The sequence below is a fragment of the Prunus avium genome, chromosome 6 (genome assembly GCF_965620075.1).
Source record: "Prunus avium chromosome 6, drPruAviu1.hap1.1, whole genome shotgun sequence".
NCBI classification, from domain to species: domain Eukaryota; kingdom Viridiplantae; phylum Streptophyta; class Magnoliopsida; order Rosales; family Rosaceae; genus Prunus; species Prunus avium.
Window position 1 is genome coordinate 24201712 of NC_142289.1, and position 72089 is coordinate 24273800.

Sequence of the window (72089 nt, forward strand, 5' to 3'; positions counted from 1 at the left end):
TATTTGTGTGCTACTTTGTAGTGTGCTTTTAATCCTATCACCAACCTGGGACCTCTCGAACTGCTCGCCAGTATGATAGCGCGTCCTCCTCTCCTCGTCAAGGGATCCAAGGGCCTTGCTTCAAGTTGATATGCCTGAGTAGCTGGCCAATCAGGTTGTTTTGATTGTCAACCCTTTGTGTGGGTTGATCAACCCGTGATTTAAGGTCCACCTGACTGCGCGGGTCGGGTAGAGAGGTGTGCATCGGGCCCAATGGAATATGGGCTAGGGCTCCGTTAGATGCGTACACAGGTGCATACATCAAGTGTGGTTGCAGAGGAGGGAGGGAATGGATTTGCTCCAAGACTGGGACATCGTCAAAGTAGTCGCAGGGCTTTGCAGCAAATCCGGCATCTGAGTGGTGTGGCTGTTGCAGTGTTTCGATGGCAGGATGGCGCGGCAGAGCAGCTCCGGCAGTCGGCGCTTGCGGCTGCAAGGCTGTGGAGGTCACGGGACCATGTGGTGGCTATTCTGCAATTCCTGCAGCTGTCTGCAGCGGCTGTTCTGCAATTCCAGCAGCTGGAGGTGGCTACAAAGCACTAGGAGGCTGCTGCAAGGTGTTGACAACCACGATTCCGTGCAGTTGCAGCGAGGTTTCCACCAAGAAACCATGAGATGGGCTCGTCGTGGTGGTGTTACTCTTTGTACGTCTTGTATCAACCGTGGTTGATTGGAAAAAAGTGTGGAAAATGGATTTGGAGCACGCTTCGAGTATTATTTCGCACTCTCAATGAAAGCACCAATTTGTGGGAGCACTTCGGTCCCACAAGAATATTTGCCTAAGATTCCTTCTTCTCCTTCGCTTCTCTTTCTCCCTGCAAAACCAATCAGAGTAAAAGGACCACACCTGGGGGGTGTTGGCCAAAGGCCCTCTGATGTATAAGTTAGTTCGATTGATTCGTAGAGAAACAATAGCTAAAAAGGGTACAGAGCTCTCGTGGGGAGAACCAGGTGGCTGGAGCCTTATGTGAGAGAGAAAGAGTTTTGGCGCCTAGGGTTTGTGAGAGGGAATTTCTGCAGAGTTTTAGATAGAATTTTAGACGTACCTCAACCCTTGTGCGTAGCCATGTATTTATAGGAGCCTCAGAGGCTAGGGTTTTAAAAGAATAATTCCACAGATGGAAAGGAATTATTCTTCCCTGATTTGGCGAGATTGATATAATTAGGGATTTGATTTAAATCAAATCCCTAATTAAGATAAGAATCAAATAATTCCCAATTAAATCAAATAAGTCCCAATTAGGTCAAATAACTCCCAAATTAATTGGCTTAATTATTTGACCTAGGATCTGAGATATTTTGCTTCCACAATAATGTGGCATCTAATTCGCTATCTTTTTGTCTATATCAAACAGTTGATTCAAGCGTAAGAATCTAATATTTCTGGAAGGAGGTGAGCCTAAAATTGGATATTTTTTCTACTTTTTCAAGCTTACATCCTCCAATGACTTGATACAAGCTTATCATAGCATAGCAGTTCATGTTGTTGCACTTGTGAAGGAAACAAATTGCATATTTGATATTCTGTCCACAAATATCACACATTTGCATAAAGAGATTTGGGGATAAAGATTAAACATATTACATAATTCCATGTTTTCAGTTGTGATTCCCCCTCTGCTATCAATTGCATTGAACCCTTGACTGGTAGCAATTTTAAGAAGTGGAAACGAGATTTAGAGATAGCTTTAGGTCTTCTCGATCATGAGGCTCTAAGGGAAGAGAAACCATATATCACTACTGCTAAACAAAAGTTGAAGTTCGAGAAATGGAGAAGGCTAACATGATCTGTCTGCTGATCATGAAGAAATCTATGATAGAAGCTGTCTGTGGTGGAATTCCAGAATATGAAAATTCCAAGGAGTACTTGGAGGCTGTGAGTAAAAAGTTCAAAGAATTACAAAAGGCTGAAACTGGGAAATTTGATGAGCAAGCTGGCAACTATGAGATATGACGAGATATAGAATATATCTTCTAAGTATGATTAAAGTAGCCAGGAACTCAAGTCCTGGAAATTCCCATTGCTGACCCTTTCTTAGTTCACCTTGCATTGAATTCACTTCCTTCTTAGTAAGCTCAACTCAAGGTGATTTATAATGCATAGAAAGACAAATGGGATCTCAATGACCTGATCTCAGTTTGGGTCCAAGAAGAAGCTAGGATTAAGAAGGAGAAAGAAAAGTCAACATTGTGCAACTAACCGCTCATGCTCCTAAACATCATCATTCTAAGCCAAAATATCGTCATACTGTACTGCTAATAAAGATAAATCAAAGGCTTATCCTCCTCCCAAAGGGTCTAACACTTTGAATGCGAATAAAATTACTGGTTTTAAGCGTTACCTCTGGGATAGACAGGTCATCTTAAGACATTGCACCAGATACAAGCGTTGGATAGAGAAAAAGGAAACTAAATGTAAAACCAAAATTCTATGTCCTAGTTTGCTTTGAGTCTAGTAATGTCATTGTTCCTTCTAATTCCTAGCGGATTTACACTGGATCATCAATCCATGTTGCTAATTCCTTGCAGGACTTCATAAGCTAGAAGAAAACAAGTAAAGACCAAGACTATGTCTTTGTAGGAATTGGAAAGAGAGTTCCAGTCCATGTAGTAGGATTAGTTACACTACAAGAAAAAACCTTTTATGCGACCAAATTTTTGGCAACCAACGCAACTTTGGTCGCCTAATAGAGTTATTAGTGAGGACATTTTGTAATTTCGTCACCAAAGGTTTTGTGAGATTCAAGCATGGATTAAGACTTCTACCAACTGATCGAGGACAAAATCTTTTTGAAGGGTGACCAAAATATTTCGACGTTGTTCAATGAATTCGAGACCAAATGCAATTTTGGTCGCCCCTTTTTCAATTTTGGTTACCCATGAAATCTAAAATTAAATGCGACCAAAATATTTGGGCTCTCTCAAAATTAAGTGATTAGCTATGTTTGTATTTTCTAAAATTAGTTTTCTTGGTTTAGACCATGCATAAACATTCCCATATAGATCCATTTCTTTTTGTTGGAGAGAGAGAGGAGATCTTTTATCTTATTTTTATTGTCTTTTTTAACAGAGAGAAATAATTTGATCATACAACAGGGTCACTTACAGCTGTTTAACAGGTTGTTATTTTTTGTTTGTCAATTTTAATCTTGTTTATTATAAGTTCAAAAGTAGTTCTCACATTTTTAGGTTGGCAATATGTAGAAGGTTGAAATTACTACTTACATTAGCTGGTAATAATGCATCCATGATTTTAAGACCAGAGGGCTACCTTTTGCAGCAGAATTCTGTAGTTAGTTTTTCTTTTTCTTTTTTGATGTACTTCTTGTTTTGTTTTATCCCCAAATTTTCTGTATGCTTATAGAGTTGCTAGTCAATGATGATGGCACAGGACATGCATATTGTAGTACCATCAATGGAAAGGAATATGAATTGCTATATCGGACTGGCAAAAGGAATATGATTTAAGTCTACTTATTTATGATTAGGCACCAAAACTTTCATTGCTCTTTCTATCCTTATGGTTATAACTTTCCTGTTTTTTGCCTCCCAAACAACCCTTTTCCTCCCAAAAATAATGAGTCTGAGATCACTGAGAGCAGGGCCAAAGATATGCAAGAGTAAGTTTTCTTTCTTCAGTTTAAGTTAAAGTGCATTAACTTATATGAACTCCATTTTTATAAGGAAATTAGTTTGCTTTGAGTTTAAGTTTGTCTTTTCTTGATGATATATGTATGTAAGTTGGAGATTTTAAATTGGGCTTGTTTGTACTTTTGCTCATCTGCATATATAGCAATAAAAGAAGTGATGGTTCCAATGGAACAGATCAAATATGTACCACATTATACCAATTTGTCTTTTGTAGTACTATGTATATACATATTTATATATGTGTACATATTGATGTTGCTTTATTTTGTTTCTTTTGTAGAGGAAGATGATGGATGAGTTTGAGGTGAAGCAACAATTGTTAGAGATTAGAACTTCCAAGAGATCAGATCTCGACCCCCCTATCCCACATGCTTGGTCTCTAGTCTTCATGTGGAGAAATAATGAATGCAAAACTTGGGGTAACTGTTAGGGGTTACGGGAGTTACCATAGTTAAGGGTCTTCAATGACAATACATTAGTGTTTTAGCTGTTATGTTGTTATTAGCCTTTATTAGGATATAATGGGTTTTCCATTTCATTGTAACCACTAGGAAGATATCTTATAATTTGTGTATAAAAATCAGTTGTAATATCTCAAATATTATTATTGAATATACAGTTTCTACATGGTATCTAGAGCATGAAGTTTTTTTTTTTTTTTTTTTTTTCTGCAATGGCTTCCAATAGTGCGTCCTCTTCGATCTTTTCTCCTAACTCTATTCCCAATATCTCTCATCTTGTCTCTGTCAAACTTTCTGAAACCAACTATCTTGTATGGGAAAGTCAAGTCAAACCTTTCTTGTTAGGTCAAAATCTTTGGCGTTTTGTTGATGGATCTTATCCATGTCCTCCCTCTACTTTGTCCTCTTCCTCTAGAGGTGACAAATCTACTACTCCTCCTCCACTTACACCCAATCCTGAGTACACAACTTGGTTCCAAACTGACCAAAGCATTATTAGTATTCTTCGTGCCACACTGTCTGAAGCTGTTCTTCCTGTAGTTTAAGCATTTTTGTGCTACTAATGGAATAGTCCATCGTTTTTCTTGTCCTCATACACCCCAACAGAATGGCTTGGCTGAGCGCAAGCATCATCATATTGCTGATATGGGGCGTACTCTTTTACATACTGCTCACATGCTCCACACCTTATGGGTTGAATCTTTTTGCACGACAGTCTATTTAATTAATAGACTTCCTATGCCTGTTCTTCATGGGATCTCACCATACCAATCCTTATTTGGTCATTCCCCAGACTATAAAATGCTTCAAATTTTTGGTTGCTTGTGTTATCCATATCTTGGCGATTATGTCACTCACAAATTACAACCTCGTTCTCTCCAGTATGTTTTTGTTGGTTACAGTGATAAACATCGTGGGTATCGGTGCTTACATCCACCTACTAGATGACTCTACATTTCACGGCATGTCCTTTTTCATTAAGATCACTTTTATTATGTTGCTGCCCCTCCATCAATTTCCTCTCCACCGCTTACCGTTGTTCCCGTAGGCTTTTTGCCTAATCACTCTTCTTAGTCACCTGCCCCGCAACCTGTCACTCGGCCCATGCAATTGCAGCAAGACCCACCGACTCAATTAGCCAAATGCACTCCATCATCCATCTGTTCCCCTCCTGCCGCGCCACCTACATCAAAGTTGTCCTCCTACTGAGCCTTTTGCAACATACCCGACAGCACCTACAATCAACCTGACAGCGCCTGCAGCTGTCCTATGTGTCCCCCTATCCCTGATTCCACACTACCACACCCGTGTGTCCGGTGTGTCCACCCTGTGCTGTTTGAACAACCACTTTTTGCATCCCAAAATTCCACACTGCCATCCAATACCGCAGATTCCTCTACAGCCCATGGTCCTTCAGCGGTTGCTCCACCACCTCGCAATCCCGTTGTCACTCGTTCAAAGACTGGCATTTTTAAGCCCAATCCTAAATACCATGCCAACTTTACTACTCGGTATCCTGTTCCTCATGCTTTGCCTGCCTTAGTGGACATGAATGTTGAACCTACTTGCTACACACAAACATCTTGCTCTCCCAAATGGAGACAGGCCATGCTCGACGAATATAATGCACTTATTCAATAGAATACCTGGTCTTTGGTCCCTCCCCATAATTCCATCAATACGGTTGGTTGCAAATGGGTCTTCAAAATTAAGCGGTGATCTGATGGCACCATTGAACGGTACAAGGCACGTCTCGTTGCCAAAGGGTTCCATCAACAGTCTGGCGTTGACTATTTTGATACTTTCAGCTTTGTCGTCAAGCCTACAAAGATCCGCACCATTCTCTGTCTGGCTGTTTCTTTTCGATGGTCCATTTGTCAGCTCGATGTCAAAAATGCATTCTTGCATGGCTCTCTCTCTAAAAAAGTTTACATGCGACAACCCCCGGGATTTGTTGATCCTAATCGTCCTCACCATGTGTGCAAACTTCATAAGGCCATCTACGGTCTCAAGTAGGCTCCACGGGCATGGTTTCAACGTTTTAGTTCTTTCCTTGTACGGTTTGGTTTCTGTCAAAGTCGGGTTGACAACTCCATGTTTGTTTATCCGGATAATTCTCGTGTTTTGATTTTATTATTGTATGTGGATGATATTATTCTTACCTATAGTGATCCTTCTCATATTCACACCTTTATTCGCACACTGGGAGCAGAATTTGACATCAAAGATTTGGGGCGTTTGCTTTATTTTCTTGGCGTGGAGGTTACTTATCACACGGATTCTCTTCATCTTACTCAGAACAAATATACAGTTGATTTCCTCAAATGCATCAATCTCTTGGATTGTAAACCTGTTTCCACACCAATGGCTTCGAAAGGTACACTTTCTCGTACTGATGGTACAAAACTTGCCGATCCTACTCTTTATCGACACATTGTTGGTGCCCTCCAACACCTTACCATGACCCGTCGCGATATCTCATTTGTGGTTCAACATGTCGCTCAGTTTATGGGATCTCTCGGTGATGTTCATTTTGAATATGTTAAGTGCATATTACGTTATCTCAAAGGCACTCTTGGTTTTGGTCTTCCTATTCATCGGTCTCCTGATTGTTCCTTCTTAATTGCCTATTCCAATGCCGATTGGGCAGGATGTCCTGATACACGACGGTCCACATCCGGCTACTGCATATTTTTGGGACCTAATCTCATCTCTTGGAGTGCCAAGAAACAACCAACAGATTCTCATTTTAGTGCAGAAGCCGAATATCGAGCCCTTGCCTATGCCTGCGCTGACACTATATGGATTCAAAATCTTTGAACTGAACTTCGTTGTCCGCTCACTCATCCCTTGTTACTCAACTGTGGCAACTTGTCCACCACATACTTAGCTGCTAATCCCGTGTTTCATGCTTGCACAAAACATACTGGGATTGATTATCATTTTGTCCATGAACGAGTTGCTTCTAGCAGTCACAAGGTTCAATTTATTCCATCCACGTTTCAGCTTGCCGAGGTTTTCACCAAAGGATTATCAGTTGACCGGTTTTCACGTCTTATTTCCAAACTTGTCACCTGTCAGGAGTCAAGTTTGCGGGGGAATGTTTGGGGGTTACGGGAGTTACCATAGTTAAGAGTCTTCAATGACAATACATTAGTGTTTTAGCTGTTATGTTGTTATTAGCCTTTATTAGTATATAATGGGTTTTCCGTTTCATTGTAACCACTAGGAAGATATCTTATAGTTTGTGTATAAATATAGATTGTAATATCTCAAATTTTCTTATTGAATATACAGTTTCTATAGTTACAAAGGGCAATAATAATGTGGAGAGTTCTTTATTCATTTATGCTATTTTTTTTTTTTTGGATATACGGTACTACCTTCTATGTGTACTTAAATGACTACTATGCTCATGTACCTTTGAATGTGAAAAACTTTTATGTCATTTCTATTGGTTTAGTTTACCTAAATGTATTGTTTCCGAAAATTACAATATGTTTATTTATTGTTTGTAAGAAAACTTCTTCATGTGACAAAATTTTTAAAAAAACAAAACAAAAAATGTGAAGTATGCAGATTTTAGCAATGAAATCCATTAGTCGCCAGAGCCTATAGGCGATGAACAAATAGTTTTGGTTGCCTAATCCCTTTTAAGTATGCGCCAACATTTGGTGTTTTAGAGGGAACCCGACCAACTAAATTATGTTAGGCGACAAAAATATTTGGTTGCTTAAAGGTTTTGGCGACAAACTTCAATTTTCGTCGCCTAGAACTTTTAGCCACGTTTTTTTAATTTTGTAATTTTTTTTTCTTCTGTAGGATTTGATTTGAATTCACTAAAAGTTCAGTGGGCAATGGCTCCTTGTCTAATGGTTCGTTTGAATTGTGCAAATAATAATATTGCTTTCACCATTGATACTAAAGGCCTGAAACGATTTCAAACTAATGAAAACTCTTCAAGACTATGGCATATAAAAGACTAGGCCATGTACTTATAGAAAAATAATGCAGTAACTCGGGTATAATTCAGGGATTATTTCAACAATTAAGCGTTGAATTTAAGTGATCAAATATTTTTACTTGACAAGGAAAAACTTTTGTGATTGCGTTCTTTGACATATGTGCAGAATAAGAATAAGCATTAGTGAGAAGACATTGAGTAACCTTTGCGGCCAAAGAGAGAGAAAGGACATCGAAAAACATGTCTTATCGTATGTTGTCGGGAGTTGACATTCCGCTAACCTTCCCTCGAAGAAAAAAACAAACATGTATTGTCATATGTTGTTGGGACCGAACATCCCGATAACCTTTCATGCGAAAAAAACAAATTAAACATTAAAAAAAACTTGTATTGTCGTATGCTGTCCTAATCAGACATCTCGGTGACCGACATCATAAATGAAATAAAAAAAACATTAAAATCATGTCATGTCCTATGTTGCTAATTTTTTTTGCCCCTATTAGGGCTAGTTTGGCATTACTGTGCTTTTAAAAAAACTGCTTCTGCTGTGTTGTAAAAATAATCAGCTGTGAAAAAAATCAGTTAGGCGTTTGGTAAACTATATTTGAAAAAGTGTTGTGAGAAATCAAAGTGTTTGGTAAGTTTTTATTAGAATTGCTTTTAGTGTGTATAATGACAAAAAAGGACATGAATCATGATGAAATTATTTGTTGTTTTCTTATTTCTTTTTCTACTTCAAAAAAAAAAAACCATTTACGCTACTTTTTTTTTTCTTTTTTTAATTTACACTTTTTGAGTCAGAATTTTTTCTTCTCTTTGCATCTCTTTTTTTTTTTTTTTTTTTTTTATAATTGGGAACCCCTTTTTTGGTTTCCAGATCTCTGCATCTCTTTCTGCTACTCCATTTTCATCTTCTTCTTCTCCTTTCTCTCTGCACATTTTTTTTTCTAAATTTTTCTCTTCTACTCCTTGTTCTATTTTTCTCCCTCTGCCCAGAGAAGTCGTCCTCCTTGCACGGTCGTCATCGTCGTCTATAATCCAAACTGTGGAGTCTTCGTCGTCTGTCATCGCTGTCATCATCGTCTGCCATCAGTGCTTGTCTGTCATCGTCGTCGTCTACAGCCCATGGTCGGAGGTTGTGGTTGTGGTTGGAGATTGGGTGGGGTTTGTTGCAGACAACGAATAGAAAAAGGGAGGTTGTGGTTGTGGCTGGAGCTTGGGTGGGATTTGTTGCAACGAATAGCAAAAAGGAATGAAGAAGAAAATGAGGTCTGCAGAATGGGGAAGAAGAGGAGTTTGCGTTGCTTGATTGTATTGGAGGGACAAGGACTGTCTATTTGAAAAATAAGTGAGGGCATTATGGGAAAGTAAAACATTCATTAAAACCACCGGTTAAATTTTTTTTAAAGCAGCTTTTAAAAGCTGGGTTATGCCTGCTTTGGAAAAACAGCGGTCATTGACCGCGATTTTTAAAAAAAGCTGATTTCTGATGTTTACCAAACACCATGGTTGTGCCAAATTTTTATTAAAGCTGTTTTTTAAAAAATTTCAGCGGGGCCAAACGCCACCTTAGTCAATTGAGCACATTTAATTAATTAATTTTGTTGGATATATAATGTTAAGGACTTACGAGAAATCCAAGGACATTTAAAGCCCAATATAATATATAATAGTTGCCATGCTAATCCAAATTGTATTTAGGGAATTAATTCATCAAATAAATATAGAAATAGTGTAGCCATGCCAAACAAATAATTCATTTTCCTTTGCTAAACCACTCAACAAGCTTAAGTGGACCCAAGCCACACATATGTCTGGGGCTTGCTGAGCTGGTTGTGGCATGGATAGTTACAAGTGTCCATAAAGCTCATTGAAGGATCAAACAGTGGAAGTTTTGGGGCTGCTTGGGAGTACCAAAACTCATGCCCACTTTCCTAAGCCTAATTACTCGGGTAAGCAAAGAGAGAACTCCCAGCCTCTTCCTCCAGCATTAAACCACAACTACCCATTACTGTTCATTAATGTGCACACAATCATCATTGTACGCTCACGTACCCATTATTATTCATTACTGTACACACAATCAATTACAGTACACTCACGGAGAAACCAACTGTCGTGCACTATACACTCACGGATGCACAAACAAAGCCAAGGCTTTGCATATAAATAGACCCTTCACCCATTTGTAAGGCACCTAGAAGAAGCAGAGAATGGCAGAGGAGGCAAGCTTATCCTCCACCTGCTGTAAAGACACAAAACCCAAGCCTTAACCCCTCCATCATGCTCCTCTTCTTGTAGAACAACACTCCAAGCTCTGAACATCACTCAGAAAATCATCCCAAACCATCCCAAGACTAAAAACATCACCTGCATCTCACCTTCAGCAGCCTGTTCTAATTGAAGCTGCAGAAGCACTCTCTCTTGCTAAACTTATATGGAGACTTAGCTCTCACACCATGAGCCTCTCAAGCCAAGCTTCATATCAATTCATTGAAACAAGCTCTCAAGCCAAGCTTGTACATAGCTGCTCTTCACCATAGACCACCTCTAGCATCTTCTCCAACACTATTCCACTACATGCAGCACATATTCAACTTCAGGAAAAGCACTTCCAACACAGCAAAATCAAGCAAAATCATTCTAGTACTCGTTGTATATCAAAATCTGCAATGAGACATTGAAGATAACCAAATTACTCCCTAAGGCTTAAACTCTTTCGGAGTGCTTTGGGGCCTCGGGCTGCAAACTCAGATGGGTTAAAAGAAAGCTCAGTCCACCTCACAATAGTCTAATAAGCCCATTGCAGCTCTCAACAAAAAAGACCCTAACAAATTTAACTACTTATTGTTTTTAGTAATATGTACAAATAAATAGTTTTCTATTAATGTTATCGGTATCAATCGAGGATCAACTCTTTGAGGAGAAGATACTGGACACATATGATTGCTTGCAAATGAAGGAAGTTGAGGTTCCACCCCAAAACCAATTGGCAATGGAGGGAGTAGCCCAACTCCTTGTAAACTCACGCTAAGTCCCTTAAATTTTTAATGTGGGACAAACGCTCTCAACTGCAAGCACATATATGCAGAGCTTCAAAATTACATATACCTTTACAAAATATGGTTGTTTCGAAGTACATATAGAACTAGCTAGTACAAAATTAATACAATAAAATTAAAAGATGTGGAGGAGAAAAAAAAAATTACAGGGTTGAGGAATTATATAATATGAATAGAAATTAATGAGAAGAGAAATCCAAAAATAAAAAAAAATAAAAAATTACATCTCCATGGATGGATGGGTTATTATTTGTCAAGATGCATGTGTGTGAGTGGGCGTACGTGTAGGGTAACTCTTGAAATGAATTAATATCCAGATTGAGTCGTCAACAAACCCTTGAAATTAATATCCAATGAAGTTTTCGTCATGGCAAGCGTTGAAACCGCAACTGGCATGAACAATCGCATGGTAGTAGAAAAAGTAAAGGTTGGTTTTGTGGGTGGTAGTAGAAAAAGTAGAAAAAATTATATTAATAATTTAATATGTTTTCATCAGGTACGTTCATTCATCCCTGGCATACTGTTGTGGGTGGTTCCGTTTGGAAGAAACGCTGGTAGGACTGTGATGTCACAACCTCCTCCACTCTCTCAAGTCCAAGGCCGATTTGGTACTTGGACGAGTATGTGTACAGTTTCAAGGTTAATGAGATTTATCGTAAGCAAATTCTCTAGCCATTGCCAATTGTTGAGGTTCAAAAAGTCACGAGAAGCCTAAAAAAATTTAAAGCCCAATATGACGTTCAAAATAAAGGGATAAATTGGTTATGTGCTAATTCCAATTATATTTCAGGATTTAATACATCAGGATAAATATATATATATATGCATGTTTTTATACAAATTGTAAGAGTATCCAGGCCATGCCAAGTAATGAAACCCATGCCAAACCTATTTATTTACATTTGATATCTTTAAGTTTGATCACAAGAGGTCCAAGCCACTGAAACACATGCCCAAGCATTCCAAGCACATGCCAAATAACTCCATGCATGGATAATACATTTTTCTTATGACAATCACCTACCAAGCTCACATGAACCCAAGTCATGTAGTTTACTGGGCTTGCACGAGGGGTTTTGGCATGGAAGGTTACAGAGGTCCACAAGGCCCACGAAAGCTCTTGGATAATGGAGACTTTGGGCTAGCTAATTGGGAATACTCCTTATTATTTGGAGTTCTCCAATGTGGGTGAGCAAATGATATATTCTTCAAGCACTCTCTATTACCCACTGGAAACAAGCCAATTCCGACACTTCCTTTTACCCATAGGAAAGACTCATTTTCTAATGCCTAACTTTACCTTCTGGAAATAATAATGTCTCAACGCTCCATTTTACCCGTTGGAAATAGGATGGTTCCAACACTTCCTTTTACCTATTGGAAACCAAAGAGAGCCTTCACCTTCTATAAATTGGTAGGCATTGCAAAGTCAAAAACCAACTTCTGAGTTACTGCAAGCCTCTCAGTAACCATGAGAACCCACTTCTCTAAGTGGCTGCACAACCTAGCAACCATTAGAGCACCTTCCTTCAGCTACTGCAAGCATTCTAGCAACCATCACAGTTATTCCTCAGCCATCAACCTCTATCATTTGGCTGCTGCAACCATCCCATTGACCATCGACCCATTCTCTTGGCTGCTGCAAGCTCTCAGCAACCATCACAACCATGTCTCCTACTTTCTCATCAGTGAATCCATCATCTTCTCTAAGAAGCCTCACCAAACATAACTCCAAGCCTTTCCTTCCTCCTCATACTCTGCCAAGCTATAAACACTATAGCCTTCAAGCTTCAAGCTTCAAGCTTTTCCTTCCATTATCCTTTTCTTGAAACTCTTAAACCACCATAGCCAGAGCTTCAGAAAACAAGTTCTCAACACCCAAACTCAAGCATATCCAACACCAAGCCAAGCACATGCATTAATTCTCATTTGCTAAACTTGTGGGTCTTTAGCTCCCACACTCCAAGCTCTCATGCCAAGTTCGTACAAGATCTATTCAACATCGGCAAATCATCTTCACCCATTTTCAAAGCTGCTAGAAACGTCAACACAAAACACCCAGCCGCTGGAAGAATAGCAGAGTACTCCCTTATGACTTGCTTCTCCTTCAGGATGATTTGGGCCTAGTTCTCACTAACTCAGAAAAAGGGGCAATGAATGCTTGATTCACCACTCTATGGCGGTCAAATAATCAACAAGCACGAACAAGCCTTCGGAAGGAAAAAGACCCCGACACCAATTTATTTTAAGTTGTTGTGTTTTACTACCTTAACATATTATAATACTTTTTTTATATTTATTTTTAGAATTAGCGATAGATACATTGTATTGGGGAGGGAGGCATTTTTCCTAGGATTCGAACGGGTGACCAAGGGGGGAAGGGGGAGGGACCTCACCACTGAGGTAACCTCAATCTACTATATTATAATTATTTGTTCTAACATCTTATAGTCAATTAGTAGGGGTATTCTTCGGAAATAAGAAAATGTAACTGTTGTGAATTTTAGACAACCTGCAAAATGGAGATTATAAAGATTAGTCTGAACACAAATTATACTTGCAAGTGCACAAGGTCAATTGTAATTTAGTATAGCAAATATGAGGTCATTCCCACGAGGATTGAGTACAACTTCCAATTAGTCTAACCTAATGTACTTCCCAAAACACTTTAACTACTCTAATTATATAAACAAGAAATTAAACATGTAGCATACTCATGTAAACACAAAAGGGGTTTTTGAAATGATGATTTAATTAACATCGAAATTAAAAGACAAAACAAGTAGAAAGTCACGAAACACAAAGATGAGAAATTCAAATTCACTAGAGCACTAGGACAATGAATTCACCACTAGTAATCCGATCTAGCCTCTTATTCACCTACCTATTAACTAACCATTTGATGTCACCGCTTAGTTTTCCTTTTTCATGAATTACCTATGGTATTTAGGCTAACTCGTATATTCCTACATACAATTCGCCTATGGTATTTAGGTCAAATATGAATACATAGAAACTCATTAAGATCAGTGAAAACCTCCAACAAGCATGTAAACCCTAGGAGTATGGTATTTGCCCTAGACGAATTACAAATCATAATCATAAGAAGCAAGCCTCAAATTAAGTATGGTATTTACTCTAATTTGCATCCGATTAACTCAATTAAAAGTCTAGATGGTGATCAAGCATCAAGATAATCAACCAAGTTATTAAGCACAGTGATTAAGAATCCAACATCAAATGGCAATCAATAGATATGTAAAATAAGAAAACTAGATTATCATACTAGGGCTACATCATGCCCTAGCAACTGTTCGGTTCATTTTTACACATGATTTTTCATGTTATTCACCCACTATTTTGAGTTAGTTCTTGACATTTTATAGCTTTTTACTTCCTTTTTGTGTTTTCTTAGATTTTACCTTGGTTGGAATGAAAATGAGCTAAAAGTGCATTATTGGTTATAAATTCTGTTTTTGTTCATTTTCGTAGGTCAACTTCTTGGCCTGGGATCAACATGCTCTGGTGCTCGGATGAGGTCATGATCTTCATGAGACTTGTTCCAATGGATGTTAACTACAACATATCCAAATTTGAGCTCCATTGGACAAGTATTGCCTATCCATCCAATCCAACATGTTACCACAGCTCTGGAAATCCGGAATTGTCCAGCTTTTACCTCCATTGTGTCACTTGATTCTTCTTGTTACCATAACACTTGGTAACAAGAATTCACCTTAGTAAAAGAGATATTTTCTGAGGGATAGAGCATATTTTCTAGGACAAAGCTTCATAATGGCAAGGGGACAATGGGCAAAAGCTTTAGAGAAAGAATAAGTTTTATATTAAAAGTGAGCTGGAAAGAAGGGGCAGAAGTCAAAAGGGATTGCAATCAGATTTGGGGGTATCATTCAGTTTTGGGAGAAAGAGAGAGGGGCTGGTACGTGGAGACTTTGAGCAGATTTTGGGGAGAGCTTGAAGGAAGGAGAACGAGGTGCAGCCAAGGAAGAAAGGAGAAGACTTCCACCATTGAAGACTTCAAGCTTTCATCATTTCCAAATCTGTAAACTCTTTCTAGTTATATTTCGAATTTGTGTTTGAAATGATTATGAGGAACTAAACTCCATAGCTAGGGCTTAGGTTGAAGCCCTAAACATGATTACCTTATTGTTTTGATGCTTGAGTGTATGAATTTCTAGATATTGTTGATGAATTCCAATTCACCAAATTAATCTATCCTTGATGTATGTTCTTCTTTGATTGATCACCTTTGAAAGCATGCTTCTTGAGATTGTTGGGATTATGTGTATCTTCATGTTATCCTAAGCAATAAATGGATGAAGTAAGAATCATCCATGTGAATTGGTTTCTTGAATACCTAATGTAAACACCATGCTATTAGGATTCTTGTGATGTTCATATTCTCTTTGAACTTAATGGGTTCTCCTTGTAATTGAATCGAAGTACGAACCATACCTAAGTTCGGTTATGGGGAGGGCACAAGTATTGTAGCACGAACCATGCACTTTATGTATATTAGAGAGAATCAATGCGTCTTGAGCCACGACCCATGGTCTTGATTGCGAACATCTTCATCAACACGTTTAGAGTTCATCACTTGAGTATCCATGAACATTGGTAGAATTGTTTAGGGTGGATTCCGAAACCCTAGTGTTTGTTACATCTTGATTTCACTCTTTGATAATCCATCTCTGCCATTCTCATTTAATTCCAAAGTCCATTTACTTTCATGCAATAGAAATAGGTCACTTCAAACAAATCAAACCCCCCCCCCCCCCCCAACGTGTGTGTGAGTTGCGTGTTTGACACGTTACGTGTCTTTGTTACTAAATTTTTTCTGTTTCCGAAATTGTTTTGGACTTTTGGTCCGCGTTGTGTTCTTCCATTTTCTGTGCTGAATCCAACCGTATAAAGAATGTGAATTTTGGACGTACGGTTGGAAAGTTATAGGCAAAACACTGGATAGAGGTCGAAACTGGAAAAACAGAGAAAACTACTCTGCCCAAGAACGACCGGTCGCTAGTGTCTCACGACCAGTCGCTCAGCACACAATTCTGAAGTTTCAAATCTGACCTAAAACGACCGGTCGCTTTTACCTAACAACCGATCGCCAGACCAAAACGATCGGTCGCTCTTACCTAACGACCGGTCGCTGGTCACTGTTCACAGCACAATTCTTTTTTTTTGTTTTGTTTGTTTCTTTTACATTTCTTTACTTTCTTTTTAGTTTCAAATTTGCATTTGTGCATTGTGGTGTGTTAATTAAGTGTTCTCTTTGTACTCGAATTAGAACTTATAGGAAACCGACAAGTTCTTCGTGGGATCGACCCCGTACTTACACAATCTATACTTCGATGGATTCGTGCACTTGCGGGTATTTTTAATTGGTTGTTTGCACATTAATTTGTGCCCTTTTAGGAATGCAACAATTTTTGGCGCCGTTGCCGGGGAACTGGCACGGTTGCTTATATGTTTTGTTTGAGTATATTTAGAGTACTTAATTTTATTTTCATTTTTCTTTGTTTGTCATTTCATTTTATTTGAGTTTGTTTTTGTTTCTTCTTATTGCAGGAACATTTTGCTTATGTCCCTTTTGAATTTGGATATTTCATTAGATTGCACAATAGAAGATATCCAAGCTCAAGCTTTGAGAGAAAGGAACATCCAACTAGCTGTGTCTACTCCATTGCCTCTTTCATTCTCGCCATTTTCATCATCACCAAGCTCACCAAAAGTCGAGTCACCTCCACCTTCACCACTGGCGGCAGCAGCTGCAAATGCGGAACTTACTATGCAAGAATACTCTTCACCGCCAACAACTGGCCAACCATCTTGCATAGTATATCCCGCAAGCACTTTGGAAAACTTTGAGTTGAGATCGGGCATGATACATGTTGTTAATATTATGTTAACTCGCAATTGTACGGGGCAATTAGTAGTATAGCAAGACAAGTACGAGGTCGTACCCACGAAGACTGAGAAGTTAAAACTAGTTATGTACTTAGATTACCAAATTCAAGAAAGTAGGAGGTTATGTCTAAAACAGAATTTAAAACAAGAGTGGTTGTGATTGTTGAACAAAAGAAGCAAAATGAAATTGCAAACAAAAACAAGTAAACAAATGTAACAAAGAGTGGTTTTAAGAGTTGGAAAACAGATTTTGAGACTAGGGCATTCGAATCACCATAACAATTCAATTCTGGGTTATAAAGATTCAAGTAACAAGTCTAATTCAGATTCAAAGATTGATTCTAGCTAAAGTATGATTAGGCCATGGTGTTTGGTCCTAACCTTGTGTTCCTAATTCCCTAATTTGATCATTTGTTGTCTAACCTAAAATTAAGCATTAGGAACCCATTAAGCATAGAAGAACATTTTAAACAACCAAGTATGTATCTAATCCCTGTTGTCGAATGTCCATACATACTCTTCCTATTCATAGTTCAATTCGAATTAAAGCATGGTGTATACTCTTAATTCAAACCAAGATAGTTAACAAACAAGTTCTAATGGTGATCAATCATTCAAACAAGCATGTTAACTTATAAGCATAATGAATAAGAACATGAATCATGAATCAAACTTGAAACTCCAAACTTATAAACCCAGAATATTCATGTTAGGTTACATCGAAGCCCTAGTTATGGATTTAGCTACTCATAATGGAAAAGAGACTTGAACAGAAATGAGAAAACATAATGAATACAATAAGAGTAGAAAAACCCTTTTTCTGAAGTTCTTGTGGTGTCCAAGGCTTCTCCAAGTGCTTCTCCACTTCTAATGCTTCTCCAAGAGCTTCCCCACTTCTAGAAAGATGTATGAAGGATATGGAGGTGATTTGGGATGAGTTTGAGTGAGTGGTGATGGCTAAGGAAGATGAAATTCGTAGGGAAATGGAAGAGAGGTTTGCTGGAGTTGTTTTGGTGATTGTTGGAGTGTTTGGGATTTTGAGAGTGTTTGAGGATGGTTGGAGTGAATTGTGGGGGTTGTGAATCTCAGGATTTGTTGTGTCTTGAATGTGGAATGGATGTGGTATTTATAGGGAGAGGGGAGTGACAAATCTGAATTCAATATGGCTAATGCATACAACACTTGCATTATAAAAGATGAATTGGTTGATGCACTTCACTAATGCATACAACACTTGCATTATAAAATCTGAATTGGTTGATGCACTTCACCAATAGATCCCACCAGCAGCCCTAGCTCATCTTCATGTCACCATGACCAAGCTTCCAACCAGAAATGATAGCTCATACCTAGCTCACCATGACCAAGCATCCAACCAGCACATGCTGAGGTCAGCATAACCAGCAACTTCAAGGGCTTACAACTTGGGCTTCTCTTAATCAAATTAGGACTTTAAGCACTCGAAATTGAAGTTCAGAATGTCTTCTTTCCAGCCATATGTCATTTGGGCCAATCCAAGGTCGGAGGAGGAAGTTAAGGCCAAAACAAATTGCTAACTCATTTTGCGCGCTGATAAAATCCATCCTGAGCATGGCTCTGTGTTTGCTAGGTAACAGACTCCATATTTATCCAATGGGGCTGAATTTTGGATATGTTATAGTACACACCCATTGGAACAACTTTCATGAAGAATGCTGCCTCATCCGAGCTGTGTAGGTTGCTGAAACAAAGCTTGCAATATGACCTACGGAACTGGACTGGTAGGGGGCTGTAGCCAAAATGAGTTTGTCTTTTAAGCTCTTCTTCCATTCATCCAAATTAGGCCTTAACATGCTTGAATTGCATGAATTATGCTCTCTTGCTCTATTGGCCTACAAAACACACAAAGGGAGGGAAATAACTTAGAATTATAGGAACTAAGCAAAAGAAGTAAGTAAATTGGGCATGTATATGTATGAAATTATGAGCTTAACACACCCCCAAACTTAGATTTTGCTAGTCCTCGAGCAAAACAAAAGAGAAACAAAGATAAAAACAAAACAAGAAGTTAACTAGACCACTTTCGTAGGTAACTCGATTGCATTGAGCGTATGCAACAAGCCTTTAAAGCTCTAGGCATCCCTAGTAGGAGGAGTTGTGTCTCCTGAGGGTTTAACAGATACGATACCCACAAACGTTTTTCTAACTCTACAAAACAAAATGGTTAGAAAAACAACTTTGAAATCAACTAATGAAAATGAAAGAAAGTTTTAGTCATACCTCCAACACCATAGAGTTGCCAAGATAGGTCATCAATCAGTGTGTACAAGAGGAAGCTATAGCTCAAAGGCACACAGTTTCAAAGCAAGCACACTCAAACCTTGAATAGAGAACATGCTTCGACTCTAATTCTCACAGATAACACTCAATCACTCAGAACCTATGTTTTAATTCTCTCAAGAAAGCATAAGTGAGTGTATGAAATAGAAGCACAAATTTGGTTAGATCTCATGAAAGGAATTAAATACTAAGAATAGAGATACACACATACTTACCAGCACCCATGAATACATCCTCAAAGATCAGCTAGGTCTTTCACAATGTTGTAATGAAAGGCTAAGGTTTAGGGGAAATGGAAGAATTGGAAGGAAAAACAAATAACTTAAGAACATACCAAGGTTGCATGCTTCATTAATCTGCAAGGCATCATTGATTTAGATTGGCATGGCAGCAAACTTCATGGTATCTCCTGGCATAGACTTTATTTTTCACACTTAGATCAAATCGAAACACTTTCATCTTCGTTGATTTGATCTGCATCTTCATTAACTTCATTGCACAGATTCACATAATCTTTATTTAGGTACATGGCTGCAACTTCCTTGCTTCAAACTTTATCTTGGCACACCTTGGTATATTTCTAAGTTATAGGGTATGGCTACAATAGGTCAAGTATCTCAGATTGAGATACAAAGGTAGGGAAATGATGAGGGTGATAGAAGAAAAGGCTTTAAGTGTTTGGCTTCAAGAGGGTTGATGGAACACACATATAGGTAGGGTGAAAAGAAAGCACATAGAATGGTTATGCACACATAGCCTAGCATCACTTCAATGAGTTCATTCATGAATGAGAGCAAGCACATGATATCTGCAAAAGAGAATCATCCTTAGTATTCAATCAAAATGGAATAATGAGATCAATTAGAGTGAATTGAAGAAAATAAGTATGGATGAGAAATAGAACACTTTAAACCCTCTCAAGAAAGCAATTAGGCTCGATATAGCTCACTAGGGTAGTCTCCACTATTTTCCTTCAAGAATTTGAGCGTGGTACTTTAGCCACCAGAATTCTAAGAGCAAAAGCTTTGTGAAGTGCAAAATTCTAATATGAAAACCTCAAATAGCAGCTCCATAGCATTGATTGTATGACATTCTTTAAAAAAAATTAAATAAATTAAAAAAAAAAATAATAATAATAATAATAATAAATAAAAAATAGTGACAAGAGAACGAAAATTGAAAACACAAATGGATAAGAAAATTGAAATTGAAAACCTTCCCCCCAGACCTGAATTGAACATTGTCCTCAATGTGAAAGCATACAAAAGATGATTGAGAACAAACAAATGATAAAGGGAAAAGTTTAGAAGAAGGTTTAGGAAAAATAAAAAATAAAAAAAATGAATATATAAGCAACTCATGGATGACCAGTTAAGGGCCTCAGAAAACACAGCCAGGGGATCCGGGAAGGTTGGAGGGGTCACAATGGTCCCGCTTAAAACCCAAACTTCTTAGACACCGAAGGTGTCGCCTAAAGAACTCCTAGACACTGTATTGACGGAAGTGCTCACTGGAGTTACCATAAGTTAGCTCATATGAAAAATCTTTTTAAATTTTTAAATTTTTAAATTTTTTTTAAATTTTTATAAAAAAAAAAAACAGAAATTTAAAATAATAACAAGTAAAGAGAAAGGATTGAAATGCTCCCCCTTGATGCGATTAGGTCGATTGCTACCAAGCACCTTCTTCTTGAACACATGGGTTGCCTCCCAAGAAGCGCCTTAGTTACTGTCTTGGCAAGACATTGTGCAATCAGCTAAGTTGATGGTACGAAGGGAAGTTGATCTACCACATGGCCAGTTTGGATGCCAGCTGAAACTCCCTCATAGAATGGCTTTAAACGTTGTCCATTTACTTTGAAAGTCGAGCCATCTTTAGGGTTTTGAATCTCCACAGCTCCATAGGGAGAAACATTGACCACGGTGAATGGGCCTTGCCATCTAGACTTCAATTTTCCTGGAAAGAGACGCAAACGTGAGTTAAACAAAAGAACTGACATACCTTTGGAGAACTCTTTCCGTTGAATGTTTCTGTCATGGTAACTCTTGGTTCGTTCTTTGTAAAGCTTTGCATTCTCATAAGACTCATGTCTAATTTCTTCCAATTCATTCAGCTGAAACTTTCTTGCATGGCCTGCCTTGTCTAGATCAAAATTTAACTTCTTGATGGCCCAAAAAGCATTGTGTTCAAGCTCCATTGGCAGGTGACAAGCTTTCCCAAACACAAGACGATAAGGGCTCATTCCAATGGGAGTCTTATATGCTGTCCTATAAGCCCATAATGCATCATTGAGCTTGGCTGCCCAATCTTTCCTTGTATTGTTCACCACCTTCTCCAGGATGTGCTTAATTTCTCTATTGCTTATTTCCACTTGACCAGAAGTTTGCGGATGATATGGTGTAGAGACTCGATGGGTGATGTTGTACTTCTTCATGAGTGCTTCGAATGGCTTGTTACAGAAGTGGCTGCCTCCATCACTAATGACAGCCCTTGGAGTACCAAACCTTGTGAAAATATTATCCTTCAAGAACTTCAGCACCACCTTATAATCATTGGTTTTGGTGGCTATGGCTTCCACCCATTTAGACACATAATCAACAGCAACAAGTATGTAAGTATAACCAAAGGAAGATGGGAATGGTCCCATGAAATCAATACCCCACACATCGAAGAGCTCCACAACAAGTATGTTATTCAATGGCATTTCATTCCTGCGACTTATGTTCCCCATCCTTTGGCACCTATCACACTTAACACAAAAATTAAATGCATCTTTAAATAGAGTGGGCCAAAAGAAACCAGATTGCAGAATTTTAAGTGCTGTTTTCTTAGCTCCAAAGTGACCTCCACAGGCCAATTCGTGGCTATGCCTAAGTATGCTTTCTTGCTCTTCTTCTGGAACACATCTTCTGATGAGTTGATCCGGGCAATGCTTGAATAAGAAAGGTTCATCCCATACATAATGTTTTACCATGGAAAAGAACTTCTTCTTATCCTGAGAAGTTAGATCATTTCTAAGAACACCACAAGCAAGATAATTAACAAAATCAGCATACCATGGCTCTTTGACTTGGGCAGCATATAGTTGTTCATCAGGGAAAGTCTCATTCAAGGGTAGCACAGCTCCTCCTTTTTCTTCAACCACAATTCTGCTCAAATGATCAGCTACCACATTCTCACATCCCTTCTTATCTCGAATCTCCAAATCGAATTCTTGCAGCAAGAGAATCCATCTAATCAAGCGTGGTTTGGCATCCTTCTTAGTGAGCAAGTATCTAAGGGCTGCATGGTCAGAATAAACAATTACTTTAGAACCAACAAGGTAAGAACGAAATTTTTCTAAAGCAAAAACCACAGCAAGCAACTCCTTCTCTGTTGTGGAGTAGTTGATTTGAGCATCATTCAAGGTTCGGCTAGCATAATGAATCACATGGGGCAGCTTGTTCTTCTTTTGACCTAAAACTGCACCAATAGCAAAGTCAGAGGCATCACACATTATTTCAAATGGTAAAGACCAATCCGGAGCTATGATAATAGGGGCTGAAGTTAGCTCCCTCTTCAAGGTAGAAAAAGCTTCCATGCAAGCTTCATTAAACTCAAAAACAGCATCCTTAGCAAGGAGATTACACAATGGCCTTGTAATGCTTGAGAAATTTTTGATGAACCTTCTATAGAATCCAGCATGACCTAGAAAGCTTCTAATTCCTTTAACAGAGGTAGGGGGTGGAAGATTTGAGATGAGGTCGATCTTGGCTTTATCCACTTCGATTCCCTTGCTTGAAATCACATGGCCTAGTACAATGCCTTGTCTCACCATGAAGTGACACTTCTCCCAATTCAAAATCAGATTTGTTTCCTGGCATCTTTTAAGCACTAGAGACAAGTGGTGAAGACAATTATCAAAAGAGGAACCAAAAACTGAAAAATCATCCATAAATACCTCAATGAATCGTTCCACCATATCTGAAAAGATTGACATCATGCATCTTTGGAAAGTTGCTGGGGCATTGCATAAACCGAATGGCATCCTTCTATAAGCAAACGTACCAAATGGGCATGTGAATGTGGTTTTCTCTTGGTCTTCCGGAGCAATGGGAATTTGATTATAACCTGAAAAACCATCAAGAAAACAATAGTAAGCATGGCCAGATAAACGTTCAAGCATTTGATCAATAAAAGGTAAGGGGAAATGATCTTTTCTAGTGGATGTGTTCAACTTCCTGTAATCAATGCAAACTCTCCAACCAGTGACAGTTCGTGTAGGAACTAGCTCATTCTTCTCATTCTTCACAACGGTGATTCCGGACTTCTTTGGAACAACTTGCACAGGGCTCACCCACTTAGAATCTGAAATTGGGTAGATGATTCCTACATCGAGTAGCTTTAAAACTTCAGCTCTAACCACCTCTTTCATGTTGGGATTTAGCCTCCTTTGGGCATCACGAGATGGTTTGCTGTCTTCTTCCATTAAAATCCGGTGCATGCACATGCTTGGACTAATTCCTTTGATGTCTGCTATGGTCCACCCAATGGCTGTTTTATGCTCTTTTAGAACTTTAATTAAGCTCTCTTCTTCATGTGAGGAGAGACCTGCAGCAATTATAACAGGGAGAGTTTCGTTAGCACCCAAATATGTATATTTAAGATTATTGGGAAGAGGTTTAAGTTCTAGCTTTGGTGGGATGACAATGGATGGCTCCAATTTCGTGGATGATGGTCCAAGAGGCTCGATTGGTGGCCTAAAGGATGGTGGGTATGGCGGAAACACTTCTAAGGCAGCCACCACTTCTTGGAACTCCGGTTCACAAAGATCTTCCTCTTCTTGTGTTAAGACAGCTTCTAGAGCATCATTAGACTTTCTCTGCAAAATTTTGGAAGAAACCTCATGATCCACAACATCAATTGAAAAGCAAGAATCAAGAGAGATAGAAGGTTGAGATAGAGCATTAAGCATTTTAAATTCAACAGTTTCACCCAAAACAGTCATGGAGAGAGTGCTATCTTTCACTTTGATGATTGTGTCTGCAGTGGCCATGAATGGCCTGCCTAGGAGAATGGGATCAACACGATCTCCATTTGGATTGTCTTCCATGTCCATCACTACAAAATCAGCAGGGAGAATTAGTGTATTAACTTGAACTAGAATATCTTCTACAATACCTTTTGGATATTTTATAGAATGATCAGCTAGTTCAAGTCGCATTGAAGTCTTCTTCATCCCTTCTAAGCCAAGCTCTTGATAAACTGAATATGGCAAAACATTGATGCTTGCTCCCAAGTCCAACATGGCTCTTCCAACCTTCTTGCCTCCAATGTTAATGGGAATGTCAAAGCTGCCAGGATCATCTAGTTTTGGTGGAAGCTTCCTTTGCAATACAGCACTTACATTCTGGTCGAGCTTTACTCCTTCATTTGGAGCGAAATTGAGCTTGTGAGTTTTCAAGTCCTTGATGAATTTTCCATATGCAGGAATCTGTTCAATAAGATCAAGCAAAGGCAAATTGATATTAACTTTACTCAAAATATCATAAATCTCTTTAAAAGCCTTATCTTGCTTTGCTTTCTTAAGACGGCCTGGAAATGGAATCTGTGGAACATATGGAGCGGGTGGCACGTATCTATCTTCTTGAAGATGTGGTGGCACAAATTTGTCATCCCTTTTATGCAATTGGAATTGATCGGATTTCTGAGAATCTGATTTGGCCTTAGGAGCAGATTGAGAAGTTTTGAGTTGTTCTCCTTCCGTGGCCATGGTCTCCTCCTCTTCATTTTCTACAATCACAACATCATTTGAAAGATTAGAATCATCTTTATTATCAATGATCTTACCTGATCTGAGCACATGAATGGCCTTGGCTTCTGGGTTCTTTGGATTGATCTCAGTTTGGCTTGGCCATTTCCCAGGCACTCTTTGAGTTATTTCAGCAGCTATTTGGCCTAATTGGACTTCCAATTTGGAGATGGCAGCTTGTGTAGTTTGCTGAAAATTGGATTGGTTGATTGCCATCTGCTTCACTATATCTTCCAATGATGATGATGATTGTTGTGGCCTTTGGAATGAAGGGGGATTTGCTTGATTCTGGGTATTTCTCCATGAAAAGTTTGGATGATTCCTCCAACCTGGATTATAACTTTGAGAGTATGGATCATTTCTTGGACCTTGGTTGTAGGAATTTACCAACTTAGCTTGCTCTTGCACAAATTCTGGATATCCAGCCCCAAGTGGACAAGCTGTGGTAGCATGGTCATGAGATTCACAAATGCTACACACTTCCTTCGGAGGGCTTCTTGAGTTTAATGCAAGAAGAGCATCTAGCTTTTGTTCCAGTTTTGAAATCTGCACACTAGAAGCATCATTAGAACCACTAATAACACGTTTACCTCTTGTATCCGTATGTTGGGTCTCCATTGCTATCTCCTCAAAGAGTTCGTACGTTTCTTCTGGAGTTTTGGTTTTAAAAGAACCACCTGCAAAATTGGTGACTATATTATGACTAGAAGGGGTTAGTCCTTTATAAAACATACGCATTTGAAGCTTCAATGGAATCCCATGATGAGGACATTGGTTGAGCAACCCATTGAATTTCTCCCATGCTTCACAAAACGATTCATCATCTTGCTGTGCAAATAACAAGATCTTGTCCCTAAGCATGTCGGTCTTTTGCGTGGAGAAGTATTTTTCCAGGAACTTCTTTTGAATGGCAGACCATGTAGTGAGTGAACCAGGCTTCAAAGAATTCAACCAATACTTCGCCTTATCCTTTAAAGTGTATGGAAACACTCTCATTCGAAGTTGATCTTCTGTCACACCTGTCAAGGGAAAAGAACTCACAACATTAAAAATATCCTTTATATGAGTCAATGGATCTTCATTAGGTAAACCATAAAAGGAAGGCAGCATATTAAGATGAGAAGATTTAAGCTCATAATTTCGAGCTACAGTGGGCAGCAAAATGCTTGAAGGAGATGCTGGAATTGTTGGGATATCAAGTTCTCCCATGAACTCAATGGCAGCCATCATTTCTTCTTCTTCTTGGTCTGAACTTGCTTCCGAATTTGAAAGTGAAGAACCGGGAAGTTCAGTGTGGAGAGCAAGACTTGTAAATGTAGCAAGAGCTTGCTCTTTTGCAGTTGACAACTCCCTTTCTAGACGATTCTGAATTTCAGAGGTCACTCGTCTGGGTTGCAATGATGGTCCTGCGTTCAAAGATCTAGAACGTTGGAACGAAGACCTCACTTGTTCAAGTAATGGATTTTTAGACATAAACTACCTGAAACAGAAAATTAGATTAATTAGAAACACTAAAAAGAATAGGGTAACCTTGGGCACATAACCAGGGAAGAACTTTCGTTCAGTCCCCGGCAACGGCGCCAAAATTTGTTGTTAATATTATGTTAACTCGCAATTGTACGGGGCAATTAGTAGTATAGCAAGACAAGTACGAGGTCGTACCCACGAAGACTGAGAAGTTAAAACTAGTTATGTACTTAGATTACCAAATTCAAGAAAGTAGGAGGTTATGTCTAAAACAGAATTTAAAACAAGAGTGGTTGTGATTGTTGAACAAAAGAAGCAAAATGAAATTGCAAACAAAAACAAGTAAACAAATGTAACAAAGAGTGGTTTTAAGAGTTGGAAAACAGATTTTGAGACTAGGGCATTCGAATCACCATAACAATTCAATTCTGGGTTATAAAGATTCAAGTAACAAGTCTAATTCAGATTCAAAGATTGATTCTAGCTAAAGTATGATTAGGCCATGGTGTTTGGTCCTAACCTTGTGTTCCTAATTCCCTAATTTGATCATTTGTTGTCTAACCTAAAATTAAGCATTAGGAACCCATTAAGCATAGAAGAACATTTTAAACAACCAAGTATGTATCTAATCCCTGTTGTCGAATGTCCATACATACTCTTCCTATTCATAGTTCAATTCGAATTAAAGCATGGTGTATACTCTTAATTCAAACCAAGATAGTTAACAAACAAGTTCTAATGGTGATCAATCATTCAAACAAGCATGTTAACTTATAAGCATAATGAATAAGAACATGAATCATGAATCAAACTTGAAACTCCAAACTTATAAACCCAGAATATTCATGTTAGGTTACATCGAAGCCCTAGTTATGGATTTAGCTACTCATAATGGAAAAGAGACTTGAACAGAAATGAGAAAACATAATGAATACAATAAGAGTAGAAAAACCCTTTTTCTGAAGTTCTTGTGGTGTCCAAGGCTTCTCCAAGTGCTTCTCCACTTCTAATGCTTCTCCAAGAGCTTCCCCACTTCTAGAAAGATGTATGAAGGATATGGAGGTGATTTGGGATGAGTTTGAGTGAGTGGTGATGGCTAAGGAAGATGAAATTCGTAGGGAAATGGAAGAGAGGTTTGCTGGAGTTGTTTTGGTGATTGTTGGAGTGTTTGGGATTTTGAGAGTGTTTGAGGATGGTTGGAGTGAATTGTGGGGGTTGTGAATCTCAGGATTTGTTGTGTCTTGAATGTGGAATGGATGTGGTATTTATAGGGAGAGGGGAGTGACAAATCTGAATTCAATATGGCTAATGCATACAACACTTGCATTATAAAAGATGAATTGGTTGATGCACTTCACTAATGCATACAACACTTGCATTATAAAATCTGAATTGGTTGATGCACTTCACCAATAGATCCCACCAGCAGCCCTAGCTCATCTTCATGTCACCATGACCAAGCTTCCAACCAGAAATGATAGCTCATACCTAGCTCACCATGACCAAGCATCCAACCAGCACATGCTGAGGTCAGCATAACCAGCAACTTCAAGGGCTTACAACTTGGGCTTCTCTTAATCAAATTAGGACTTTAAGCACTCGAAATTGAAGTTCAGAATGTCTTCTTTCCAGCCATATGTCATTTGGGCCAATCCAAGGTCGGAGGAGGAAGTTAAGGCCAAAACAAATTGCTAACTCATTTTGCGCGCTGATAAAATCCATCCTGAGCATGGCTCTGTGTTTGCTAGGTAACAGACTCCATATTTATCCAATGGGGCTGAATTTTGGATATGTTATAGTACACACCCATTGGAACAACTTTCATGAAGAATGCTGCCTCATCCGAGCTGTGTAGGTTGCTGAAACAAAGCTTGCAATATGACCTACGGAACTGGACTGGTAGGGGGCTGTAGCCAAAATGAGTTTGTCTTTTAAGCTCTTCTTCCATTCATCCAAATTAGGCCTTAACATGCTTGAATTGCATGAATTATGCTCTCTTGCTCTATTGGCCTACAAAACACACAAAGGGAGGGAAATAACTTAGAATTATAGGAACTAAGCAAAAGAAGTAAGTAAATTGGGCATGTATATGTATGAAATTATGAGCTTAACAATACACATATTGCCTAAGTTCTTGGGAAATCCTGGAGAAAATCCTAATGCACATATCCTAGACTTTGAGGAAGTGTGTTCCACAATAAAGATCGAAGGCATGAATAGTGACGAGATAAGAATGAGACTTTTCTCATTTAGTTTGAAGGATACAGCAAAGGAATGGCTTCACTATCTACCTCCAAATTCCATCACAACATGGACGGATCTTGCTTCAAAGTTCTTGCAACATTTTTTCCCAGCACAAAGGACAAATGAACTCCGAAGTCAGATTACAGGAATTCTGCAAAGGCCGGGAGAAAGCTTCCAGGATTATTGGGACCATTTCAAGAAACTTCTAATCACTTGTCCGCATCATAACATACAAGCTTGGCTTCTAATGCAACACTTCTATGAAGGACTTTTTGAAGCGGACCAAAATAATGTGAATGCAGCTGCAGGAGGAACTATAATGACCAAGACTCCAACAGAAGTGCGAGCAATATTTGATCTTGTTGCTGCAAATGCTGGCCAATATAATTCAAGGCAAAGACCAGTCAGAAAAGGGGAATCCTATGATGTAAGTACCCTTTCTAGTATGGAAGCTCAGATTGCAAACCTCACCAACATGGTGAAGAAATTGGCACCGGGATCATCCAAGGTTTGTGCATTTTGCTCCACAATTGGTCATGACACTGAGGATTGTCCCTTGGCACATGAGGAAGCAAATGCAGTGGGCTCATTTCAGAGAAATCAGTGGCCTAAGAATGATCCTTTCTCACAAACATACAATCCGGGGTGGAGAAATCATCCAAATTTCAGGTGGAGTGACAATTCGAATGTTCAACAAGGGCCATCCCAACCACCTCAAGGGCCAACTCACCCACCTCAAGGCCAACAACATACTCACCCACCTCATGGTCAAATGCACTACTACAATCCACCACAACCACCACCTCAACCACAATCTACAGGAAAATCTTTGGAAGAACTTGTTGCTTCCATGGCTAGAAACACAGATAGTTTCATTATTGAGACAAAAAGCTACATGCAGAGGAATGACACCCACATGCAGAAAACGGATAAGGCCATTGCCAATCTAGAAACTCAAGTGGGGCAAATTGCTACAGCTTTGAGTCAAAGGGAACCTGGTATGATGCCTAGCCAACCAGTGATTAATCCAACTGGGCGGGAGCATGTTCAAGCAGTTACCTTGAGAACTGGTAAGGTAATTGGTGAAATTGATGGTTCTAAAGATTTGATTCAAAATGTTGATGACATGCAGGTTGAACAAGTGGCTGAGCCTAAAGAAAAGGATGAAAGCAACAAAGAGAAAGATAAGCAAGCAGCTTCTTCATCCGAGTGGATCCCAAAGCATGAACTTGCAAGAAGGGCAAGAAAGGAGAGGGTAAGTCGTGAACCTACTGATGAAGAAATCTTACGTGCTCCTTTTCCTCACAGGTTGATGAGTTCCAAAAAAATTCAACAAGCCAAGGAAATATTGGAAACCTTCAGAAAAGTGCAAGTCAATATTCCCCTCTTGGATGCCATCAAGCAAATTCCGAGTTATGCAAAGTTTTTGAAGGACCTTTGCACCAACAAGAGGAGATTCCAAGATCATGAAACGGTTGCACTAACGGAAGAAGCTTTTGCTGTTTTGCAAAGGAAGCTCCCTCCCAAATTAAAAGATCCAGGAAGTTTTACAATTCCTTGCATTATTGGAGATAAATTGTTTGACAAAGCTTTACTTGATTTAGGTGCTTCAATTAATCTGATGCCTTATTCTGTTTTTGAAGCCCTTAACTTAGGTGATCTTAAACCAACTGTCAGCATTCAATTGGCGGACCGATCAGTGAGATATCCAAGAGGAATTTTGGAAGATGTACTTGTGAAAGTAAATGATCTCATCTTAACAGCTGACTTTTTGGTGCTAGAAATGGAAGAAGCTCCTATTCCGGGTGCGGATCTTCCATTGATTCTTGGCCGCCCTTTCATGGCCATTGCAGATACTGTGATCAATGTTCGACAAGGAACATTGACAATGACAGTTCAAGGGGAAACAATAAAGTTCAAAGTATATGATGCCTTCAAACTCCCCAATGATGAACATGAATGTTTTCGTATTGATACATTGTGTCATATTGTGCAAAATACATTTAATAGTACTCATGGTACAGATTCATTAGAAAAGGTGTTGACACAAAATCCTCAAGTTGCTGAAATTGTTGACGATGAGTTACTTGAGGCTGTGAAATTCCTTGATGCATGTCCAGCCATACCACGTAAGTACACTCCAAATTTTATACCTTTGCCAGTCAATACTGAAAAGCTTGTTCCTTCTCTTGACAGGGCTGATCGGTTCATAATTGTATATCATTTTGTACCCTTCTAGCTTATGATTTGGTTATGTTATTGAGTTAAACTTGTGCTTTTAATCCATTTTCTGTTTTGATAAGTCCATAATTTCATACACTTGCTTGCCTTCTTTACTTAGTGATTTTGCTTAGTTTCTCTTTATTTTGAGTCACTTACCTCTATTTGTGTGTTTTGTAGGTTAAGATAGCAAGAGATCACATTTGATGCAATCCATGCATGTTAAGGGCTGATTGGCAAAGAGCAAGAGCTTAAAGACAAAACCAAAGTTGGGCCACACTTCTTGTCAGTCCAGTTTCGTAAGTCACCTTGAAGGTCTCATTTCAGCAATCTGCACAACTCGGATGAGGAGACATTCTTCATAGAAGTTATTCAATTGGGTGTCTAGTATAACATATCCAAAATTCAGCCCAATTGAACATATGTGGAGTCCTTAGCCCGTCCAACACTGAACCATGCTCAGGAGGATTTGCAGCTGCCAGCTTTGAGCCTTGTCTCCTCCTTTAAGCCATGTGCCTCACCCATGCTGCAACTGACTTTGGATCCAACATAATGAGTGAAGTGGGGAGGCATTCCAGCTATGAAATTCTAAAGGAGCAAGTTGGTACATGCTGGAGTTATTATAGAGAAAGCATGTGCATGCATGTAAAGCAAAGAAATGAAATGAAGTCAATTCCAGTCTCTGTTCGGCTGCCAACTTGCAAGGCCCAAAACGCACACTTCTACTGCTCCTATAGGAATACTTTCTTCATAGAAGTTGTTCCAATGGGTGTCTACTATAACATATCAAAATTTGAGCCCCATTGGATAAGTTTTGAAACCTCTGGCCTTCCTACACCAAGTCTGGTTCAGAAGACTCGTTTTTGTTCAACAACCAAAAGAAGACCACATGGGTTGGCAGCAAAAGGCAGCCACAATTGATCTTAGCGCCTTAACGATGCTCTCTAGGCCTACCGAACTGCTTACAAAACTCCAATCGGTATGTCTCCATTTCGCTTAATCTTTGGTAAACCTTGTCATCTACCTGTCGAGCTTGAACACAGGGCCCTTTGGGCAATTAAGAAGTACAACTTCGACATGAAGGAAGCAGGAGATATCAGAAGGTTACAACTGAGCGAACTGGACGAGCTTCGCAATGATGCTTATGAGAACGCAAGAATTTACAAAGAAAAAACAAAGGCGTTTCATGATAAGCATATCATTAGAAAGTCGTTGGAAGTAGGGCAAAGAGTATTACTCTTTAACTCTAGGTTCAAACTCTTTCCAGGTAAGCTTCGTTCCCACTGGACTGGCCCATTTGTTGTTACTAATGTCTATTCCTATGGTGCAGTTGAAATCCGACCAATAGGCATAGGAAAGGAATTCAAAGTAAATGGGCATAGGTTGAAAGTCTACCACGAAAATGTTTTGCATCAAGAAGATGAAGTGCTCCACTTCATTGATGTACCTGCTATGGTGCAAAACTGAGTTGGGAAGGTAAGTCCCAAATTGATCTAAAAAAAAAAAAAAAAAAAAAAAAACCAGAAAACGACCGGTCGCTTTGCACTTGCGACCAGTCACGAGTCGCGCAAATAAAATTTTCAATCTGTGTACAAACGACCGGTCGCTTTTGCCTTGCGACCGGTCGCTCGTTGGTATTTTGGAAGAATTAGACTCTGCCTAAAAACGACCGGTCGCTTTTGCCTTGCGACCGGTCGCTCCTTTGGTTTTCTGAGAAAAATTGAATCTGTTTCAAAGCGACCGGTCGCGCTTCGCGAATTTCTTTGTTTTGAATTTGTTTCAAAGCGACCGGTAGCTTTCCACTCGCGACCGGTCGCTTTCCACTCGCGACCGGTCGCTCATCGCGATTTTTTTTTAAAACCGTTCCTTTTCTTCTTTTCTCTCTTCTCTCTCCTCACTTCTTCTTCTTCCCAGCTTCTTCCCCTTCGTTTTCTCTCTTCTCCCTCCCTCTACCTCCCTCACAACTCACCCTAATCCTAACCCAAATCACACTTTTCTCACTTAATTTTTCGAGTAGAATCCGTTTTTGGCTTCTATTCCTTGAAATTTCAAGTGTTTTCATCAATTTTGGAGGATTTTCAGTTAGGGTTACTGTTCACCCAAGGTAAATTTCGAATTTTTCTTTGAGTTTTCCTTTGATTTTCTTAATCTAATTGCTTTTCTTATTGTTTATTCGTGATTCTAACTTGTTTTTCTTTGTTTTTGTTGTTGATTGTGGTTTGTGGTTGTGTTGGTGTGATTTTGCTCAATTGGGTATGTTTTTCTCACTCTCAATCTCTTATTTGATTATTGTTGTTGTATTTGTGGTTAATTTTGACATTTTGTCATTATGGTTGATTGTTGGTAATGTTGTTTACATTTTTGAATTTTGGCATAATTGTGCATTGTGTTTAATTTTGTGGCATTGTGGAATTTTGCTTTGTGATTAATTTGTTGAATCGTTCGAATTGGTGCATAATTGAATTGTGGCAAATTTTGGCTATGTGCATGCATTTTGGTTTTGATATTGAATAATTGTGGCATTTTGCATGTTTGGGAATTGTGGCATGAATTTTGTTGTTGTCTTGCTTTGTGCATATTGGTTTATTTTTCTTAGATGTCTAGAGCTAGAAAAGGTACCAGAGGGGGTGCATCTTCTTCCGGAAGTGCACCTTAACCGGAAGAGGCAATTCTCACTGCCACTGTGGTTACTGAGCGTAACCTAGATCTTAGTCCCTCCATCCAAACCGCTGGACTTATTCAAGTCCGGCATCTTCTTAGGGACCGAAACCTCTTACCTTTAGCTCGTCTCTATAAAAAATACAATGAATCATTTGTGCGAGAGTTTTATGCTGCTTTCCCTAGGGAAGAATCTAGAGATGATGAAGATGATGATGATGTGCCCCTTAAGGTTCGGGGCAAAACTTTTGAACTATCCACCTCCATTATCTCTGAGGTTCTTCACATACCTGAGAGTGGCACTCATAGTTGGAGACAATATTTGGGTAGGGATTTTGACATGCAAAGCGCAGCTGAAACACTTTTTTATGCTGACCCTGCTGCCTTTGCATCTCAACCCAAAAAGACTGTCCTCATTCAGGGTAAGTTGACACCCTACTTTGCCATCCTGTGGAGCTTTGTGCGCCACAACATCTACCCATCCGGCCAACGGTCGGAAATTCCCAAAGTAGGAGTCATGATCCTGAAAATTTTGCATGAGGGAACTTTTCCCCTACCTATTGTTGACATCATTTTTGAACGCCTGAAGGCTTGTGCACGTAAGAAGAACATCATATATTATCCTTGCCTTGTTAGCATGATTTGTGAACGCTCAGGTGTTCGGGCTCGCTCTACTGATATATATGTTGAGCCCATGGGTCCCATTTCGGACACTTCTGTGTCCAAGAGCATCTCTCAGAGGCGCCATGCACACGCACCTGCTCCAGTGCCGCCCCGTATGCCACCACCACATGGGCCAGCCCCAGCACCGCCATTCCCACCTGCTTCCACTGTCGACACTTCTGCTTGGGAGCCCTCTCTACAAGCCATTTGGGACTTGCAGATGCTTCACCACCAGCAGATGCAGCTTCACCACCAGCAGTTGCAGCATATGAGCATCTCCATTGACGCCATTTGGACGCACCTCCAGATGCCAGGTCAACCCGGGACCTCTGCACATGATGATGATGTTGTTGATGATGATGGTGATGGGGATGATGATGTTCAGTAGTACTTTGCGTATTGTACCTTTTTGAGCTTTTCGTTTATTTTGTTTTTGGATTTTATTTTGAGATGGTTGTTAGTTTGTTATTTCAACTTTTATTATTAGTTCAATCTTTTTTTTGTTGTTGTTTACTTTTCCTTTTATTTTGTGATTATCCATCCCAATCTTTCTATATGGCATTGTTTAATTTTAAATCTCCATCAGCTTTAAACAGTGTTTCATATAAGTTTGGGAAGTGTTTTCAATTCATTAATGCACAATCAGAACTTGGGCGTGAATGCTTCTTCATTTCATAACATGTGATTACATACACACTAGTGAAATTGCGTACATTAAATTCCTAATCACATGTTCATTGTTGCATTCTGCGCCCCCAGAGGCTTCTGCTAATTGCCTCTGTCTGTTCTTGCTTGTAGAATCTGCAGCAACTCTACATGATCTTCGTTCCTTTTCTGCAGCATCTCTACATGCTGGTTGGCGCTGTAGAGTCGCTTCTGCAGGTCCGCCACCAGAGCTTTCAGGGCCGCCACCTCCTCACTCAGTGCCCCGCACTCTCGTGTTCTCGCCAGTAGGCGCATGCCCAAATTTGTGGCCGAGACCGCGTTGAGCACGGTTAGATTGTGGGACTCGTTCACTGCCATCTGGTCAGACCTCTGCGCCACATGCAGATGATCTGCAACTGTCAGTCTGCTGACAGTCATGCCCTCCGGCATTACTGCCCTCCGCGGCACCACCTCAGAGAAGTTCGAGGCTGAGCCATGGTGGTATGAGGAGTTTGGGAAGATAGGGTTTGGAGGAGCCCGTGTCTGGGCTTTTGGTGGTGCAAGGGACAACTCAAGGTTAAGGTCATCAACAAGCATATCTGGGGATGCCATTGATTTTTCTGTCTGGGCTTTTTGATGGTTTTTCTTGAGTTTGCAGGTTGGAATGCAGGATGCTCCTTCTTTCAACCAAGAAGTGGTTTAAATAGACATATGCTCATAAGGGAGCCGACACCACTTTGCATCTCTTACGCAATTTGCGGTTGCGTCCAGTTGAAAGGGGAAGCATTTCTACTTTCGCTTTGCTTTCTTTTCCTCCCTGTTTTCTGGTGCATTATATTTTGATTTCTTTTCGGTTTGTCGTTTTTGTTTTATTTCAGTTGGGGAAGTGTGATTTGTGTTTTTTTTCGTTTGTCGCATTCCTTTTATTCCGGTTTGGGGAAGTGCGTTTTGTTTTTCTTCTTTGTCTTTTGCAACTTTCTTTTCTTTTATTTCCGGAAACGAGAAATTTAAAATTAAAAAAATATATATATATATACACGGAAAGGGCAATGACAACCAGGCACACCACTAATACATTAGAAATTATTCTTTCACAGTGCTCGGTGTCTCGGCCATTGGACCTTTGAGTTTAGCCCTATGGCTATCCTCTTCCGGGGCTTCACGCACAGCCTCTTGGGGCTCATCACTCGAGCTCCCAAAGATCGCACTCTTAGCTTGAGCGTACCTACTTTCGCGATCTGTTTTCTTGCGTTTACCGGGTTGGTCCAGGTCCTCCAGCTGCTTTCTCATGTCATGGGCGTAAACACTTACCATCTTTGAGAGATTTTGGTTCTCTTCCCGCAACGCCTCCAGCTGGTGTCGATTCACCTCCACTATCCTTGCCCTTTCCCTTTTTAAACTTTTAATAATACTCTGGCACTCTTCCACCATACTTCGCTCCGCCGCCAACTGACCTCTTAGCACCTCCACCTCATGGGACTTCGCAAGTAGGTGATGACCCACACTTGCGACTGTTGCGGCGCTTTGCACGCTTAGTGTCAGAGCATCGCTCACGACCCTGTTGTCATCCCTTGCTCCCAGCACCCGTATATCCTTGGGAGTCACTAGATTTCTAGCAACTCCAAGGGCAACATCGTTGTCCAGCAGTATCGAGTCGTTCACTGTCACGTGCCCCCGTGCAGAGGCAAAGTAGGGCATCCACACTGGTGCCACTGCTTGGCCCCGAGTCTGAGTCGGTGGAGCTAGGTTGAGATCTAGCGAGAATGGGTAGGAAGAAGCCATTTGAACTTTCTTTTCTTTTGTTCTTTCTTTTCTCTGTTGTGTGTTTCTGCGTTTGTGTGTTTTTCCCCAACTCTTTCTCTTCTTCTTTTATAGAGTTAGTTTTTTCCGTAACCCTAGCCACTGCGCTTCTGCGTTTTGCGCAGCCCTTACGGCCTATCCCCTTAGGTCACCTCACCTGGTCCCCAACCCCTTTAATTACAGTTCCGCCTTTCAGCGCTTTTGAGAAACGAAAGTCGTCACGCCTTCCTATGAAGCCAATAATTCTGGCTTTGGGACGTGAGAGGGACCTCTGCTTGTCGACACGTCTCTCACTTTGTATCCCGTGACTCACAGGTGCCGAGACTTTAGGGCCCACTTTTTCTATTTTACTGAGTCCTCGCTCTTTGTGCTTCTGACTTGGTTTCTTTGTTTTATTTACTTTCTTCGCTTTTGGGCTTTCGTTTGGGTTGGGTTTTCATTTGGTTTGTGCGTTTCTTTGGGTTGGATTTCTGCATACGTAGGACTATTGTTAGGGCTTACTGTTTGGTTTTGTTTGGTGTTGTTTTGTTTTGTTTTGTTTTGCAACCGTGTTGTAGTTGTTTTTCTTGTTTGTTCTTGTATTTACTTGCTCTTTCCCTTTATTTCTTGTTATAACGTTGTTGATGCCTGAATTCTTTAACATTGGGGACAATGTTTATTTCTAAGTTTGGGAAGGGATAGCAAGTCTTTTTCGTTTCGCTTAAATTCTTGCTTTAATTTGTTCTGTTTTCTTTTCAGTTTTGAGTCTTTTTGTTTTCAAGTCACTTTCCGGACATATATGATGAGATTGTGATGAATGCTTAAATGACTTGATTGAAAATGCTAAAATAATAATAATAATAATAATAATTTGTTATTCACTAAATGGCATCGTTCTAGCATGATATGTTTGAAACCCTCTACGCACTTGCCATTTGATTCATAATTCTCTAGTTGAGGGACTTGCATGATCCAAAGAATTGTATCAAGCATGAATTAGACTTGTATAACCATATAATGTGAGCTTTGAGCCTTTTGCTTCAATTCATGAGTGTTATACACATATTCTTACTTTTCTTGTCATCTGAGTAGTTGTTCGATCTCATTATTCATTGATTTGGTTGAGCACTTAAAAGTCACTCATTCTTGTGCAATTTGATTACATGACATTTGAGAAATGATATTAAGGCCCTCTTTGGACCGTTTGTGCCTTTCAAGCTAACCCTATGCATGCTTAAGCATGATTTTCCATTGTTAACCACCTTGAGCCTATATGTATGCCTTTTCTTTCAAGTAACCAGTTATTACTTCTAGCCTTAGCCTGAAAAACAAGAATTTACCTTTCTAAGGAACTCGTGAGCTTTAATTTAGTGTGTTTTTCATGCTAAGTTTGGGAAGGGTTATTACTTTCAAAAAAAAAAAAAAAAAAATAGAATACTTCACTAAAAGGGTGAAAGAAAAGAGAAAAGTTGTGGTTAAGTGGCAATGGTCTCAAATTCAATTCCATGTTTCTTGGTTGTTCGAATGGAAGGAAGGAGTGTGAATCATAATTAGTGGAGGTATAAGGCTTCGTGGTCTATTTGATCACCAAAAAAATGAGTGAAAATCTCAAGCGTGATGTTTCAAAGTCTTTTAGTCAACGATTATATGCTCTTGAATTATGAGTTCCTTGGACTTTGTTGTATCCATATCCTTCATTTCTTACTCACCTTACACCCTTAGCCCCATTACAACCTATAATAAAGACCTAAATTGATCCTAAATGTCATGTGGTTGAATTGCACACGTTCTTCTTCTTTTAAGTGTTTAGCATCCTTTTTGAGATCATTTTCATGCATGTTCTTCATCTTGCTAATTGTGAGTTAAGTCCCTTATGGTTTAACTCTATTCTCATATTTATTATTGAGTGATGCATTGTAACCCTCTTCCGAGTGATTCATTTGTGAGAGGACAACTTTGGTGAGATTTGAAGTTACTTTTGTGCTTGGTATGATTTTTGAAGTTGTGTGAAAACTGAAATTGGAGAATGAGTTCCATTTGGCCATCACACTACTACACTTGAGCATGTTGTGTTCAGAACTTTGCTGCCTTGTGAATAATGTCTAAATTGAGTTTTTCTTGTGAAAACTTTTAAGTCATTTGCATAAGTCGCTCTTTCTTTGGAAAGTGTTCGGAAAGTTTAGTTTCGAGTCTTGTTTTAGTTTCTGTTTTGCTCGAGGACTAGCAAAAGATAAGTTTGGGAAGTTTGTTCGGTTCATTTTTACACATGATTTTTCATGTTATTCACCCACTATTTTGAGTTAGTTCTTGACATTTTATAGCTTTTTACTTCCTTTTTGTGTTTTCTTAGATTTTACCTTGGTTTGAATGAAAATGAGCTAAAAGTGCATTATTGGTTATAAATTCTGTTTTTGTTCATTTTCGTAGGTCAACTTCTTGGCCTGGGATCAACATGCTCTGGTGCTCGGATGAGGTCATGATCTTCATGAGACTTGTTCCAATGGATGTTAACTACAACATATCCAAATTTGAGCTCCATTGGACAAGTATTGCCTATCCATCCAATCCAACATGTTACCACAGCTTTGGAAATCCGGAATTGTCCAGCTTTTACCTCCATTGTGTCACTTGATTCTTCTTGTTACCATAACACTTGGTAACAAGAATTCACCTTAGTAAAAGAGATATTTTCTGAGGGATAGAGCATATTTTCTAGGACAAAGCTTCATAATGGCAAGGGGAAAATGGGCAAAAGCTTTAGAGAAAGAATAAGTTTTATATTAAAAGTGAGCTGGAAAGAAGGGGCAGAAGTCAAAAGGGATTGCAATCAGATTTGGGGGTATCATTCAGTTTTGGGAGAAAGAGAGAGGGGCTGGTACGTGGAGACTTTGAGCAGATTTTTGGGAGAGCTTGAAGGAAGGAGAACAAGGTGCAGCCAAGGAAGAAAGGAGAAGACTTCCACCATTGAAGACTTCAAGCTTTCATCATTTCCAAATCTGTAAACTCTTTCTAGTTATATTTCGAATTTGTGTTTGAAATGATTATGAGGAACTAAACTCCATAGCTAGGGCTTAGGTTGAAGCCCTAAACATGATTACCTTATTGTTTTGATGCTTGAGTGTATGAATTTCTAGATATTGTTGATGAATTCCAATTCACCAAATTAATCTATCCTTGATGTATGTTCTTCTTTGATTGATCACCTTTGAAAGCATGCTTCTTGAGATTGTTGGGATTATGTGTATCTTCATGTTATCCTAAGCAATAAATGGATGAAGTAAGAATCATCCATGTGAATTGGTTTCTTGAATACCTAATGTAAACACCATGCTATTAGGATTCTTGTGATGTTCATATTCTCTTTGAACTTAATGGGTTCTCCTTGTAATTGAATCGAAGTACGAACCATACCTAGGTTCGGTTATGGGGAGGGCACAAGTATTGTAGCACGAACCATGCACTTTACGTGTATTAGAGAGAATCAATGCGTCTTGAGCCACGACCCATGGTCTTGATTGCGAACATCTTCATCAACACGTTTAGAGTTCATCACTTGAGTATCCATGAACATTGGTAGAATTGTTTAGGGTGGATTCCGAAACCCTAGTGTTTGTTACATCTTGATTTCACTCTTTGATAATCCATCTCTGCCATTCTCATTTAATTCCAAAGTCCATTTACTTTCATGCAATAGAAATAGGTCACTTCAAACAAATCAAACCCCCCCCCCCCCCCAATGTGTGTGTGAGTTGCGTGTTTGACACGTTACGTGTCTTTGTTACTAAATTTTATCTGTTTCCGAAATTGTTTTGGACTTTTGGTCCACGTTGTGTTCTTCCATTTTCTGTGCTGAATCCAACCGTATAAAGAACGTGAATTTTGGACATACGGTTGGAAAGTTATAGGCAAAACACTGGACAGAGGTCGAAACTGGAAAAACAGAGAAAACTACTCTGCCCAAGCACGACCGGTCGCTAGTGTCTCACGACCGGTCGCTCAGCACACAATTCTGAAGTTTCGAATCTGACCTAAAACGACCGGTCGCTTTTACCTAACGACCGGTCGCTCTTACCTAACGACCGGTCGCTGGTCACTGTTCACAACACAATTTTTTTTTTTGTTTTGTTTGTTTCTTTTACATTTCTTTACTTTCTTTTTAGTTTCAAATTTGCATTTGTGCATTGTGGTGTGTTAATTAAGTGTTCTCTTTGTACTCGAATTAGAACTTATAGGAAACCGACAAGTTCTTCGTGGGATCGACCCCGTACTTACACAATCTATACTTCGATAGATTCGTGCACTTGCGGGTATTTTTAATTGGTTGTTTGCACATTAATTTGTGCCCTTTTAGGAATGCAACAGCAACAAAAAACTAGTTATACATAATCATAGAATTCAACATAAGCAAAAACATAAGGAAGAAAAAATAAAACTTAGCCAATTGTGGTACTCTTCTAGCATCTCCAATCTCTCCAAGTCTTTGCGTAACTCCAAAGGAGTTGTTTCTCATCCTTAAATTAAACACCACCCGTCTATTCCTACCCCAGCTAGGCTTTTAAAGCAGCCTAAAAATAAAGAAAAATCTAATCAAAACATAAATCCAAAATGGGTAAGTAATTGACTCATTTTCCTACTTTGACTGGGATAACACGTCAGTTTATTTGCACGCACGTTTGAGGTCGTTCCTCCTCCAAGCAAATTTGGGAAAAATATGTAAACTGTAGGTCTTTGTCTTATCTTTCCAACCATATATCACACATCTTGAGGAAAAATCAGAAAAGTCTTCAAATAATCATTCTTCCACAGCAGCATAGTTTTGACAAGATTGAACCTTATGCTGACTTAACTTCAAAGACTGCTCTCATTGGCTGCTCTGAAAATTCTAGAAAAATTCCACAATCATCTTCAAGATCTTAGCTTTCATTTTTGGTCTTGTACAAAAACTCCACCAAAAAGTCATATTTCCGTTGAAAACCAATTACTCCAGAAAGCTGAAAATTGAGAAAATAAAGTAATAAGTTCTTTTTAAATCCAATTCTCCTACAAAAACTAAGTATAAAGAGTACATAAATGTGTAAATTTATGAACTTATCAAATACCCACAATTTAGATTTTGCTAGTCGTCAAGCAAAACAAAATGAAAAATAAAAACAAAAGAACAAAGACTAAACACAAACAAGCAATCGACTAACTTCCCAATAATGATCTTAGAGATAAGATCACCACCCTTTACCTAACTTCCAAGAAATAAGCAACGATAACTCAAGACATTATCGAAGGGTTAACCAAACTTTAATTGAACAACTTGGAGTGTAGTGTGTGAAATAACCAACATTAATAAAACCCACGACTTAAGCTTCACACAAGTTAAATAACCAAATAAAAACAAGCTTCAACTTCAAATCCTCATCAAGGATGTTCACTCCAATAAAAGCACTCGAAATTTGACTAGTTATTGTCACTCATAAATATGTGAGAGGAATCTAAGCAATAGGATGTATTCACATAATTGAAATAAAAGTACAAGACATGAATAAAAGATCTCATAGAAAGATATCGCATACTTGAACACATTTAAACCTTCCGACCATAGTCCTTCCACACCTATTCTCCACATGAGGAACCACACTTCTCCTTTGATCAAGTAGGGCTTTCATTAAGGTTGTAATGGAGCTTAGGGTGATGGGTGAAACTAGAAAAAGATATGGATGAACAAACGAAGTCTAAGGACTAAGTAGAGCTTTCCATGCAATTATAACATCTTGCACTTTAGCACATAACTTCATCTTGATACTGTCTAGAGTTTTCTTTTTCTTTTCTTTTTTTTTCACAATTTTTTTTTTCTAACTCCATTAGCTTTCTAATCAACCCATGTAGTGAGTGTTAGGCCAATGACTCCCAAGTTAGATAGCTTTAAGGCATTAAATGTAAAACACTCCTAGGGCTTAATAACTCGAGTTGAAAAGACTTCGAAATTAGCTTCTTCTTTTTTCTTTTTTTTTTGAAACAGTATCCTTTACTTTCCACATGATTGAACAATTTGTGCAATTCTCCCTTAACAATGAAAATACTCTTCAAAACTCCTTAGAAGGGTGTAAGATAAACATATGAAAGATGAAGGTGAGGAGAATTGGGTAAAGAACGAAAAAGGCTTATATCAAAGGCACGAGGGGTTAACTAGTGATAAAAGTGATACAGGTTGGCTAGAAAGGCTCAAACGAAATAAACAAGGCCTATATTACTTCCTAGAATCCATGTGGTTCACGAAGTATGCCTCAAATAGATAATGAAAGTAGTTCTAGCAAACAATTTAAACATCCTCAAGTACTTGAACAAAACAAAGAATAATGAGATCACAACGACGTAGATAAGAAAATTATAGAATATCATATAACACTCAAGAAAGGAAGGCATAGTCTCAAATATTCACATATTGAGGGTTATATAAGTCTACACAAGTTCTTATTTAGCCATTTAAATCATGTGAAATCCCCAATCGAAACTCATCATAATATGGCTATGTGCATAAGGATTTCCCAAGTCTAATTACAAAAATAAGGCCAACACAAAGATAATGTAAAGAATTAGTGTCATGCTTGAAACTTCTTGAAAGTTAGTTGTCAATAAAATTCAATCTCATCATAGAATTGGGAAGTGACTACCACAAACAAATAAAAACTAAGACTCAAAGTAAAAGAAAATATTTTTGGGTTTTATGACATTTTTCTGATTTTTTAAAATTTTTTTAAAAGAAAAAAAAACAAAAACAAAACAAAACAACAAAATAAAAACTAATTAAATAAAAACCAAAAGTTGAAAGGAAGTGAAAACCAATAAACAAAACTGCACTTCTAACCCTGGTGCAAAGAATTACATGTATCTCACAAAATACTTGGCCAAAGTTCATGTTCTTTATATGGTTGGATTCAGAACGAAAAAACAAAGAACGCAGTACGGGCCAAAATAGAAAATAAAAAAAAAGCGAGCAAGAACAGAATTTGAAACAAAGTCAGAAGACTGCTGCATATACTATGAAAACAAAGAACTCAATCACCCACAACTTAAAACAAACATTGTCCTCAATGTTTAAAACAAAGAAAACTAAGGCATGTAAAATCAATTAAAGAGAGAGAGAGAGGGTGTCAGAACTACCCGGGTTTGTGTAGATGTATGGATGAGCAAAGCGTAGAATATGTTGAAGTGAGAGAGGATAGACAACGCAACAAACTCGAACACCCACAACTAGTTTCTTGGAATGTCAACGGACCCGGAATAACACCTAGATGTCTCTGATCGTGATGACATTTGGTCCGAATTTGATCTGGAAATTTGACTTTTAGTGACGGAAAATCTGAAGAACACTGTCGCAGAAACCTTTTAACCATGAAAAATCTTGATGAACAATCGTTGCTAAAAACCTTTGGTGACGAAAAATCTTCAAATTTATGGGCAAAATAGCAGCTGGGTTTTTTGGGTTTTAGGTCCTTTTTTGAGCTACAAATCGTCCTAAAACATAATGTAGGACACCTGAGATCCCCAAACCTAGTCCAAACCATCATAATAACCATTCTAAACATGTTGGTGGTAACATTAGGCAGAAATTTTGATTTTGACCAAAATAAGAACCTACTAAGCTATGTTGCTAATTTTTGGCATTTAAACTCAACCAATGACCAAAAAAACTTCTGCAGCACATCTGAAACGTGTTACAAACATACTAAGGCTAGAAAAATTCTAATTTTTTTTTTGGAACACAAAATCCTTTGTTTGATGACGCAAAACTTAACAAAAACATGAAAAATGAACCAGAAATCACACATAAACTAAAAACAAAAGCGAAAACAGAAGTTGAGAATGCTTGGGTGCCTCCCAAGAAGCGCTTCTTCATATTCATGAGCTAGACTTTTCGAATGTCTACGGTGGTGCAAAAGTAGCAAAGAATGCTACTTCTTCCATGTAGTGCTTGGGCTATTGTCCAAACTCCTTGCGAACAATAGCCTTGTCATGCAATGTCTTGGTGTGATCCTTAGAAAGGAGATGCCACAAGGGGCGGCTGATCTTGGAAAAGTGTTTGATAAAACATTGATAAAACTAGTACGCCCAAGGGAATAGCGCATGTGTTTCACGTACGGAGGGGGTGGCCATTTGGCTTTCAACACATCCATAGAGGTGTTTTCCAAGTAGTTGACATGTACAATTGGGTCAAGGAGATCTATGCGGCTGCACTCTTCCAAGTCCCCCGATTTTTTAACAGCCTCGTAAACCTTAAACTCAATGGATTCACCTTGAACTCTCAAAGTTAAAGTTCTTTGTTGTACATCAATCAATGTACCAATAGTAGCTAGGAAGGGTTGGCCTGGCAAGAGTGGGATGTTGCGGTCTTTCTCCATGTCAAGAACAAAGAAATCAACTAGCAACACAAATTGCTTCACTCTGATCAACACGTCTTTAATGATTCCTTTAGGATATGTGACTAATCTATCCGCAAGTTGAAGAGAAACGGTAGTACTCTTGAGCTCTCCAATACCTAATCGCTGAAAAAAAGACAAAGGCATAAGGTTAATGCTTGAGCCTAAATCTAAAAATACTTTATCAAATTGCACATCACCAACAATACAAGGAATTGTAAAAATCCTTGGGTCCTTTAGTTTTGGAGGCAATTTCTTTAGCAACACTGAGCTACACTCTTCAGTTAACAACACTTTCTCATGCGCTGTGAATTTCCTCTTGTTTGTACATGCATCCTTCAAAAATTTTGCATAAGGAAATTGTTTGACGGCGTCCAGCAATGGAATATTGATATGAACCTTTTTGAACATCTCCAAAATATCCATTTGATCTTTCTTTTGTTTACGAACTAGTTGGGCTGTTGGAAATGGAAGTGGGGGAACATAAATCCCTTCTTTCATAAGGGCGATTTGATCAGCATTAACGGTTTTTTCGGAATCACCTAGTTTACCTTAGGTAGGTGTTGGAAGTTGTCCTTTAGTTTCTTCTTTTCTTTTCCAACACTTGTTGTGGCTTCTTCTCGTCTATCATATGACTTGCCACTTCTCAGAGTTCTAATTGACTTAACGTGCTCAACATTTTGAGGATTAATTTCGAGTTGGCTTGGGAATGTGTCTTGCGCCCTCTCATGCACAATAGTTATGAGCTGGCCTACTTGAGTTTCTAACTTAGTGATGGACACTTGCATAGTATTCTGATTTTGTTGAGAAGTCTATACAAACTGAGCAATTAATTCCTCCAACGTTGGTTTTCTTAGGCTTACTCGAAGGCTGCATTTGCTGTTGGAAGGGATGGCAAGAACTAGCTTATTGTTGATGGTTGCTCCATGAAAATTTTGGGTGGTTACGCCACCCCGGAATATAGATGTTCGAATATGGATCATTCCAAGGTCGCTGAAATGAATTAACTTGGAGAACTTGCTCAGAACCTTACGTAGTAGATGGACAAAGTTCCATTGGATGAGTAGGGTCTCAGAACAAATGGTGCAAACTTGCTGTGGGGAAGGTGGAATAATAGCACACATAAGAGTTTCAAGTTTTTTCTCAAGGTTTGAAATTTGAGCAGCAACCGCAGTGTTGGTGTCTACTTCATGATCTCCTGCCTTCTTTGTCCGCTCACTGCCCCATTGTTGATTATTATTTGCAAGCAAATCAAATTGATCAAATGCTTCTTGAGAGTCAACCATTCGTTTGCTTGCAGTCGTAAGTCCTTCATAAAAGAAGTGCATCTACATCCAATCAATAATGCCATGATGAGGGCATTTTTGCAACAACTCTCTAAATCTCTCCCAAGCTTCATAGAATGGCTCTTGCTCTCCTTGAGTAAAATGCATGATATCTCTTCTAAGTTAATTCGTTTTCTACGTAGGGAAGAATTTATGGAGAAATTTTTGTGCTAATCCCTCCCATGAATTAATGGATTCAGCTGACAGTGAGTGAAGCCAAATTCGGCTCTATCCTTGAATGAAAACAGGAACAATTTCAGCCTAACCACTTCATCAGAGACATTTTGGATCTTGATGGTGTCACAAATGTCGAAAAATGCCTGAATATGCATGTTAAGATCTTCGTTCGACTTGCCATAGAAAGATGGTAACAAGTGAATCATTTTTTACTTGAGTTCAAATTAATTTGCTTCGACTTCTGGTATACAATACATGATGAAGTGTTGGAAAGAGTTGGGATGGAGTACTCCTTTAGAGCTTGAGCAAGTTGTGCTCGTTCCATTTCTTCCTCTTGCTCTAATTGTTGTTCCCCAACTTTCTTGTCACTCTTCTCGTTTATATTTTCAACGGAACGTTCGTCTTCTTAATGTTCCAGTGAGTGAGTGAATCTGTCTTTTCGTTTCCTAATTGTTCTCTCAATATCAGGATCAAACGGTATAATGTATTGACCTTGAGAGCATTTACTAGTCATACACTAAGCCCAACCTAATAAACAAGACAAACAAGAAACACAAATCAATTCCAAGAAATTTTCCAGTAAATTAAAAAAATGAAATAAATAAAATAAAACTAAGAAAACATAAATTAATTATAAAAAAACAAAATTTAAAAATTTTAAAAAAACAAAAAGAGAACTGAAAAGCTAAATTAAGATTGAACTAAATCGTAGTTGACGACGGCAATCCCCAGCAACAATGCCAAAAACTTGTTGTGAATTTTAGACAACTTGCAAAATGGATATTATAAAGATTACTCTAAACACAAATTATACTCACAAGTGCACAAGGTCAATTGTAATTTAGTATGGTAAATATGAGGTCATTCCCACGAGGATTGAGTTCAACTTCCAATTAGTCTAACCTAATTTACTTCACAAAATACTTTTAACTACTCTAATTATATAAACAAGAAATTAAACACGTAGCATACTCACGTTAACACAAAAGGGGTTTTTGAAATGATGATTTAATTAACAACGAAATTAAAAAACAAAACAAGTAGAAAGTCACGAAACTCAAAGATGATAAATTCAAATTGACAAAAGCACTAGGACAATGAATTCACCACTAGTAATCCGATCTAGCCTCTTATTCGCCTACCTATTAACCAACCATTTGATGTCGCAGCTTAGTTTTCCTATTTCATGAATTACCTATGGTATTTAGGCTAACTCGTATATTCCTACATGCAATTCGCCTTTGGTATTTAGGTCAAATATGAACACATAGAAACTCATTAAGATCAGTTAAAACCTCCAACAAGCATGTAAACCCTAAGAGTATGGTATTTACCCTATACGAATTACAAATCCTAATCACAAGAAGCAAGCCTCAAATTAAGTATGGTATTTACTCTAATTTGATCTGATTAACTCAATTAAAAGTCTAGATGGTGATCAAGCATCAAGATAATCAACCAAGTTATTAAGCACAGTGATTAAGAATCCAACATCAAACAACAATCAATAGATATGTAAGATAAGTAAACTAAATTATCATACTAGGGCTACATCATGCCCAAGCAACAAAAAATTAGTTATACATAATCATAGAATTCGGCATAAGCAAAAACATAAGGAAGAAAAAATAAAACTTAACCAATTGTGGTACTCTTTCGGCTTCTCCAATCTCTCCAAGTCTTTGCGTAACTCCAAAGGAGTTGTTTTTCATCCTTGAATAAAACACCACACGTCTATTCCTACCCTATCTGGGCTTTTAAAGCCGCCCAAAAATAAAGAAAAACATAATAAAAAAATAATTCCAAAATGGGTAAGTAATGGACTCCTCTTCCTACTTTGACTAGGATAACACGTCAGTTACTTTGCACACACGTTTGAGGTCTTTCCTACACCGCAAATTCAGGAAAAATATGTAAATTGTAGGTCATTGTCTTATCTTTCCAGCCATATATCGCACGCCTTGTGGAAAAATCAGAAAAGTCTTCAAATAATCATTTTTCCACAGCAACACAGTTTTGACGGGATTGCACCTTATGCTGACTTAACTTCAAAGACTCCTCTCATTGGCTGCTCTGAAAATTCTAGAAAAATTGCACAATCATCTTCAAGATCTTAGCTTTTATCTCCAACTGGTCTTGTACAAAAACTCCACCAAAAAGTTGTATTTCCGTTGAAAACCAATTACTTGCTCCGAAAAGCTGAAAATTGAGAAAATAAAGTAATAAGTCCTTTTTAAATCCAATTCTCCTACAAAAATTAAGTATAAAGAGTACATAAATGCGTAAATTTATGGACTTATCAGTAACTAAAGGGGCTTCTCCCTTTATGCATGTGGATATTGGAGTCTATTCAGATCATTGTCAGCTATTTGAATTTAAGTGGCTAAATACATTTTACTTGACGTAATTTTTTTTGTAATTTCCTTCTTTGACATATGCACAAAAGAAAGAATTAAGTATACGTTGGTGTGACCATGCATTCCGGTTTCCTTCCATGAGTAACCTTCGTGGCTAAAAAGAGAGAAAAGAAATCGAAAACCATGCATGTTGTAGTGACCATACATTCCGGTTTCCTTCCATGAGAGAAAAAAAATTGTCAAAAATTAAAAAGCATGTTGTTGTGACCAGACATTGAAAATGTGTAAAGCCTCGGAATACTATTGTTGTCGTGACCAGACATCCAGGTAACCTTTCCCGCAGAAAAATAAAAAACAGAACATTGAAAAACATGCATGTTGTCGTGACCAGACATTCGAGAACCTTCATTGCAATTTAAAACAAGTATTGAAAATCATGTCTTGTCGTATGTTGCAGGTAATTTTGCGGCTATATTAGTCAATTGAGCAGTTAATTAATTATTTTATTTGATGACTTGCTTACGATTTCTTTAGGGATTTGTACAAATAAATACTTTTCTATTAATTTTATTGGTATCAATCAAGAATCTAATTTTTTGGTAGTTTTTTGACCAAAAAAAAAAACATATTCCCGTAGTTAATGATTGTTTTATTTTTTATAATCAAAGCCAAAACATAATTTACTTAAAGGACAAAGCCAGTTAGGGTTGGAAATTTTCCAATGATTTACATATGTTATTGTGATTTATATATGGTGTTAAGATCTCTCGATGATCTTCTTTGTAATGTTTATTTCTTGACTGAAAAAAAAAAAAAAAAAGGGAAAGCCCTCCTCATTAGACCGAATGGTTAATATACCTAATAAGATGGTTAACCTACCTTTTGTTTAATTACCACATGCTTAATATACCTATTTTTCTATATATCTAGATGATTTTATGTAGCTAGAATGATTTACCTAATGATTCAGACCTAATTAAAAAGGAGTGCTGCTATCCTATCCTATTTTCCCGCTCACCTTATCTTCAAAATTTTAAAGATAAATTTACCCTTTTGTAAAATGACTTTTAAGAACTTCGGGAAAAATATTTAATATCTAATATAGTTAAAAATAATTAACTTAAATGTAAAATGTAATGTTTAAATATTAGAAAAAACTTTAACAAAGGGAAAAGCTTTAGAGCTAGCTAGCTAGTTCCAAATCGTACCTCCCCAAAATATGGTTGCAAGTACATATAGAGCTAGCTGGTACAAAATTAATATAAGAAACTTGAAATTAAGATGTCGATCGAGGAGAAGATCGAAATTAAGATGTCGATCGAGCGAAGCATCATAATTGGATGTCTCCAGAAGTGTTCATATAGTTTGAATGAAAACAGAAATGAGGAAAGAAATCCAGAAAGAAACTCCACCTCTCCATGGAAGGATGGATTATCTGTCAAGATGCATGTATGGGGGGGCGTAAGTGTAGTGAAACCCTTGTGAATTAATATCCAGACTGTGTTGTCAACAGACCCTGGTTTTACAGTGAAAGCGCCAATGAAGATTTCGTCATGGCAAGCGTTAAAAACCACACCTGGCATCAACAATTGGATGGTTGTAGAACAACTAACGGTGGGTTTTGTTAATGCATTAATAATTTAACTTGCTCTCATCAGGTACGTTACGTACGTTCATCTCCAGAAACCAGTCTACTGCTCTCAATTAATTATTTATTTATATTGTGTGTATAAATATATCAGCTCAGCTGGTTCATATTCAGTTGAGTGAGTCTCAGTATAGTGAGGAGGAGAACTAAGAGATAATCAAATCGCGGAGGAGGTGATTCCGATCATGGAGGATGAGAATAACAACAATAATAGTAATAGTAATCATAATAATATTAGTGTGTCGGTGGTGATTGTAGGAGCTGGTCCTTCTGGCATTGCTACCTCCGCCTTGCTCAATTCTCTGTCAGTTTCAAATCTTGTGCTTGAGAAGGAAGACTGTTGTGGGTCCCTGTGGAAGAAGAGGTCCTACGACCGTCTGAATCTTCACTTGGCAAAGAGCTTCTGCAGTTTGCCGATGATGCCCCATCCCTTCCGAACCTCCATTTTCATGTCGAAAGACGACTTTATTCGTTACCTGGACGAGTACGTGGCCAGGTTCAACGTGAACCCTCGCTACTGCCATGACGTGGAGGAGGCTGTTTACGATGAAGTGGAAGGTAAGTGGACGGTGACAGTGAAAGGCACCGCTTCCGGGACGGTGAATGAGATCTCATCGGATTTCTTGGTGGTTGCAACTGGAGAAAATAGCCAGCCTTTTCTCCCCAGCGACTTGCCTGGGATGGAGACCTTCAAAGGAAAGGTTGTTCATTCCAGTGACTACAAAAACGGGGCCGTTTTTAAAGATGAAGAGGTTTTGGTAATTGGCTGTGGCAATTCTGGGATGGAAATCAGCAAAGATCTTGCAGACAATGGAGCACGTACGTCCATTGTTGTTAGAAGCCAAGTAAGAGTACACATCACCTCTCTTCTAGCTACCTACCTTTTCAGTTTGTCAATTAATTTCTCACTTCTTTCCATGCATATAGAAAATAAGTTGGCTAATTAAGCTATAGGGTGCATATCATGTGTTTGTCTTCTTCTTTTCTATCTTGCATGCAACGGGCGTTGAGGTAACGGCTCTCTCTCTCTCTCTCTCTCTCAAGTTTTGAATGCTTGCATGAGGTACTTGGCACGACAACTGTCAAGTTTAAGCGTTTCACCTCTTTGATGTTAAATTTCTTTATTAGGTTAACTTTTTGTGGTTTTTTTCTTTTAAATAATTAAAGATCTGGAGAGAATCTGTGGTGAAATAACTGAAAAAATTCAGAGAGGCCGGAAGAAAGAATAATAATTGGTTATTGTTCTGAATAACATTTGTACAAAAGGAAAAAATAGAATAAAAAAAACTAGTTAATTAAGGCCCTTATAAATGTAATTCTCAAAAGTATTGCACATATAAATGATTTAATTTTAAATAACATTTGCACGCATGTCGGTTTGATTATTGAACAGATTCATGTGCTGAGCAAAGAAATGGTTGGCATTGGCATGCTTCTGTTGAATTACCTCCCACTGAAAATAGTGGACAAGTTTGTGTCACTGCTTGCCAAGTTGAGGTACAGTGATTTGTCCAGCTATGGCATTCATCGCCCAGTTGAAGGGCCATTTCTCTTTAAAGCACTCACTGGAAAGACTCCAGTAATTGATCGTGGAACCATCAAGGAAATTCGCTCCAAAAAGATTCAGGTAAATATTGTAAATGTATTATATCTTTAATTAAAGGATATATACTTAACAGAATTTCTTCGTAATATTTGTTTTGATACAGGTTTTTCCAGATATAGTGAGTATAAAGCAGAACACTGTGGAATTCAAAAATGGTAAACGACGGTGTTTTGATGCTATTGTGTTGGCAACTGGTTACAAAAGCGTAGCACATAAATGGTTAAAGGTAATTTTATATTTCTTATTGAATATTAAACCGAGTAATTGTTCACTAATTTGGTATGATATATATAGTAATTAATTATTTAATTGTGGATGCAGGACTACAAGTTCCTTCTTACAGATGATGGAAAGCCTAAAGGGAAGTACCCAAACCACTGGAAGGGCGAGAAGGGTGTTTATTGTGTTGGATTAACAGGGAAGGGACTGCCAGGGATTTTCAAAGATTCAAAGGCTGTAACTGAAGACATCTATCAACTTACATTAATGGCACAAAAGTAATTAATGTGCATTCCATGGGTACTAGTATTGCAAGTATGCAGACACGGGCAAGCTTGTACCATACTATTATCCTACCTATAATGTGTATTTGTGTGTCGTATAAGACATAAATCACTCTGTATGAATCCCGAGCCTTTGCGTTTATAGTTGGTGCATTTTCCCGCATGTCACTTTGTTCGTCGTGTTTTGAACACTGTAATGCCCATGGTTTCTAGCACACTGTACTTGTAAGCCCCGACATGTTTAGTTAAGATTTTTCCTCATAATTTCTGTTATATTATGGTGTGTTTGTGAATAATGTTGAGCGTAATGGCTTACCTAAGCTTATTCTAAGTTTTAGGTCTGAGATACTTTAATTTACGAAAGCCCAAGCAGGTTAGTGTGAGCCGGCTAACCCCTCCAATACGTTTTAAGAGGCCAACTAGGGTTCTAGCGCTAGGGTCAGGGCTGGCCCATTAAACGACATATTTAAAAGTGAACTTTAGGGTTTAGCGCTCAGCTGGTTACAAAGGAAAAAAGGTCCAAAAATGGGAGAGAGAATTTAGAAAAGGGAAAAAGAAATTCTGGAGGCAAACTGACGACTGGAGTTTAGAGAGGAGGGTTCGAGAAGGTAACAATTCGTCTCTCCTTCTGAATTCGATATTAAGAAACTAAACATCCCAAGCTTTCTGTACGTATACAGATCTTCACATTTGGACAAGTACGCAAATTATGGGGATTTTTCAAAGTTGATTCAGTTTCATAATTAATAGACAACATGGAATTTGAACTCCCTTTGACCTAAACTTTTGAAATGATGGAAAGAGGTATGGCTACTATGACATTGTAAAATCTCGTGGTCATGACACTTATGGTTATTTTATAAGACTAATTTGATAACAATCAATAAAATGGAAAATAATAAGGATATAGTGAATGAAGTAGTTCTGTTTTGGGCTTGGTCAATGATTTTTAAATTTTGTTTTGCTAAAGATCAATGGGCCTAAATTAAAGCATTAGAGCCTGTTTAATTTGTACTTAGAAGGACGTTTTTACCCTTTTTACTATTTAGCTCGTATTTTTCTGTTTTCAACGTCTCAATTGGTCACTCGTGTGTTGTTTATGTTCAAGCACTCCTACGATTTCGCTCTAGTCTTGTTCTTCGTTTTTTGATTTTTGTTATGGCGAGCTAGATCCTTCATGCGTTTCGTGATTACTATCCTTCCTTCATTTTGGTGTGATTTGAGGTATGAACTTTAGGTTTTGATTTTTGTTCAATTTGTTTTTATATTTGAGCGATTTTTGTTCGTTGATTTTGTTTGTGTATTTGGTTCGGGGTGTTCCATTTCTTTTATGTTTCGTTGCTCTTTCTGTGATCAGATCTTAAATTCTTATTTGTGTTTGATTTTTCAGTGTTAGGCGTTGTTCTCTTGTTTTGGTTCTCTAGTGAGGTGCTGGTTGCTATTCAGGTATGTGTTCTTCGAATGTTTTTGTTTATTTTTAATTCTCATAGTATTTTTGGTGTTTTTCGTAGTATTAGGTTTTGTTTTGAGTTGATATTGTGATTTAGTTGTAGTTTTTGGAATTTGATCAGAAACTGCATTGCAGTTTACGTTGATTTATTATTGATTTGAAGATTTTTTTTTTTTTTTTTTTTTTTGATTATCAAGGGTTAACTGGAGAGCTAACACTACTACAAAAAGGGCAAAAGACGACCACAAAAAGACGACGGTAGAACAAAAAACCGTCGTTGTTTTTAAAAAGACGACGGTAATAAAAAACCGTCGTGGATAAGTGACTTAAACAACTAAAAAATGGAGATATTGTTGAGAATTTTTTTATAACGACGCACACAAATAAAAAAGCGTCGTCTTATTAAAAAGCTTTTCTTCAGAGTTAAAATCTGACCAAAAAACAAGCGTCGTCTTTTAAAACTCAAGTGTCTTTTTTTTGGTAAAGACATGGTTGTTTTGAAAGAACTGTCGTCTATTATAAGTAAAGACGACGGTTTTTTTATAAAACGGGTCGTCTATTATTAAGTAAAGACGACCCTTTTTATATGAAAAGGGTCGTCTATTATGAAGTAAAGACGACCCTTTTTATATGAAAATGGTCGTCTATTATATGTAAAGACGACGGTTTTTTTTATAAAAAGGGTCGTCTATTATTAAGTAAAGACGACGGTTTTTTTATAAAAAGGGTCATTTTTATAAAAAGGGTCGTCTATTATATTTAAAAATGACGGTTTTTTTTTATGAAAATGGTCGTCTATTATATGTAAAGACGACGGTTTTTTTATAAAAAGGGTCGTCTATTATTAAGTAAAGACGACGGTTTTTTTATAAAAAAGGTCGTCTATTATGAAGTAAAGATGACGGTTTTTTTTTTTAAAGGGTCGTCTATTATGAAGTAAAGATGACGGTTTTTTTTTAAAAGGGTCGTCTATTATGAAGTAAAGATGACGGTTTTTTTTAAAAAAGGGTCATCTATTATGAAGTAAAGATGACAGTTTTTTTTAAAAAGGGTCGTCTATTATATGAAAAGATGACGGTTTGTTTTTAAAAAGGGTCGTCCATTGTGAAGTAAAGATGACGGTTTTTTAAAAACAAGATTTAACGGTTATTTCAACTCTGATTTTGATGATTTTTTACAGCTACACTCCTTGACCCTATATGAATACAATGACTGCATTCGATCGTCAATTTAAAATATTTACACTAGTGGATACCACAAAATCTTATGTTATATTTAATGAAAGTATAAATAAACTCTTAATTGTTAGTGAATATATTGTTTTGATGGCATACGCATTCTACGAAACTAGTTTCAACGATCCAACCGTCAAACTTGTTTGTTTACGCATCGAGATCATATACGCCAAAAATCGGAAAAATAAATAAATCAGAGATCATGTAACGGGACAAAACATTTTGACGGTTATAAACGAAAAATCAAGATTTAACGGTTATTTCAACTCTGATTTTGATGATTTTTTACAGCTACACTCCTTGACCCTATGTGAATACAATGACTGCATTCGATCGTCAATTTAAAATATTTACACTAGTGGATACCACAAAATCTTATGTTGTATTTAATAAAAGTATAAATAAACTCTTGATTGTTAGTGAATATATTGTTTTGATGGCATACGCATTCTACGAAACTAGTTTCAACGATCCAACCGTCAAATTTGTTTGTTTACACTTCGAGATCATATACGCCAAAAATCGGAAAAAATAAACATTCAGAGATTAAGTAATAGGACAAAACTTTTCGACGGTTATAAACGAAAATTCAAGATTTAACGGTTATTTCAACTTTGATTTTGATGATTTTTTACAGCTACACTCCTTGACCCTATATGAATACAATGAACCAATTCGATCGTCAATTTAAAATATTTACACTAGTGGATACCACAAAATCTTATGTTATATTTAATAAAAGTATAAATAAACTCTTAATTGTTAGTGAATATATTGTTTTGATGGCATACGCATTCTACGAAACTAATTTCAACGATCAAACCGTCAAACTTGTTTGTTTACGCATTGAGATCATATACGCCAAAAATCGGAAAAAAAAATAAATCAGAGATCAAGTAACGGGACAAAACATTTTGACGGTTACAAACGAAAAATCAAGATTTAACGGTTATTTTAACTCCGATTTTGATGATTTTTTACAGCTACACTCCTTGACCCTATATGAATACAATGACTCAATTTGATCTTCAATTTAAAATATTTACACTAGTGGATACCACAAAATCATATGTTGTATTTAATGAAAGTATAAATAAAAAAGGGTCGTCTATTGTGAAGTAAAGATGACGGTTTTTTTTTAAAAAGGGTCGTCTATTATGAAGTATAGATGACGCTTTTTTAAAAAAAGGGTCGTCTATTGTGAAGTAAAGATGACGGTTTTTTAAAAAAAGGGTCGTCTATTATGAAGTAAAGACGACCCTTTTTATATGAAAATGGTCGTCTATTATGAAGTAAAGACAACCCTTTTATATAAAAAGGGTCGTCTATTATATGTAAAGACGACTCTTTTTATATGAAAATGGTCGTCTATTATGAAGTAAAGACGACAGTTTTTATATGAAAATGGTCGTCTATTATATGTTAAGATGACGGTTTTTTTTTTTAAAGCGTCGTCTTTTAAAACACGCTAAAAAATGGCCGCTTAAGTGAATTCGTGCTCGACAAATTTTCAAATTTTCACCCGTCTTTGAAAACCTTATCTCTCATTAACAAGCGTCGTCTTTTAAAACACGCTAAAAAAAGGCTACTTAAGTGAATTCGCGCTCGATAAATTTTCAGATTTTCCCCCGTCTCTGAAAACCTTATCTCTCCCTCCTTGAAACCCTCCTGCACTCTCTAAAACACCCTCATGAAACTCTCTACAAAATCATCAAAAAATCGATATCAATGAAGGAGTTGAGAGATTGAGGTCTTCGCAGATCCATAAGATGTAGAGGGACGTTCTGTATTTGAGAATCAAAGCTGGTTGAAAGGTTTGATTTGAAAGATCTCGACCTTCACTTTCTTCAAAGAAGATCTCGCTCTCAGGCACTCAACTCGCTCATCAAACTCAGCGACTCGATCTAGAAAGACTTATGGAAATCGGTATATATATATATATATGTTTGTTCATGTATTGTGCTAATTTCGTGGGATTTAAGTGAGTTTCTCATTTGGGTTTTTTATAAATATGCACAGCCGTCCCACAAGGCCTTCGTAATCAAGAAGAAGCTGACGAAGAAGATGAGGCAAAACATACCCATCCCTCACTAGATCTGTTTGTTTTTGGACCGACAACATCATCAGGTCCAAAATACTTTTTGTTTTTGTTGTTTACTTTAATTATTTTGGAATTTCATTGTTAATTTTCTGAATCTCTGATTTTTCATTTGTTATGGTGCCACCACAAGAACAGGTACTTTGCCAATTATGCCAATTGTGTTCTGCTGTCATTCTAGAGCTGCATAGATCTTTTTGCTAAGATTACTGCTAAACAAGTTTATGTTTAAGAGTATTGGGGTCTCTTTCGTGCAGGTCTTTCTTTTTCCGACACCAACAACTTGGAAAATGTGCAAGAAGGAAGAGCTAAGTCAACCCAAGAACAAATTGATGAAGTTAAAATCAAATTAGTAGAATTTGTGAGCTCCGTTATTTCTAATTATAGGTAGGAAGTATGTATGTAATAGAATAAAGATTGGTTGACTATGTAATAACTATTGACTCTTCAAAAAACTAAAGATAATAAAACGATGGTTTTATTGGAAAAACCGTCATCTGTATATATTATCAATGACCTCTTTTAACACCATAACATCTTTTTATATACAATCAACGACGGTTTTACTAAAAAATCGTTGTCTTAGAGTTAATAGACGACAATATTTCAAGAAATCGTCGTCTTCACATTTAATAGATGATGGCTTTTTAACAAAACCGACGTCTTTGGATATAATAAAACATAGTTCTTTACTTAATAATAGACGACCATTTTTATAAAAAAACCGTCGTCTTTACATATAATAGACGACCCTTTTTATATGAAAAGGGTCGTCTTTACTTCATAATAGACGACCATTTTCATATAAAAAGGGTTGTCTTTACTTCATAATAGACGACGTTTTTTTTATAAAAAGGGTCGTCTTTACTTCATAATAGACGACCATTTTCATATAAAAGGGTCGTCTTTACGTCATAATAGACGACGGTTTTGAGTAAAAGCGTCGTCTATTTACATATAATAGACGACGGTTTTGAGTAAAAGCGTCGTCTTTAGAAATAATAGTCGACGGGGATTTATTGTCGTGGTTTTATGCATCAAAAGATGTCGCTTGATTTCACGACGGTTGAAAAACCGAATACATGACGGTGGATTACCGTCGTCTATTTCGATTTTTGTAGTAGTGTAAACCTTGAGCCATAAGCGATTAACATGATTCTATGTTCAAATGCAAAATTGAAATTAAAAAATTAAATTAGAACATGCATTGCAGTTTCTGATTTGTATTGTCATCCTAATACCAATTCTTTTTGTTTTGTTTTGTTTTTTCAGGGTTTTATCCTTTGGCATTTGCAGTTGTCAATTCAAAGATTGAGGATTTCCTGAGGATAATTGGACGTGGTTTCTCAATCATTTGTCAGGCATTTTGGTACCAATGGGCCGAGTGGTGACATTTTTTTGGGATCACAACCAAGGTCTGTTCAAGTCAATGGTTATTGTGTTTCCTGCTTGGCCTCACTCCTATTGCTACTTCCATTTGAAGTGGAATTTAATTTTAAAATATGCAAAGTCAGGTTTTGGGAAAGTACTTCAAGAAATGGTGTTGAAACTTTTTGCTAGATGTGCATTTGTAGTTATGGAGTTTGAGTTTCAAGATGCAATGGATGAACTGTTGGTAGTTGGTAGTGCTAAGGTGAAGTCTTTTATTGCTAATCTTTCTAATGAGCACTACGCCAATTAGGGGTGGTCATCGGAACCGAAGAACTGATCAACCGAACCAAATTGGACGGGAAAAAACCGAAAAAAACCGTATTCACCAAAAAGTCAAACCCAATTCAAAAAACCAAACCGAATCGGTTCCTGTTGCAGTTCTATACCCCAATGAACTGAACCGGGCAAATTAAAAAATATATAATTTTAATATTTATTTATATCCAATGCTATATTTTTAAGCTCATAACTAATATTTACCCAAGTTCAATTTTAAAACATCTCTCTTTTCTAGTCTTAATATTTCTTTTTGTATGAAATTGGATAATTTGTTACTTTTCAAGCAAAATAAATAAATTTTCAGTTGAAATTTGTATTAAAATTTTTTTTTTTTAAAAATAATAATAATAATCCTGTTCAAAATCGAACCGGACCGAAATTGTACCAAAACTGATTCAACCAAAACCTGACAGTTTTATAAATTTTTTTGTTAAAATCGGACCGAACCGAATCAAATAAATAGTACTTGATTCGGTTCCATTTTGAAGCAAAAATCGGTCCACATCGAACCGTGCCCGCCACTAATGCCAATGCATATTTTGATGGAAAGCTCTATGGTGAGATGGTGAATAGCTTGGCGGAATCCTTTAATAACTGGATTGGGGAACTGCTTCAACTGCTGGTGTTACCATTGATTAATGGACTTCGAAAGAAGTTAATGGTGATGAATTATAACAGTATTATCGAATCAGAGAAGTGGACTACAATTCTCTGTCCTATGATGGAGAAAGATTTGAAGAATAAGGTAGAGGTAGGTAGGACTTGGAATGTTAGGCGTTCTAGTGCTAAGTTGTTTGAAGTGTCTGGGGATTTTTCTGTTGTGGTTGATTGTGAGTTAAGGACATGTTCGTGTTGTCTTTGGCAAATTAATGTATTTCTGTGTACGCATGTAGTGGCTGCAATTCTATGAAACAGAAAGTCTGTTTATGATTATGTCGAGTGCTACTTCAAATCTAAATTTTTTCGGAAAGCCTATGAGAGTCCTATTTTTCCTATACCAGACATTGGGAAGGGCTTGGGCAGCAAAGGTTCAGTTAGTTCAGTTGTCCTTCCTTCAATCACTAAGAGGCTAGCCAGAAGACCACCAACAAAGAGAATCAAGTCTTTTGCTGAAGCTACAAGCCCATTGAAATTAATGTAGTCAATGTAGTGTTGAAGGCCACACAAAAAAAGACTTGCAAGGCCGTTATATGAACATTCTTTTCATTTTATGTTTTTAGATGATAGTTTAGGGCATTTTTAACAAATATATGCATTGTAGCTTCTATTAATTAATGAGAAATAGGTAAACATATGTCATCATTGGATATTGGTACAAGTGTTTTTAAATTATTTGAGCTTATGGAATTTTTTGTAAATGGTTGTGTTTCTTACTCTTTTTTTTTACTTGTGTTAATGAGCAATTTGCTGTTGGGAGCTTTGGTTTACTTGTCTTAACGGTTGTTGTTTATCAGAAACTGTCGTGCAGTTTTTGGTCTGTTCAGTAGAATTTTTATGAAGCATATGATTGAATTTGAGCAAGATTTTTTGTCAATTGTGTATTGAAATTTATAAAATTCTCTTTGCATTTTGAAGTTCATTTGGATTTGAGCATCTGTTATGATAGATGTGTTTCAAGGTTTCATGCTGATAATTGTTGCTGCATCTTTATCAAAAATTGTAGTGTAGTTTCTGTTTAAGTTGCATTTGAACTTAGTTTTAGTACTTTGATCATGGCTTTGCCTTTTGGTTTCTTTTCAAATTTGTTTGATTTTTTGTCATAAACTACTTTGCAGTTTCCGTTTGTTGCAGTTTTTGGTCAGCAACTGTTTGTTCTTTATATTTTGTTTTTTTTATAATAGTAGATATTTTACATCCTGTTCTAAGATTATATGACAGTAGAGATATGTAACAAATCTTTTCTAAGATCCAATAACAAGATAATTTCATTTCAAAATAATTACAAACATCTAGAAAAATTAAGATACATATTGTCTTGAGTTACTAAAATTAAATAACAAGATATGATTAATCAGACAGTTTTTGTGATGTAGGAGTTTTGTGATGTATTTCGCCCTATAGTCATTCATGAAATTCTTATCAACACTTATTTGGAATGGGTTGTCCTTGTGCTATTTGATCCATGTAGAACATGACAAACATGTCACAATCCAACTTGCAAATGAGTATGCGATTAGTTTTTGGTTTTGAATGATTTCAAATTGTATTGAATAGTTGAGTGGAAACAATTCTTACGAATATGAACTTTGTTGAGCACAGTCTGTGTCCTCCTCAAATGTAAATTGACATGGACTTTACAGAATCCAATTGAGAGTCTGTTCTTCATTTGTGGATTCTGGTATAGGTCTAGGGGGCTCGTCCTTTTGCTTCACAAGTTTTGGTATTGTCCTACTTTGTAAGAAAGCTTGTGCTCTAGGTCTCATGTATTGCAGCCACACTTCAGGTCTCATGTATTGCAGCCACCCTTCAACAACATTAACCTGTTTAGAAAGGAAGAAAAAAAAAAGGAAGGGGTAATCAATGTTTTGCATTTTATAGTTTTGGTATAAAATTAGATAGTAGGTATAATAACTAACTGCATTGCAAGTCATGTTTGTGCTGTGAAATTAAGATAGGTTCATTCCACTTACAATATCATGAGCAATGTCAACACATCTCTTTTCTTGCTCCCAGTGACCTTAGTGAATTGTAGTGTATCCACTTTTGTTCTAATTTGTGAAACGCCAGGAGGGTGTAGTGGAACTCGGTGCTTGAAATGATTGGGAAAAATAGCATTGCATTTCCCGAGCTTTTCCAACCAAGGTTCATACATGGCTCTATGCCATGATGGCTCCATGAAGTTTTGCATGTATGACTGCAAGCATTGAATGACAATTGGTTAGTATATTTTTTTTCGAAAACTGCAGTGCAATGTCTGTTTAATCAATTTTGAATTTTGAAAATTATTCTTACCCAAGTCCATGTAGACATGTACTATGGAATGTCTGTTTGCATGGGATCTATTTTCCCCTCCTGTATTTGTATATAAACTTCAATAACCTGTTTCACATTGATTTGAGAAAAATGGAATTGTTAATGTGTAATATAGTAGGCACAAATAAGAAGCAGTGCAGTGTGTGTTTTAGAATTAGTAGTTTAGACTTACGTTTTGTGATAGTTCAAAGTCCCATACAATATCTTTGATATCACGGTTGGAAATTTTTTCATCATGGTGTCCTTCCCATAAGTTATCGCTGTGGATTTGAATACATGAAATTTACATGATTAGTGTCACTTTAATTGTAATTAAAAGATGAAATAATTATTCTTTTGGGTTAGGGATATTACCTTGTTTCATGACCAAAAAAGCCATGAGATATAAAATATTGAAAAATTAATTGAAAATGACCCATGAAATGTTAATTAAAAAAACTTAATAATTAATTGAAAATGAGAAATAATATTAAAAAATTTAAAATAGTCTAACAAATTTAAAATAGTCTAAAATAGTCTCTACCCCAAAAAAAAAAAAAAAAAAAAAACTCTCAGCAACACAGCAACCCGTCCTCATCTTCTCTTCGCAGCCGCTTCCCCATTACCACCACTAACTCTCACCTCCTCCCTCCTCTCCTTCTCCCGCTGCAGACATTGGCCAGACCCCTCCCACAACCCCCACCCAACTCCGATACCATATCACCACACCCAACTCCGATACCATATCACCACACCCAACCCCTTCCCTCACGCTAACCCCACAGAACAAACCTCACCCAACCACCACCTCTCTCTCTCTCTCTCTCTCTCTCTCTCTCTCTCTCCACCCAAGCCTCCACCGTCCCTCTACTTGATCCCCCATGCCGCCCAAATCTACCATGCCTTACCCATTGCCGAGATCACCAAGCCATACCCACTAGGGATGGCAAAAATCCCTGCGGGGTCGGGTCCCCGACCTTAACGGGGGAAGATTTCGAGGCCAAACAGGTATCGGGTATGGGGATCCTTGAACTTGAAATATCCCCGACGGGTATGGGGAGGGGATGGTATTGGTGTCCCCATCCTCGAACTCGACTCGAATATATATATGTTTATATTTAAATAAATATATATATAATTATAATATTTATGTTTAACCCTAAGTTAACCTCCCTCTCCTAATTCTTCCTAATCTTCTTTGGAATTTTATATTGATGTGATTTTGAATAGTTGAGTTAAACTTTATAGTTAATTTGGATGTGTTGAATGATAATTTAATATGAAACTTAATGTTAAAATGTATGATAAATATTTTTTTCAAAAAAAATCGGGGATTAGGGGCGGGTATGGGGGATAGTCCCCCGATGGGGATGGGGACGGGGATTCCCTGAAACCTATTAAACGGGGATGGGTTAGGGGACGGGGGCGAGGATGGTGAGCGGGGACGGGGATGGTATTGTTATACGCAGCCCCTACCCGACCCGTTGCCATCCCTAATACCCACTGCTCACAACTAACCCAACTTGCAGTGAGAAGAAGGAAGAAGAAGAGTGCGATGCGGGCAAAGATGAGATGAAACCTATTTTGGGATGAAGGGAAAAGGGGCTGTCATTTCAGAAAAGTAGTAAGGGCGTTATGGGAAAAATGAAAAAATCATTAAAAGGAACCGGCTATTTTTTTTTTTCAAAGCAGCTTTGAGAAGTTGGTTCCAACCTGCTTTGAAAAACTGCTTTGGATGACCCGAGATTTTAAAATAAGCTGCCTTGATTTCTTTTACCAAACACTTTCAGTTGGAAAAATTAGTTTTAAAGCCGCTTATTCTTTAAGCACCGCAATCCCCAACGCTACCTTAATTAGTTGAGTCATAAATTGAAAACCCATAAAAAAGAGTCTTGCATTAGGCTAGATTAAGGAACTAGAATTGATCACTAATATGTGTGGGAATGACACTCGTATTTGCATCACACTACACTACAAATCAATTCGTGCACTTGCAAGTTTTAATTTGATTTAAATTAATCTAATGTTTAGGTTGGTCTAAACGCACAGTAGTCCCTGCTTGGTAAAGGATTAGTGTTTTCAAAGCATAATCATCTGGAAATTGATGGCAATACAGCTGCAAATTGGGCATGAAGTATAACTGGCATACTATTAACTTCTGAGTACTTTACATTTGTTCGAGGGAACTTGGTTGCTTGGCGAGTGCAAAAGCATAATAGAGAGGGACGACTAAAGGTATTTGTGTACGAATCCTGTAGATTATCCGACATCATACTAATGCCGGGCCCACTTACTAAAAAGGGATGAGACTTTCTGCATTAATTTCGGCAGAGTCTCCCCTGAAAATCGGACATTTCCCAAAATTTTAAACCTGTTAAAACACAATTTTAAACCAACCAGCAACATGCACAAAATAACGACAAGCAATTTACATCATAGGCCTCTACCTTACATTCAACCCTAACAAGGGCGATAACAGAGCATATCTAAAGTAAATTCAGTTTACAAATGGAACTGAATTCAACATAAACAAAATAGATAAAGATTGTCCTACACAAAGTCGAGGCTCGGCTTTGCTGCTCAGCTCAAGTCTACTACTGTCTGGGGGGCGCAAAACAAAAAATGTGTGAATAGACAAAAATAAGGTTTTGTTATATTTAAAAACAACATAAAATAACCCCCACCGTTTGGAAAGCGATGCCAAAAACATGCAATTGAATCTACGCATACATAATGAAATCGATGTACTCTTATATCCCCGATATAATACGATGGTATCCAAGTCATGTCTTTGACTTCAACCCAACCCATTCCCAAAACATAGGATTATAAAACTGAATATGTAAGAATGACTTTAAAATAATCAACTTATATATTTATATATACATACATACGAATATATAGTTATATACATTCTGACTACGGTAACTCATATACTATGTAAAAATATATGTACCCTAAATTCCATAAATATATGAATAATAATATATATATATATATATATATATATAATATATGTACTCTAAATTCCATAAATTCTTATGCAGACATCCGGATGTTATTATCGTGTGGACGCCGTGTATTTTGTACTACCCCTCTCTGTTTTTCTGTCTGTTTACAATAGGATCTGCACGATAATAACGTGCGGACATCCGGATAAGAGAATAACAGTATATATATATATATGTATATAATAAAGTATCACACCAACACAAGTACTAGGGGAAACAATCCAACATGGGGATTGTTTGACTACCCGCGGGGTTTCAACTTTCTACTCTGCGTCTAGGGATGAGCTGTCCAACCGGGGGACTACTACTCTGGGACTACTACTCTACAGTACACATGCCGGAAATTTCAACGCCACGTGTGGCTAAATCCAACCACTAAGTCTTATGCGCGCAGACTGCTTTATCACACGCTGGATAATCCAATGCCACGTGTGAGTATAGTAACCAGGGGAGGGTACTTAGCATGGTGCAATCACATATTTATATAACAATCAACAAAGTACCCTAACTCATATTAATCCCTTGGCCATTTATTTAATCACAGAGTGAATAACAATTTCTCAAAGCATATAATCCATATTCAAAACAATTATAAACCTAAAATATCAAAATAGTAGAAATTTTCATAATTAAACTATATATATAAATTCCATAGTCAGAATAATCCATTTTTTCATGCATGGTAATTTAATCGATAAAAATAATGCATTTTCAAAACAAAGTCCACTCACAAGAAGTTCGACACTGCGTGATCCTGATAGGGTCAAGCTTGCTAAGTACAAGGTTCCAGAGTACCTATGTAAGAATACGAGGGCTAGATTAAAATAAAAAAACTTCGAACGAGACTTTAAAATAAATTCCTAGTTTTCCCGTGATTCAAAGTGTGTGATTGACGAGTGAGGAGTTTCTAAGGTCCAACTACGTGTTTTGGATGGTGAAACAGCCTCGGAAGACACTCGGTCAACCTAGTAGTAAAACTTTCCAAATTTAGTCAACTGGGCCCGTCGGGCCCACGACCTCCTATTTCCAATCTGAAAGTTCCTATGGGTTCAACAAGGTTTATTATACACATCCTGCAAATTTAGTCCGAATCGAACGGTCGGATTGCTCGATCAGATGGTCACCGTTTTACCTAATTTTTGAATCATTCAATCGAAGCATCCAGGACTCCGATTCATGATCCGCAAATTCCTATACGATCTTAGAGGTTCCTATATCAACATATTTGAAATTGGAGTCGATCCAATGGTCCGAACATATCGAACCCGGATAACGCCTAATATGCGTAAATCCGATCGACAGTCAAATGATAACCAAATTTAAATCTAGGCATACCGTCATGCTCAGGACGACATGGGGATCATTCTAGCTTAAAAACCCAACCTTGACAACCAGCCCACACACCACCACAGCCGGTGGGTGTTTAGAGAAATTTTTCGGCAATCGGAAAACTCCAAACCACCGGCCAATAATCATACCAATAGATCAAGCACATCAAGGGAAGTAACTTTATACATTTGCTCGAATGTCAATTCAACCGTTAAAAGCCTTGAACAAGCGGTTTTCTCATCGGAAAACCTAGAAAGTTTTGGCTTCGGATTTGACGATTTCTACATGGAATTGGGTCGAGTCTTTGAGGGAAAATGCAGAAGAGAGGTAAGGGAGTGGTTTGGGTGTGATAACATGGCCAGTAGTGCCCGGAGTTGGCCGACGCAACTCCTGGAACACCGGCAATCTCGGCTCCAAAATAGGGCTCAGGTTTTGCTTGAAATCAAGCTATATCTCGATGGTTTCGATCTGTAAAAGGTAGTAGGCTTAGAAGGGGGAGAGAGACAAAAATTTTGGTGGTGGTGGCGTTGAATTTGATGGCCGGAGTAGTGAGTTTGTCGGCCAACAATGGCCGGTTGTTTCTGTCGCAAGAAGGAGAGGAATCGGGGGAGGAGGAGAGAGAAAAGGGATGACGCATGAGAAAGAGAGAGACCAGGTTTTTAAAAAAAATCTGACTTTGAATTATTTACAGTTGTGCCACTGGACTTCCGTTGATCGTAACTTCTTCGTTACAACTTCAATTTGAGCTCACTATGTGTCTACGAACACGTAACGACGCGATCTACGTCATGGTGCCATTCATTTCCCCAAAATCCTTCCAGATTAAAAAGTGACTAAAATAACCCTACTCTCAAGGGCAAAATTGTAATTTCATAATTAATTAAATTAATTAATTTAAATGAACAATAAAAAATAGGCCCGGGGTGTCACAATTGGTATAATCCAGTTCAACATGACAAGACTACGCATGTGTCGGTGGATTGACATTTAATTAAAGAGAAATAGGAAGCTAATTTGATTACCATGCCTTTTGTGAAAACTGAAGATCAATTAGCAGACATCCTTACCAATGTAATGTCAAGTAAGGTGTTTTGTGACTCACTTGTCAAGTTGGACATTAGCGATATCTGTACATCAACTTAAGGAGAGTGTTAGCACGTGTACTTAGAATAGGAAAGATTCAAGGACAAAATATATTAAGAGTTTTTATTGGCCCGGAAGATTCAAGGACAAAATATATACATGTAATTTTCGTCTTGTCAGATAGTTTGACATGTTATATTGTCAGACTGTGAATGAAGATATTAACTACGTGAAATGATAAATATTTCTATTGATTGATAGTTTACCGGATCCTACCCAAATTATATGTTCATGCTTCCAAGCATGTCTTTGTCAAATTAGTTTGTTGACTTAAGAGCTATTATAAAATCAACAAATCCTCCAAAAAAACACAATAAAATCATCACATGGAAAAACGTCAAACACCCCTAACAATTCCTATTTGAGATAGATATATGGGAACGTATTTTTACCATGAAATGGATAGAGTTCTACTTTTTGGACACCATACATAGGGAAACTATTTCTTTCCTAGGGTTTCGAAAACTCATTTTGTGGATAGTACCTAAAACTCAAACTAATTTGTAATTATCAAACATAGGAATGTGAAAGCATGTTTTAAGAACCGCTAAACAATACCTTATTTCGCAGGGGCTTGTAGCTTCTGCGGTTGGTTGCCAACAGTGGTCTCTCATGCAAGGATTAGAGTCCAAACTAGAGGTGTCAAACGGGACGGGCCGGCCCAGCACGGCACGAGCCCAGCCCGTTTAAATGAGGCACGGCACGGCACGAGCACGAATACTAATGGGCCGTGCTCAGCACGGCACGAAAACTTGGGCCGGGCCGGGATCAAAAAATAGGTCCAATGGACCGGGCCGGCTTATGGCCCGACATGGGCCGGGCTTGGCCCGAGCCCGCTTCAAGCACGGCACGAGCCCAGGCACGAGCCCAAGCACGGCCCGAGCACGGCCCATTTAGCATTTTTTTTCTTCTCAAAAAGTCAAAATGCAATAATTTGACATCTAATGTCAGTGTTTATATGTTTTTTTTAAAATTAAAAAAATCATAACTATATATTTGATGTCTTTCATTTTAGGGAAATTACTTGGGTCCTTAGTTAATTAAACATATCAACTACAAATTAATTAAACAACATTGGACTTGATATCTAATCAATACATATGACATATACGCTTCTCTTATAATCAAAGCAAAACATTTCTTCACATATAAAATAATAAGTTGTTTAAAGATGAAAAGTTCAAGTGGACTTTGTGGAGTTGGACACTTTTTGCCCTCCGCCCTTCATATTGTTTGGATGTTTGATTGATTAATGTTTTCAAATAGTTTATAATTTCTTGCCTCTAATTATATTTTTAATGTTTATAATTTGAATTATCTAGTGGAAAAAAAAAATCAAGCGAAAAAAAATCAAATTAAATGGGTTGGTTCTTGGGCCCGAGTATGGCACGAGCCCGGCCCGGCCCGTTTAAATATGGACATGGGCTTTGGGCCGGGCCGGGATCAATGATTTTATTAAATGGGCCGGCACGGCACGGCACGAAAATGTTAAAAGCATGAGTTTAAATGGGACGGGCCGGCCCGGCACGGCCCGTTTGACACCTCTAGTCCAAACCCTTCCCTCTTTGACCCAAAACAAAAAAAAACAAAAAAATCGATTCCTTCACCGTTTAGACTCCTTTGTGACTGAAAATGCTTTCATAACTTTTGTTATGCTAAGCATATAGGGTCATCTCCATCTTGGAATTACGAAGTACAATCAAGTAATTTACCTCATCATTTATTCATATACTTTCATTTTAATAGTAGTTACTTTTAATATCGTAGAAGATTACCTACCAAACACCAAGATGAACTGACACTAGGGTTCATACCATAGTGGAAAAGTATGTTTGGCCTAAATTCAGTGGTGTCAGGTTCGAAACCTCTAGGCACCAATGTGTTTGAGCCAAATTCCTCACGGGGAATATTCACGCGTTGATTCATCCACCTTTGATCTTTAGGAGTAAATAGATCTCCCCTCTCTCTCTTCCTCGACTCCTGCGAAATAAATAGGAGTAAATAGATCACACCCCGGGGGTGTTGGCCGAAAACCCTCCGATGCCTAAGTTAGTTCAATTGGATTTCTGAGAAGAGATACGGCAATAGCTAAAATGGATGAAGTTTTCTCTCACGAGGAGAGCTGGGTGGCCTTAGCCATGTGTGGTATCACGCGGCCGTGTTAGGAGAGAGAGATGAGAGGGGCCAACGGCAAGGAGAGAGAGGGTTTTTTCGGGTGAGAAAGTGTTACCTCAAATGTCTTGTGTGGCTATGTATTTATTGTCTCCTTGTGTGCTAGGTTTTTGGGATAATAATCCTTATATGGCTAGGATTATTCTTCCCCAAAAAGATAATAGGAATTACTCATGGAAATTATTAATTAAATTAAATTAGGGTAATTAGTTTGACCTAAGGAATATTCCTTTTCCACGTGTCATCTTCTTATTGGCCAGTGAAGTATATGTTCCCACACAATGTGTGTTAGTAAATCTCCCTCCCCCTTCCCACCTTTAACCCAAAAAAAAAAACCCTAGCTGAAATGTACCCACAAAATAAAGGAAATTGTCAAAGAAAGAAAAATGAAGTGACTTTTCTACCCATTTTCCATTCAACTAATATTATTGCCAGCTATAACGAGGTCTTTCTTTATATGGTAGTTTTATTTTAAATATGAATAACCTATTTTATCATTATATGTAATTACTCTTAAGGACAAAGAACATTTAAAATAAACAATAATCTTATCACTAGACCTAATATAACAATATATGTTCCTGCAACCCTAGTTAGACTTACTTTTCAGACTTGTTTCTCAAACTATCATATATTATTTACTCATGAAGGGTGAGAGTGAAGTTAGGGAGTCTTCGAATGATGTATAAGTTGATTGTTTTTGTGTTTTTCAAGTCACGGTTGCATGGTGGTCCATGCTTACTTTCGACAGACTAGTATCGAACACGATAAGACATTTCAGTGTTGTTTCACTGAAAAATTCAAAAGAGTTTGGTTGTAAATGACTGAAATTTAACCTAATATTCGGTGGCGTTCCATAGTAAAATTGAAAGGAGTTCGGTTGTAGTGGACAAAATTTTTACTTATTATTTGGTGGTGACCTACCGAAATATATTCCTTTTTTTAGTAAGTTGTTGTCGACCACAAATTTGAAAAAGTAAGGGCCAAGATATGCTTGTCACGCTCTTGTAATGAATATGAAATCAATGTCCTAGTAAAAATAACAAAATTGAAGAAGTCAAAGCAATAAATTTTTTTTGTTCTAGTTTTACCTAAAAATATGAACTTTATATTGTGGAAAATGGGTCAAATGCAGCTCTAAAATTGAGATTCTAGACAAACGGATATCCTACTCGAAGGTACCACTCAAAGTACCCAGGCACAATATATGATGGTCGACTCACAGGGGCACCACGGTACGCCTCTCCCAACCCGTGGTTCTCCCGATTCTCCCACATTATCCCTAAATAATCATACATAATCTTATATGAATTGGCACGACTATCAATTCTGTTAGGGAGTTGTGGGAGAAATTGTTTGCACTCGACCAAATTGTCTAAGAACCGTCTCAAGATGGCAGGGCTCAAGAACAACACAACACTTGGGCTTCCCTGAGTAAAATGCAACAGCTAAAAATGGGTGGTGTTCCTTTTTAGACTTATAAGGTTCTCATATAACTTGAAATATGATAAACAATATAACATGAACCAATGGCAAACTCAAAATACCCACACAAAAAAAAAAAAAGAGAGAGAAAAAAGAAAAAGAAAAAACTTAACAAAGTTCAATGATAGTGGCTACTATGTCATCATAGCTCTTTTCCGGTCCCTAAAACCATCTCCAACCATGTTGGGGCTAAACTAAAAATTCCACCCTCCAAAATACAACTATTCATGTATTGCTCGAACTTAAATAGTTTTTTCCTCCAACCATGCACACTCATAATTTGAGTCCGTATCTTTATTAAATTGTTTAAAAATGGTTAAACCCTATTTTTATTTTTCGTTAATTTTTCCTAACATTATTTTGTTTCAACATTCGTGATGTAATTTTTTGAACATTTTAACCTTAAAAAAATCCAAAACCCAAAACATAATATAATTTCACTTAAAAATAAAGTTAAAAATTGAATATAGTAGATTATTTAACAAATGGATTTCTATTTATAAAGTTTGGAATGAGTTTTGGGTTGGATCTGATTTAGATAGATTTAAAATATTATTTTGGCTGTTGAATTTTAATTTGGACCGTT

The 72089-nt window shown here is 37.7% G+C and overlaps 3 protein-coding genes and 2 non-coding genes across 5 annotated transcripts; all 5 read left to right on the top strand.

Annotated features, from left to right (window-relative positions):
* Nucleotides 1-25972: 25972 nt before the first annotated feature.
* Nucleotides 25973-26079, top strand: LOC148293878 (small nucleolar RNA R71). The gene has a single exon (XR_015836857.1). It is a non-coding gene; the product is annotated as a small nucleolar RNA R71 (small nucleolar RNA).
* A 7666-nt stretch (nucleotides 26080-33745) lies between these two features.
* On the top strand, nucleotides 33746-34742 carry LOC148293879 (uncharacterized). Its single transcript, XM_088255621.1, has 3 exons — nucleotides 33746-33764; nucleotides 33855-34505; nucleotides 34537-34742. Exons 1-3 carry the CDS (start codon nucleotides 33746-33748, stop codon nucleotides 34740-34742), a joined length of 876 nt encoding a protein of 291 aa, XP_088111747.1.
* Nucleotides 34743-46646: 11904 nt separating this feature from the next.
* On the top strand, nucleotides 46647-46753 carry LOC148293880 (small nucleolar RNA R71). Its single transcript, XR_015836875.1, has one exon. It is a non-coding gene; the product is annotated as a small nucleolar RNA R71 (small nucleolar RNA).
* Nucleotides 46754-50325: 3572 nt separating this feature from the next.
* On the top strand, nucleotides 50326-53191 carry LOC110754045 (putative indole-3-pyruvate monooxygenase YUCCA10). Its single transcript, XM_088255790.1, has 4 exons — nucleotides 50326-51654; nucleotides 52203-52436; nucleotides 52519-52641; nucleotides 52737-53191. The coding sequence occupies exons 1-4, from the start codon at nucleotides 50995-50997 to the stop codon at nucleotides 52914-52916; spliced, it is 1197 nt and encodes a 398-aa protein (XP_088111916.1). The 5' UTR covers nucleotides 50326-50994; the 3' UTR covers nucleotides 52917-53191.
* A 5885-nt stretch (nucleotides 53192-59076) lies between these two features.
* On the top strand, nucleotides 59077-60321 carry LOC148293881 (uncharacterized). The gene is made up of 2 exons (XM_088254632.1): nucleotides 59077-59380; nucleotides 59945-60321. The coding sequence occupies exons 1-2, from the start codon at nucleotides 59077-59079 to the stop codon at nucleotides 60319-60321; spliced, it is 681 nt and encodes a 226-aa protein (XP_088110758.1).
* Nucleotides 60322-72089: the final 11768 nt, after the last annotated feature.

Bases quoted from the DNA above. Each gene is read 5' to 3' on its own strand.
- LOC110754045 (XM_088255790.1), top strand. From the start codon at position 50,995: ATGGAGGATGAGAATAACAACAATAATAGTAATAGTAATCATAATAAT. The intron at 51,655-52,202 runs GTAAGAGTACAC...ATTATTGAACAG, and splicing joins CCATTGTTGTTAGAAGCCAA to ATTCATGTGCTGAGCAAAGA. The intron at 52,437-52,518 runs GTAAATATTGTA...GTTTTGATACAG, and splicing joins TTCGCTCCAAAAAGATTCAG to GTTTTTCCAGATATAGTGAG.
- LOC148293881 (XM_088254632.1), top strand. From the start codon at position 59,077: ATGGGCCGAGTGGTGACATTTTTTTGGGATCACAACCAAGGTCTGTTC. The intron at 59,381-59,944 runs AGGGGTGGTCAT...CTAATGCCAATG, and splicing joins TAATGAGCACTACGCCAATT to CATATTTTGATGGAAAGCTC.
- LOC148293879 (XM_088255621.1), top strand. The intron at 34,506-34,536 runs GTCCCATTTCGG...TGTGTCCAAGAG, and splicing joins TATATATGTTGAGCCCATGG to CATCTCTCAGAGGCGCCATG.